Source organism: Mirounga angustirostris, unplaced genomic scaffold (genome assembly GCF_029215605.1).
Source record: "Mirounga angustirostris isolate CCGP_5_RB_7025 unplaced genomic scaffold, mMirAng1.0.hap1 SCAF_13, whole genome shotgun sequence".
Lineage (NCBI taxonomy): Eukaryota > Metazoa > Chordata > Mammalia > Carnivora > Phocidae > Mirounga > Mirounga angustirostris.
Genome location: NW_026991721.1, coordinates 26,556,955 through 26,628,516, shown reverse-complemented (window position 1 = coordinate 26,628,516; position 71,562 = coordinate 26,556,955). Strand labels below are relative to the sequence as shown.

Below are 71,562 nucleotides of genomic sequence, written 5' to 3'. Positions count from 1 at the left end.
TCTTTTCCCATGTAAAATTAGTTGAAATTATTTGGTGGTAGGGGGAGCAGGGTCAAGGTGGAGTTGTGTCCTTCTCAGATTTAAGAATCAAAACCAAATTCAATTCATACAATAGCCTCAGTTAACAGGCCCACCCCTGATATTTTGGATATTTTATTTGTGTAATAGAAGGATCATTTATGGTGCCATAGAAAGAACAGTGACTTGGATGCAAACAGAAAACCTCCAAATATCAGCTGACCGCTCACCAGCCTTACGACCTGGCAAATTACTCCATCTCTCTCTGCTTCAGCGTCTCCCTCATCACAGAGCAAAGGGATGGATAGAGGACAGATGTCTGGTGAATTCTGATGGCAAGATTGACGACTTGAAGTAAAATTTTCTGTGAAATGTGAGGAGCAACCGCGGGTATACATCAGGCTCAATATCTCCTGACACATAGAACCACTGGCCATTCATCTTTGAACACGGTATTAAGTTCCCCACAACTGAATGGCTTAAAACAACAGAAATTTATCTCACAGTTCAGGAGGCCAGAAGTCTGAAATGAAGGTGATGGAAGGACTGGGTCCTTCTTGAGGGCTCAGAGGGAGAATCTGTTCATGCCTCTCTCCTAGCTTCTCGTGGATGCCAGCAATGCTTGATGTCCTTTGGTTTGTCATCACTCCAATCTCTGTTCTGTCTTCATGTGACATTCTCTCTTGTGTCTCTGTCTCAGTCTCTCCATCTTCTCTTCTCTTTTTTTTTTTCCTTCTCCTCTTCTTATAAGGACACAAATCCTATTGGATTAAGGATCCACCCTACCCCAGTATAACCTCATCTTAACAAATTTTACATCCACCATGAAGCTATTTCCAGATAAAATCACATTCTGAGGTTCCAAGGAGGACATGACTTTTGGGGGACACTATCCAAGCCAATACACACCCCTATATTGACACATCTTTGAAAACGCAATTTCAGGTTATAAAACATAAGCCTCATTCAATGCATGCCCTTTGCAGACAGTGTGACACACTCAGAAGACCTAGATTCCAACAAACAATGAATCATGGAACACTTCATCTAAAACTAATGATGTATGGGGACTAACATAAGAATAAAAAAAAAATACAAAAAAAAAAAAAAAAAGAAGACCTAGATTCCAGTTACTGTCCTGCCTGGAGCTGAATGACCTGGGAAAATCTACTTCACCTTTCTGTGCCTCATCTGGAAAATGAAGTCAGGACAGGTGGCCTCTAAAGTCTCTTTTAATGTAGCCATTCACAAGGTTTGGGGACCCAATCAAGTTGCTTGCATGTGGGGAAATGTGGGAAAGAATCATCAGGAAACCATGTCAGAGGACGGGAGAGGATCCAATGGACACAAACAGGAAGCACTGCTGGGGAACATCCCAGCATCCCCGTAAATCTTGGTGGATGGGGGCAGGTGCAGTCCTACTCCATGGTGCCCAGGCTGCAGGTACCCAGACAGCAGCTCTAAAGGTGTTACCTGCTAATTCTCACCATTCAAAGCCGCTGACCTCTGGGATTGCTTTCGGCTGGAGCTTTTAGATAGGATATTCAGGCGGTTCTTCTGGGCTGGGTTCTCAATAAACAAGGGAGTTTATTACCACATAAATTAAAGACCTTGGTACACATTTTGGGAAATGTGGGCTGATACCCTCCAGCAGGATTCAAGAGAACAATTTCCATTTACTAAAAGATACCAGGCATTGTGATAAGGACCCTCCACAGCTTCTTTCATTTAGTCCCTCGAAAAACTCTTGGAACATGTGTGCCGGTGAATCAATGTATTCCCGCTCAGCTCCAAACTCACCCTTCAGGACATGCTTTGCAACGACTGACCGGACTCCGAGCATTTCTTCTTCACATCCACCACTATGTGAAGCTCCATCAGTAGAGGGCAATGGAGGAACATGATAGCAGGAAGCGTTTCTTCCTGGTTGTGGTGTGCTCTTCGGCTTCTGCTTGTTCCTGCTGCTCCATGCATTACCCCCCATCCAGGGGTGCCCTGCTCCACCCAGGGTACCCAGGCCCTCAGCAACCTCACAGCCCTGCCCAGAGCCCACTGACCACTTCGCTGTGTCTTTCCTGCTGCAAACTCTCCAGGACTCCGCTCAGGCTCCCCAGCTCCCCGTGCACCTGCCCTCCAGCTTTGGCTTGTCTGTGCCCTGCAGGATCGTTTCTCATGGACCTCCCAACATCAGCGCCACAAATCCTAGGCCAAGTGTCACCTGCCAGGAAGCAGACTCCCAACACCCTACTTCCCTTTGCCCACCCACCTGGGCTCACCTGTCCCTGGGCTGCTTCCTCCTGCCTGGCCACTGTATACCAGCTCTGGGCCAAACACCCCAGCAAACGTCTCTGCCATCTGGTGGGCTGCAACCTCCAACCACGTCTGAACCCCAGCTTCAGGGAAGGCCTCCCCACCCCAAGATTGTCCTTCCTTTGGGTACCTTCCCTCAGCTCTGGTATACCCTTTAGAATGCTCTTCACATCTTTTTAGTTATTGACTTCTCCAAGCTTAATACTTCTTTAGATTAAACCACCTCTGCTTAAATCACTGTGTGGTTTCTGCCTCCTGTTTGGACCCAGACAGATACAGGCAAGTACCACTATTATTTCCTTTTGAGAGAGAAAGAGAATGCGATGAGCAGGGACGAAATGATTTCCTTGGATCATAGGAGGAATGCAGCAAAGCTAGACCCAAACCCAGGCCTGTTGGTTCCAAAGCCTTTGATTTTCACCACTCTGCTGAACTAACTAGGGGTCGGTGTAAAGACATCACATGGGACAGAGAGAGGGCCTTCCCTCCCCCTCAGCCCTCCTTTCCCATGCTTTTAGGTCCTGGGTATTCAGATTAAAACAAGAGCCAAAAATGCAAAAAAAAAAGAGGCTGGCTCCTAGAGGAAGGCTTTCAACAGTGAAGAATGTCAATGGTCATCTCAAACTAATGGCCAACATAAACATGAAGGAAAAGAAAAAAGAAAAAAAATCTATTTAAAAATCACTTTCACGCATATTACATATGGTCAATATTCTGTTCCAAATACACTTATTATGAGGCTGATATTTGATTTTTGCCAATTTCCCCAGTTTTGTCTTATCTGCTAAAATACCTCATTTTCCTAAAGAGAGAACTAAAATCCCAGTTTGGGGTCTTGCCTGTATTCGTATTTGGCTCAGAGCAGCCAGATTTCAGGATGATGTATGTCCCATCAGCTCTCAGGGGCGCTGGTCCCCACTGGGGTGCTCAGAAGCACATGTAACAGCTTCCATATACTTGGAAACGAGGCCCCGGGCTCCTCTTACAGTTTCTCCCTTGGGGATCACAACGATGTGAGTCCTAATTAGCCTCAAAATAACAAACCCCAATATTAATGATCCTCCTTGAAGGTTGTTTTGGTCTTCCAACTTCAGTAGGGAAAAAAAGTCCAATGGGAGGATTAACCATTTCCTGCTGATGAGACATGGTAAACTCTGACCTGTGAGTTAGGATCCCTAGATTTGAGTCCTGGCTTTGCCACTCATTCTGTAGCCCTTTGAGTTGTTGTAAATAAGAGGACTGGATTCCAAGCTTCCTTCCAATTCTATGGTCCTTTGACCCTCAGACTCCTTTCAACTCTATTTAGTCGTAGCAAGTGAAACCGCAGCAGCTCCCATCACTGACTACTCACAGTGCACCTGGCAAATTGCTAAATGCCTTAAATGCATTATCTCATTTGATTCTCGCTATAAACCTATGAGATATGGGCGCCTGGGTGGCTCAGTCGGTTAAGCGTCTGCCTTTGGCTCAGGTCATGATCCCGGGGTCCTGGGATGGAGCCCCGCATCGGTCTCTCTGCTCAGCGGAGAGTCTGTTTCTCCCTCTCTCTCTCTCTAATAAATAAAATCTTTCAAAATAAATAAATAAACGTATTAGTGAACACAATTATTATCCACATTTTACAGGTTCAGAGGGATTCGAGCGTGGAAGTAATAAAGCCATAGCCACGAGTCCTCTCCCCAGATGGGTCACTGACTTTTTTCCCAACCTAATGAATACGCTCCAAATAGGGTCCAGCAGAAGAAATGTGAAGGTAGATCCATCACTGATTTAAAAAAAAAGTCAGCATCAAGACTCCATTAGCTAACAGACGATAAGGCAGTGGGGGGAAGTAGTTAGGGGGGTGGTAAGAGCTGAAGTGGAGGGAAAGAGACTAAATAGCACAGCCGGGTCCTTTATGCACATGGTCTAGTTAAATCCTTACAGCAACCATATGAGGTGAGCTTGTTGTTCCCATTACGCAGATGAAGAAAATGAGGTTCAGAGAGGTTAAGTAACTCGTATACACTTGTATACACCACCAGCCATCAGCAAAGCCGTGCTCAGAACGTGTTTTGTTTCACTCCTCTATCACTCTACAGTGGGACGGTGGTTGGTGGCCAGAGATTTCAGGGCCTGAGCAACCATACATAGATTTATCAAGGCCAAAGCTGTGTCAACCGACAATGAAATAACTGGTCCATCTGGTGCAAAGGAAGAAAAAAAAAATGTTTCTTTAAGAAGTCGGTCCTTCCTTGACATCGGCTGAGCTGAGATCTCCTGCATCCGAGGCTCAGCACCCCTGCAGGAGCTCTTTCTGGACAAGGGCTGCCACACCCAGGAGGGAGGAAACAGGCCTGTGACTATCCAGTGGGGCTGACTGTAGGTTGGGCCCCAGTGAGGCTTTAGACTAGGCTTGTGGGAGGAAGCAGAGGACCGCGGGGTGAGGCAGGTACAAGGCTTACACACACCAGGCCATCTTCAAAACAGAAAGAAGCGGAGTATTGTTCTACTTGTCTTTTGACTCCATCTTTGAAGGCCAGATGCTTACGAAGAACCAAAGCAGGGCCCTCCTGGGAAAAGGCAATAACTGACTGAGTACAAACACACTTTATTCTGGTAAGCTGGCTCTCCAGAAAACAAAGGAGCAAAACAGTCCTGCTTTGTAGCACTTGCCGGTTTCTATGGTATAAATACTCCCAATCCAAGCGACTAATGTTTTAACAACTGTCTTGTGAAATGATAATCTTTTTTTTTTTCTTTTTTTAGTGGGCTCCACACCCAGCATGGAGCCCAACTTGGGGCTCGAACTCATGCTCCTAAGATCAAGACCTGAGCTGAGATCAAGAGTCAGATGCTTACCCAACGGAGCCACCCAGGCGCCCCAACAAAATTCTAAATATTTAATAACTGGCTCACAAGCCAGTGGAAGACAGCTTTATACAGCCCTGGGTAACCAGATCCGAGGATGTGCCATCTTAAGAAAGCAATCTTTTTGGACAACGGCCTAGGGTCCTCCTTCCCCACTATGGCTTTAGGTGTACTAAGATATTCCCTGTCTTTTTAATTCTGCCTAAAATGTTCTTCCCTGCTCTTCTTTCTCAGGAACTCCTATGCATCCTTCAAGACCTGGCTGAAAACCCTTCTGACTGTTAAACCTTCCCAAGGCTCTTTAAGCAAAGCTCGGGCTTGTACCATCTGTTTAAGTTCCTGCTTAAGACCGTAAGGCTTTTGCGGGGAAGGCCATGTTTGCTTCATCTCTGATCTAGGGGTCAGAGTCACAGAAGGCTCATGATATGTGTTTGCTAAATGAAAAAAGTTATTAACTGCCCCCCTGGTTTCAAATTCGACAGTGAGTGACGTGACTCCTCAGCCTACACAGAATGTCTGTTTCTCCAGAAGGCCCATGAAAGCAGTTCTAACGGTAGTTAACTGGGCGTCAGTGGCTAGTAGAGTGCATCCATTCTCTGGCTGTGGGCAGGAACTGATCACTGCAGGGGACAGAGCTCCTCTGGCCAATCCCACCTCTGAAGGGATGCTCCCGGAAGACCCAGACTGCTACAGTTGGCCTTAAACATTTTGGTGATCAAAAGAAAAGGTGGGGGACTTTAAGGCTGGAAGTTGATCCTTTTCTTAAGTTCCCTCCCCCCCAAACCTGTAAGGCTTCTATAGGGATCCACTGCAGGCAGGGAGGGTGTCGTGCAGGGTGTCCCCTTGGGACTGCCATGAGAACCCCAGCATCAGAGACCGACGATCTCAAACTGGGAACTTCCAACCTGCCAGTAGGAGGTGGAAGGAAGGAATGAAAAGGGGAAAAGCAAGGGAGAGAGAAGATTTATAGACCAGCTAACACAGAGCTACCCCGGCAATAACTCGGGCTGATAAAAAGCAACAGGGCATCCGACATATAAAGAGCCCGTCCACATCAATGCTTCCGTGTACATTCTGACGATGCTGGATTGTTGACACCACACCGTCCCCAAGCCCCCGGGGCACCAGGAGTGGGGGCTAACCCAGGAGGGAGGTTGTGCAGGGTTGACGCTGATGAGGAGGTTTTTTGGAAAGACAAGCTACCCTTGACTGGATGCAGATGGCCCAGTGAAAAATGAAATCTGCTAGCAGAGGCCGCCTTTATCAGCTACAGAGGTTCAGCAGGGACGAGACATCCCCATCCCTGGCCCGCCTGAACGAGCCTCCGGTTTCAGCACCGTATCACAGACTGTCCTAATGAGCTCTTCTGACGGGGGGCAGCCCACACATATCTGCTTCCAGGAGTGCATCCTGGCCGCCCGGGGCATGGTACCGAACTCGCCTGGTGTTTGCATTCCGTCTCCCAGAGCCGGCAAGGAATGCCTGCAGCAGGAAAAGGGCTGGGACTCACCGGGACTGAGTGGCCTGCCGACACTGGCCCAACTTGCCGTTATCCTGGCCCCCTTGTTAACTTCCAGCTGGGGGACGGTGCCAGGAAAAGCCGAGAGGTTTCCCCAGGCATGCCAAGCCAGACAGATACCTAGTGGGTACCCACAGTATCAAAGACAAAACAAGAGCAAGAGCTGCTGTATATTAACTTCCTACTATGTGCCAAGCACCACACCGGGCACTTGGCCCCATTTAACCCACACAACTGGCCTATGAGGTCAATGTTATAGTCCCACCTTACAGATGAGCAAAGTGAGGGTTAAGTCAACCTGTCCAGAGTCACACCGGGCACTTGGCCGCATTTAACCCACACAACTGGCCTATGAGGTCAATGCTATAGTCCCACCTTACAGATGAGCAAAGTGAGGGTTAAGTCAACCTGTCCAGAGTCACGGGGCTGGTAAGTGGCAGATCCAGGGAAGGAAACCGTGTTTCATCTATTCATAGAGCCTATAATCCTAAAAGGACAAGTGTGGAGGAAAGTGGGCAAAATGAAATGAAGTTTCTGGTGATTTGGCAGTAGATGGTCAGATAAATGAGTAAATTTTTCAGTCCCATCCAGGTTTTTTTTTTTTAAGGATTTTATTTATTTGAGAGAGAGCGCGCGCGCACACCCAAGCAGGGGAGGGGCAGAAGGAGAGGGAGAGAAAGAATCTCAAGCAGACGCCCCACTGAGCACAGAGCCTGATGTGGGGCTCGATCCTAGGGCTGCGAGATCATGAACTGAGCTGAAACCAAGAGTCAGACACTTAACTGACTGAGCCACCCAGGCGCCCCCAATTTCATCCAGGTTTAGTAGCATCATGGTAATGAGCATAATTTGGAAGATGAATCTACCATTACAGATTAAACACACACACGCTATAAATTCATTTCAGAACCCAGTACCAGAAGTTTTTAATCACTGCCTCTTTTGGTTATTTGAGCCACTGTTCTGCTCATCTGGGGCACCTAACCAAGCAATGCAGCCAGCAACTTAGAAGGCAAGGTGTCTCCAAGGCCCCCAACTGGTCTGCAAACTGAGACCCACAGAGTTGCCAATTCCTTGATACGGCCCGCTTGCCCACACACACTGGTGGGAAAAAATAGTCCCTGTGTCAAGGCTTTTTTCCTCGCATTTGGGAAGGTGACCCAGCAGGAGGCACTTGGATGTGTTCAGAAAGGACCTTACACAAAGGATGCCCCAGGATACCTGATGAGGGTGGGATGGTCCCGGCCAGTCCCACCTGACCACACCATCCTCTCTGAGGATGACCGACAGGTGGGGAAGTGACTTTGCATCGCCAGGCCCTTCAACCTCCTGACCTGGGCGGATCACGCAAGGAAAATGGAGACAATTGTGCAACAAGAGGGCTTTTAGCCGGCTTCGCCCAGGGCAGCCCACCTCTCTTCTGTGCAGTGGGCGGGGGGCGGGGGTGGGGACCATAACTTGCTGGCGGGGGTGGCCCAGAGCCTGTTGGATGCACAGCCAGAGACCTGGCTGCCTTTGACTGAGGGCATGTGGGCTAAGCACCTGCAGGGCACCCTTCCGTCTTCTGGACAAGCCCTGGAGGCGCACAGTTTTGTTATGAGCGGAAGCTCTGAGGTTTGGAAGGTGTTGGCTGTCTCCCAAGTGTGATGGCAGAGCCTGTGCTCTCAGTGGCTCTGTCACGTTGCTGGAATGTTCCTGCGTCCTGGAGGACATGTTCACCCCACGGCCGGCTTCAACAACCCTCACTCCTCCTTTGCTCTGGGCCTTTCTGGGCTGCTCTCATCAGAGGTGCATGGCCGGATCAGCAAACAGAACCACTGTGTCTTGCCACTAGTGTTGGAAGTTACTAGAACAGTTAGGGAATGGGGGAGCCTCTCGAAATTCACATCTCTTCAGCTGCTTCTCCTGGGCCCTCGGGGTCGCTGTCTAAGAGTGTCTCTAGATGGCAGTATTCGGAACCTTCCACAGAATTCTCTTTGTGTTATCCACCCACTGAATTCAAAGGGCCCTGCTTGATTATCCTCCCCCGTAAGATCTCCACACAAGCCCTGACCAAGCATCGCCGCGCCCTTCCTCCCCTGCCAGGGGAGAGGTCTGCCAGGGCTGGGGCTGGAAGGAAAGCTGTGGTCATTATATTTTTAGACCTCAGAAAAATTGGGATGAGAGGCATCTGTGACAGTCTCCCTGGCCCTCTTTATTTGGATAGTTAAGGACTCAATGACATCTTAGAAAAACGGAGGCTGCCTGCTGAGACGCGGGGACAGTCTTATCTATGGGACATAGCCACAGGATTCGCCCTCCCCCACCATCACTAGAAACGAACAGCTTCCTCCTCAGCCCCTTCCCTCCGACGTTCAGCTCCTTGGGAAAGCAGGATGCTGCTTTTTAAAAGTACTCATTGACCTTGAACTTTTAACTGTGTTTCTCAATTTTCCCCTTTTATCACTGTCCGGCTAACATTATGCTATGTCATTTCTTAAGTTCCGGTATTTAATATAAAATACTGAATGAAAACATATTTTGCAAAATAGCTCTACAACTGGATATGTGGGGAGAGAACACTTTGCCAATCATGCCTATGCTCTCTCCCCGTACTTGACAAACATGCCCAGGACCCGAACAAACAAGCGGGCAAGGCTGCATTGTGGTTGTTCCTCTGGTCTGTGGGGCCCACAGGCCCCGGGGACGGGAGGATAAACAGGGTACAAGGAAGGGGTAAAGAGTCAAGAGTCGGGTGAGAATCTCAACTCTGCCATATACAAGCCGGATGACCCTGTGGGCCGTACTTCTTGGAACCTGTTTCTTCATCTGTAAAATGGGAATATTCTCAATGGGACGCCTGGCACCAGTCCACATGCAAAGGTCCAATAAACGGCCCCCGTTCTGATCACTTGCGCGTTCGCACTTGAGCAGCTCCGACATGGGAGAGCCCTGGGTGTGTGTTCACAGTGCTGGCGTCGGTTCACGTGGGGGTCAGGCCCTGTCAGACAGAAGCCCCCTCTTCCTGTCAGACCTCCCCGACATCCACACTTCATCCCTCATCCGACTCATCTTTCTTCCCAGAGTTGTCTGTCTCCCTCTTTCCTTCCCTCCTTCCTCTTTCTCCCAGAGTCCAGCTGCCTCCTCAGTGGCCCTCAGAACCCTTGCCGTGTCAGGCAATCCTTCTTACCCGGTGTCAACATCCCCAGTGCTCCTGGGACGCTGTGAGGGGAAAGGCTGCTTGTTTCAACCAACCCACCCTGTGCATTTATCTCAGCCCCATCTCCCCCGGACCGGCCTTCAATCCTCCCCTGCTCCATAAAAATATCTTGTTATCTCTTCAACTCACATGTGCTGATTTGGTCTGCCTTTGCTGCTTACATCTGCAATCTCTCTGTCTGAGGCTTCCACTCAGACCCGGCTGGTTTCCAGTCTGGGCCTAAAGGCACTGACTCTCCAGAGTCCTGGGTCTTGAGGAGTTTGTTCTCATCTGTCTCCGAAAACCAACCTCATTCAGGACTTGAGTACACATGGCTGTCTGCTGGCTGGGCTGGAAACCCACCAGCCCCTTCCTCTGCTGTCTGGCTCTCTCATTCCTTCTCTAGGCCAGTTCAAGAACTAACCGAATCAGGATTTTGCAGAAAAAACGGAGAAAAGCCCGGCGCCCTCCCCTAAAGCAGCTACTTTCTCAGCGCAAGAAACCAGACCAGGTGCAAGGGCGCCTGGGTGGCTCAGTTGGTTAAGAAACCAGACCAGGTGCGATCTTCATCATCATGATCATTTAAATTTACTTATTACGCGTTGCGCAGATTTCAATCACTTGATACACTAACACTGTCATTAGAAGCAAAGACCTAAATGAAAAGGGCCAACACCTTCATATTTTCTTAGGGATTTGTCTTCCTTCCTGTGGAAGCTTGCCTTCCCTTACTGTCTTGGGCATTTACCTGTGAGAAATTCAGAGCCAGCTGTGAGGCTCTGAAGAAAAATGCCCCCAGTCAAGAACCACTGTTCTTCTCACATACACACACACCTCTCTCTGACACACCTGTTCATCCAAGACCGGAAGAGCAAACACCGGGCAAGGAGGACAGGCCTCTGGAAGCCACTGCCCTTGCCTGTTGGTACCCAAGGCGCTAAGCAAGTGGTTCCTGGTAGGAGCAGGACATGGGCTGCTGGCTCACAGGGAGTAAGTTCGCTCGAAAACCACAGAGTTCCAGGTTGTGGGTGTCGGGGAGGTCGAGGCCTGCTGTGGCGATGTGGACCGAGGACGGTACAAAGGCTGGATACACAGCACACACCCAGGGAGGCCTCCCTGCTTGGGGCGAGTCACCAGCAGAGGATGGGGAGACTGGGTTGGAAAACAAACCTCCTGATGGATGGATTCACCGGGGCTAACACGTGCAGCATGCATGTCCTCACCCACAGCTCCATGGGCCACCGCAGCACAGCCACAGGCCATGTCCCCTGGCTGCTCTCTCTCGGCTAGACAGGCTCAGCGTGGCCTGTCTAGAGCAAATCTCATCGGTCGCCTTTCAGCAAGTATTTATTGAGCCCACTCTCCAGGTCCTTGCTATGGAAAGGGTGGCTCACGGCCCAGCTTGTGAGAAATGCAGACTCTCAGACCCTGCCCCAGAACGTCCAAATCTGAGCATGCCCCTTAGCGATTCCTCGGGTGATGCATATGGTCACTGAAGGTTGAGAAGGCCTTTCTATAAGTAACTCAGGAAAGGGAGAGACCTGCTCCTCTCTAGCAGCTCACAGTCTGGCTGGGAAGATATTCTGATCTGAAACAATGGAGCAGAGTGCGAGTCTACACCATCAAGCATGATGCAGTGGATACAGAACACCAAGACCAAGTCCTGCCTCAACTTCCTCCTTTGTAAAGGGGCAATAATACTTGCCCTGTCGACCTTACAGATTGTCCTAGATGGGAAAGCGCTACACCCACCGAGGTTACTCTTTAAGGTTATGTACTTAGAATGTTACACAAGGTCACACATGAGGGGGCTACGGATGACTGGAACAGTCTGCGAAGATCCCAGCAAAGGAGAAGGGGGCTTTCAAAGACATTGAACCATATACTGAACTAGACACCATAGTAAAGCAAGAGGGAAAAACGCACATTTTGACACGTGCACCAAACAGAGCCCCTTGCTGGAGCGGCAGAGAACTCCCACTGACCAACTTTCACCCTGACAATCGACTGATGCGCCGTTCCGTGGGTCTCAGAAGCACACACTCACTGCCACCCAGAGCTTCACAAAAGACACAGAGCAAGCAGATGTCATCTCTGTACGGATGCTGGCAAGAGCCCTATTGCTGCAAACCTCACCTCTGGTTGGGGGTATATGAAAATGGCTTTGTCATTTTGCAGAGCTGACTGATGAAGATGGCTGGACACTGCTAGGGGACGTCCGAGGGGCGGAGCTAAAGGAAATTAGCAGGTGAGTTCTTGGGTAATTGGTTTCCTAGGTAATGCTTATTAAGCCTTTGCTGCGTCCTAGATCTCTCTTTTCTTCTTTCTTTTCTCTTTTCTTTTCTTTTCTTTCCCTTCCCTTCCTTTCCCTCTCTCTCTCTTTCTTTCTTTCTCAAATTTAATCTTTACAATAATCCTATCTAGCCGGGGAATCTTTTGCTCCTACCTTACAGAAGAAACTAGCGATTTAGGATTTGAATCCAGGTTGGTCGGTTTACCAAAGCCCATAACCTTAACTGTTGCCCGCTAAACCGCTAAGGTTGTGTGAGAATCTCTGGTCTTCCTCCTGTAGTTGAGACAATGTGGCTTTGCTTTTGTTGTAAAACCTGGCTCGCTCTGACTTGCTGACGTTGGCCATGCTTGTCCTGAGCTTCTCCAGAGAAATGCTGTCTTCTGGCGGGAAAAGATAAAACTGGCTGATACAAATGAGTCACCATACTAGCTATAATTAACAGTGATGCAAGAGCCAGATGCAAACGAAGAGGGGCCCCAGGACCTGACTTTTAGGCGGCCCAAACTCTGAGCTGCTGAAGAGGGTCTCTGTGGCTGAGCTGCTATCTGCTCTGGATACATTGTAAGTGAAGAAAGGAAACCTGGACCCATGCGCACTCCAAGCTACTGGAGCTGAGAGGGGCGGTACCAAATCAATCTCCTTATTTACAGCTGAGAGACCACCGTACACCAGAACCAGAAAGAGAGTTCACGGTTTATACATAATGTAGACCTTTGCTTTTAGACTCTGCTGCCCTGGAAAGTCTAAGCCCTTTCAACCTGCTGAGCTGATTTATAGCAACTACAGTTGGCAACTCAGTTGTGCTAGGTGTTCAGCCTATGGCCTCCTGCCTGCAGTATGTACCAGCGAACTTTCCAGAAAAGACCAGTCATCATTAGCATCCCTATTCTCATTTGCTGACCTGGAATAACAAGTGATACAAGGATAGCCTGATTAAAATAAACCCTCGAGGGCGCCTGGGTGGCTCAGTTGGTTAAGCAACTGCCTTCAGCTCAGGTCATGATCCCAGGGTCCTGGGATCGAGTCCCGCATCGGGCTCCCTCCTTCTCCCTCTCCCACTCCCCCTGCTTGTGTTCCCTCTCTCGCTGTGTCTCTCTCTGTCAAATAAATAAATAAAAAATCTTTAAAAAATAAAAAAATAAAATAAAAAAATAAATAAACCCTCGAACGCGCTTCCCACCAAGCCATCCACGGACCCATCAGACCACAACATGAGCACTACCACTTTACGATGCTGGCTGTTTCCAGGAAGGGTAATTGCCTTCTGAGGTTTGTCAGAAAGAAACAGAGAGAGTAGTCAGGACATGGATAGACTACACTAGTGATCACTGATGTCCGGTAGCATCTTCTTACCTGTTTTAAGACAGTCTCAACTGTTCTTAAGGTTTGAACACAATGCAGCTGATACAATCTTGCCACTTTCCTTTTGAATAGACTTTAATTGAGAGTGAAGTGAAAAATGCAGGTTACATTTTAGTGTTATCATTGATACGTTGTAAGATCAACACCAAAACAGTGATGCATCTAACATTTATACATTTCCTAAGTTTAGCTGTCAAAGAGCAAATCATTATCAGATATATATATTTACACAGTAATTTCAAGCAACAGTAAATAATAAACACCCTCCTTTAAGCACACACGTGCACGCACACACACACACACACACACACTCAACCACCTTTAAACCATGGATTTCCTCACACTAGTAAGTCTCATTCTGTCACATACGCTGGTAGACTCAAAGTTACTTAACAACAGTCTTATCAGTGGAGATCCTGGACCAGCCCAATTTTCTTCTAGAATCACTTTAATGTTTACAACCTGAAGCCACATACCCATCGTGGTCTGTACACTCTAAGGACACCCCAGATGGTAAAAGTGAATCCGACTTCCTTTGTGTGAGGAGATATGTACATCTCTGAAGATGCATGTGACTACAACTCAAAAAAGTCGAAAATAAACAAAACCCAAATCTCAGATCTCCAAGCACAGTTTCTCAACAGCACTGTGCTAATGTTAACATAATTAGTTGAACAGGAAGGTTCTTTGAGATTTTTCTACAGAGGTACTGGTTAGTTCTGATTCCTTCTTCAGCTGCTCGAAACACACACGTTTTTTTAAGGTGCCTGGTAGCACTACATCCTGCCTTCCAGGTTCGCCGCCTGCCTAACCTCCGGGATGTCGGACGGGACTCAGCCCCAGTGCCTTGCTCTCTGATTTATTTCTGGCTGTTAGTAAATGGAAACCATGGCAAAGTTTACATTAGCAGACACATACACATGCCCTGGCCTATAAATATTCTATGATGGAAAATGGTACAATGACTCCATTCCTAGTGAGAACGAGTGTAAAAGGAGAAGAAGAGGGGGCGGGGGGACATTATCAACAGTGGCTTTTCTTCCGGTGGGAAATCCAGACCAAGTGGCGGAGATGGGATTTTAACTAACTGGACATTGTCAGCCACTTCTCCAGGGCCTCTGAGTCAACCAAAAGCAAGCCAAGCAAGCCCCACGCCTCCGGGCAAACCTGGTAGGATCCAGCAGTACAGACATCTTGTCTCGGGAGCTGGATGAAGAAGACCACCTGCCATTTCCTTCTCAGAGAGGTGAGGGAGGAGGAATTTTAAAGTCGGATTTGCAAGGAGTTCACACACTGTCCTGCCTGGGACACAGACGTGTCCCCCAGTCGGACCCCCTCAGAGCGCCAGCTGGAGTTTGGTCATGTTTCTCTGGTGCATGTTGTGATGGCGGACTAATTCGTCTGAGCGCGCAAACTTTTTCTGACAACTGGGCCACCGACAGCTGAAGGGCTTTTCACCTGTTGACACAATTACCGGTCAGAGACGCTTGCGGCAGAGAGACTGGGCACAAGTTCAGCTATCCAATGCCCCAGTTAAATCATCCCAAGGCACCCACTCCCAGTTCCCTCTAGTTCTTCCCCTAGGCTAACAAATCGGGCCCATTCCATGAAATGGCAGCACCTCTGCGTTCTTCAGGATTAAACTACTATAAAAAGTATGAAATATTATTAAGTCAGAGGCCTGGGGAAATGGCAGGGAAGGAATGAGTCTAGTTAATCAAAGTGTCTGGGCAATTTGTATGTAATCGAGGGGAAAACATTTGTTTCACCCTTTGCTGTTAGACCGTTTTGTGAATTGCATGAATGTTTCCCCTGCACTGTCTTCCCAGGGAACTGAGCTTCACTGGGCCGCAGGGGCTCAGGATCATCACCCTGGATATTACTGATTGATTGCCCTCCTGTAGTAGAGCGTGACCGTAGCTTTAATATCTCTGCCTGTGGAGATATTCTGGATGGGCTGGGTATTTTAAAATAAGTCACTGATACCAGTTTGCAGGACATTTGCTTCTTTTACCTCAAAGTGTTACTCAGAGCATAATCCCCGTTCGAGTTGAGGCATGATTTTAAGATTTTTTTTTTCTTTTTTGGTTTTAAGATTTTTAACGAGCCTGCCAAAAGATCGAGACCACTCCATCCAAGGAGCTCTCAGAAGTTCCTTCCAAGCCTCATTCTGGACAGGGAGGATAATCAGCATTTATGAAATGCCTAATATATGCCCAGCCATGTGCTGGGCATCATCTACATACATTATTTCATGTATTCCCTACAACAGCCCTGTAAGACAAGCATTAGTATCCCCACTCTGGAGATGAGGCTAGACCGCTAGTGAGGGCAGACCCAAGCAGGACTTAAATCCAGGTCTGTCTATTCCAAAGCCCACGCCCTTGGCCGTACCCCACCTCCCAGGCCTGGCCCTTACGGAGATCAAGCTGTGGCTTAATCCGAAGTAAGAAGGCCACGGGAGCCAACGTCTGTTCCACCGGGGAGATCTTCCCAGGGTATCACTGGTCCCACCTTGCCTCCTCTGAGAACTACTGGTTGGGACACACAGGGAGGAATGTCCCAGGGGAGGCGCTGTCCCAGGGTCAGAACTGGGGGTGATCAAATATAGGGTAAAACAGTCTGCCAGTGACATGGGCCATTTTGCGCATATACAGATACGCATAGGGTTGGAGGAGGAGGGGGGCAGAATAAAAGGGACGATAACTTTCTCACCAAATTATGAGCTCAGGACTAAGGAAAAGAAGAAACACGAGAGGCACCTGAGTAGAGCAGAAGAGATGCCCACCCCACCAACTCTGGGGCACGGGTACCTTGACCCTGTCTATAAATGGCAGCCTATTCGGGCTGAGAATCTGCAGCTGCATGGGGGCTCATGACCTCGTATTTTCCCTCACCTCCCACTCACTGTTCCTCTGCTCTTCCTGATCTGGCTCCTGGCCGTCCACCCCAACCTCCAGCCATGCTGTCAAAGATCATCTTCCAATGGACAAAGCCCAACCCTTTCTCTTGTTGGTCTTCACTCTCCTCAGTCTCTCAATGGCACTCAGCTTTGCTGACCTTGGCTCTCTTCCTGATTCCTATCCTCCCTGGGCTGTGAGATGAACCTATGCTCTTTCACCAAGAAAGAAGGCTGTAGGACAGGGTAGGCTGGGAGCAGAAGGAATTGGGTTTGCTTCTTACTAGCTTTGGGACTGTAGACAAGTCATTTCATCACTACGTGCCTCGGTTTCCTCATCTGAAAAATGGGGATAAAACATGCCTACGTTCTTCTTCTTACAAGGAAGGATGTTGCAAAGATACAGCGAGATAACCCTAAGCCTTGGCCCTCCTTCCAAAGCTAGAAAATACACAACAAAGGTGGTGCTATTTTCGTTATGAATCACACAAGCTTGCGGAAAAGCAAAAACTTTCAGCAACCCGTGAATAAATGTCCTGTTCCCCTCTCTATACTAGTACAAAGGAAATAATATCCATAGGCTGATATGAGTCTGGCAGAAACCATGTCTGCTCCTGGGACATTAACTTTTAGCCCAGCAAGGATTCAGGTCTCTGAAAATAGTGTCATGAAATGTGAGCTCTCCGAAGAATAAATATTTGGCTTGCGAGAATTTCTGCTGTTTGTAAAGTTGATGATCCAATCAAACTGAGTGACACAGTATAATGTAGCAAACTGGTAACAGTGGGGACCTAGCTCATCTCCTCCCTTCCTTCTGGCCACGCAGTAAAAGAGTGTTCTTTTCACATCTCCCTTCTGCTCTGTGGTCCCCACCCCATCCCTTCTGAAACAATGTTATTAGTTAAAGACAGCCATGCACAGTTCTCAGAACTTCTACACTCGTCTTTTCCAATCTCTCACATCACAAACAACTTCATTCAACAGTATTTTTTAAAAAATAATGAAAAATAAATGTGAAGAAAAGTTTACGCACTTGTTTTACCTGTATGAGTCCTGGTGTGGGTCTTCAGGTGGTCAGACCGGGAGAACTTTCGCTGACAAGTTTTACACTGGAATGGTTTCACACCTAAATGGACAGAGAAGGTCTAGCCGCAGCCCTAACAATGTGGGAGCATAATGAGGCCCCCGGGGCCAGCTTCCTGGAGGTGGCCGGACAAGCCAGGCATTTCCAGCCCCCTGGTGATGATGTCTGCCTCTCCCTCAGATGTCCCCCATGCCCCAGGCCTGGCACAGACCACCTGATTCTGCAGAGTAATCCCAGATGATCTGCTTCTGTCTGGGGAACAACTATTCCTTAACCACAAACGTCCAGCTTTCCACCAGAGTCTCGGCTGTGTCCAAGACTGAAAAAGTGAATCACACTCTACAAATTGGATCATGCTCTCCACCACCCTGGTCTTCACCGCTACTCAGTGTATCATCAACACATGGCTACTGGGATCCCACTGTTCTGCGGTTTGCAGGAGAAATGTGGGATGTTTCCTTGTCTTTTTTTTCTTCAGAAAAGGAAAATCTCCAGGGGCGGGGGGTGGTGGGGAACACGATGATTGGGAAAAGCTAAGCAAATGGCTAACCCTCTCACATCCACATTCAACAACAAAGAAAATCACAAAATCAACTGCAACCCAAGAGAACATAACTGCCAGCAATGAGAAGTGAGCCTACAAACCTGTGTGTCTTCTTTGGTGTCTTTTGAGCTGGTCTGAACGAGAAAACCTTCGTTCACAGTCCTTGAAGTCACACTGGTATGGTTTCTCACCTTGGGGAAGACACATATGCCGTTTGAAAATGCTGCTGGAAATGGGGATCGCATGAAAGGCAACCTCTCCCCCTGGGACTGAGGGATCCCAAAATGCCTACGGCACGCCGGTAGACCTTGTTAGCATGCTGCTATGTGAGGTTCAAGGCCCTCCTACACACAGGCTCTTGACAGTGAGTGTAGAATGGGGGACTGGTTGTATGAGGATGGTCCCTAACCTCTGAGTTATAAGTGGAGGGGAGCTCAGGTTCCGAAGCTGGACACAAGGGTCACACCCAGCTCTACAACATAAAGCTCTGGGTGACGTGCCATTTCCGTATTGAGAAAGGGGGCCTATAATCTCACAAATTCAAAGGCTTTATGAACAGACTGAACCAGGCCATCCACATAAAGGGCTTCTTTGCCCAGTGCCAAGCCCAGAGGCATGCTCCAAAAATACTGGTGGAGAATCTTCAGATAAATCATAAGCCAAAGAAGTCTTAACTCTTCAACTGAGCTGGAGGCAGAATTCTGCGATGGATAGGCCTTGGAGCTGACCCCATGTAATAAGTGTTTTATGTTTTATGGCCTGAAGGTTCGGTGTTCTCTACTACTGACTTCTCATTTCTGGATCAAGCCTGAACAGCTCCATGGTTGTGAGACACTCAAGTGAAACCAGGAACCAAAGTATTAAGAAAGGTGTCGGTATTCCTTTATCCGAGAGAAGTCAGTAGTGGGATTACACAACCTCCTGCCTCAGAAGGGAGAAGCCCCGCCCTGTCCTTGCTAGAGGAAGTTCAGCCAAACACTGCAAACGAAGCTCCATGAGTGCACTGAGCGACCTTGGGCCTTCCCAACTTCTTATGAAAATTCTGAGTCACCGGTATTCTGGGATAGAGAGGAAGCCATCCCGGGACCAGTTGTTCTTTCTGTTGCAGGGCATTCCCTCGTTGTCTTTCCGGCCTCATAACCTCCTCTGTTCCCCTGATTAATCTGTATTCCCGCTATACCAGAGCTCACCATTCCCAAAATCTGCCTTGCACTTCGCTCACACCAAATGCCCTTTGTCCCTATCTCCACATTCATTCCTCCCCATCAAAAAGTCGACTGTACGTCCCTCATCAATGCTGCCTGCTTCCTCAGCAATACTTCCTGGAAATTTCATGTTCAGATCGAAAGCCCTTCTCTTCCTCAGTACAGAATGTATTACAGAACATCTAACGTGGTAGGCTGTGTCCAGAGCTACCTGCCTCCAGGGGCTGGAAAATCCTGAGGGCAGGAGCCTTTCCTTCACTTTGTATTTATATCTAGCCCAGTGCCTTATACTTAAACAGCCCTACTCAGTCGCATTTCTTTTCCCTGCCTTTCTGCCTCTGCTCCTTCTTTCCTTCCTCTACCGCACCCTACCGACCCTTTGATGGTTAGCCCAAGCGCTTCCTCCTTCTGGGATGACTTTAGCTCAAATCAGCAACTCTTCTCAGCTCCTCCAGCCTCTGGTTTAGTACACTGTCATATACTCTCTTAACCCCTCTTCATTTGTGTGTATCCTAGCTCCAAAACAGACCATCAACTCTTTGAGAAGGGGGTTTGTGACTTGGAGTTAAAAGCCATGAGCATGGGTCCTGCTTCCACTATATCCTACCCACCTGATAACCGGTCAGTGTGTGGGGATTAAATGAAATAATCCATGTAGAGAGTCTGGCACATAAAAAATATTTAATATAAAAGTACTTAATATAATAGTCGTACTATTGTCATACGTAGATAAGAAAAGATGGCATTCTTTCAAGAAAAGCGCTGCAGGACTGTTAAATACCAGGCCACTCTCCTTGTCCTCCACAAAGAAGAGCTTCTTAAAGCCTCCGGTGGGTCTGGGGGTCATGGCTACCTTGCCCACAGCTTCTACTTCACACAGACATCTCCCCCTCACTTCTTGCTAAGTGTCTCTTCCCCAGTCAAGGTTTCTACAACCATATTGCCTTCAGCGTATTCCCTTGCATTTCTCCAGCCACAATTTTACTTTATCGTTTTTCTTTATAACCTTCACAGATACTTTTCAAACGATCCCATTTGGAGAAACATGTAAAAATATACCAGGCCCTTAGTTCTCTCATCTTTAGCCTCAGAGCATGAGGTCTACTGAGTGCAAACTCAGGTTTGTTCCAGAACTGCATCCTCCAAACACAACAACTTAGCAAAGTCCAACGATCTGAAGAGATGTGAATGCAGCTCACTCTCTTCCTCAACTTCCCCAAAGCAAAATAAGCAGTCATAACAAAATAGTAAGGGTAATTGTAACAATGAAACTGTCTTTCCAGTTACAGGGGAAAAAAACAAACAAACCACCAGCCCCCCTGTAGGAAAGCCTGTATTTCCCACTGCTTCCCTGCCGTGGAGACCCAACCACACTCCCGTCCAGTGCCCACAGGCCAAGAGCAAACATTTGTGAAATGGCTGTTCATACTCAAGGTGGCCAACAACCGACGAGGCCAATTCTCTTTCCCAGGGGAAGGCAGATCCCTTGACCTGTGGAAAAATCCAATTTTCCTTGACACATCATCAAAAATCTCTTTTTTTTTTTAAGATTGAAAACAAAAATTAAACCTACGAATCCATTTTCCCATTCCTATCTGGTTGGGTATTACTAACTCACACAGCTCAGTTCTTCTTTGGACCATCTCTCCTTAAGTCTTATTGACCTTGCCCATCAATCTCTCAAAACTATCTGATTACCAAATTCCCAGAATAGGTCCTCTCTCTTCAGAGATGCTAATAGTATTCTGATAGTTACACTATTGTTTATTCAGTCCTATTAACATAAGGTACTATACTAGGTGCTTCATATCTAATGCCTTGCATTTAATTTGATTTAAAAGTTAATCTAGACTTGGGGCACCTGGGTGCTTCTGTCAGTTATGCATCTGACTCTTTAATTCCAGCTCAGGTCATGGTCTCAGGTCATGAGGTCAAGCCCCACATTGGGCTCCACACTCAGCGTGGAGTTGGCTTGAGATTGTCTCTCCCTCTGCCTCTGCCCCTCCCCTGCTTGTTCTCTCTCTTTCTCAAAAAAAAAAGTGAATCTAGTCTTAACACTGGAATAAGATATGCGTTACCAACTCCATTTTCCATGAGACAAAATGAAGTTCAAAGACAGGTTAAGTAACTGCTCAAGGTCTCACCACTTGGTTGTGAAGCCAGAATTCAAACATAAGTTAAGTCTCTTTAGTTTGGTGGAATTCTTTTTCCACCACTCTGCTCTGCCCTCCTGAAGACAGTTTATTGAATTCTTTATTAAAGGATGGACAGTCAGGATGCAAAATGCCCCTGCAGCCTTTTTTTTTTTTCAAAGCATTGCCTACTATCAATCCAAGAAATTTCCTGTGTCCTTAGCAGTGGGACCAGGCAGGAACAGGAGCTCTTGAACTACCCTTGCCCATAGGCCACGGGAAACAAGGCTAGACAGGGGACACACTTACCAGTGTGCTTCCGGCTATGCATCTGTAAGTGTGACAGCTTAAAATATCTCTTATTGCAGCCCGGGTAAGCACACATGAAGGGGCGTTTCTCACTGGTCTCAGATGCTGACCGGACAAGAGTCGGGGCAACTCCGGGCACACGTCGCACATCCTACGAGCAGAGTGTAAGAGAAATGGAGGCTTTAAGCCACATGTGAACATTCATGTCAGTCCTGAGGGGAAGTGAGCTTTAGAAAATACCCAAAGAAGGGATGACAGATATAAGAACTAAAACCACTCCTATCCATACCCCAGATGCCCACAGCAGACATCACTAATGGATGACAGATCAGGACATGCTACAGTGCATCACGCCAACATCATTACTACTGATCAACCAGAACTGGTACTTCACTGAAGTTTGTTTGGGGTTGCTGATCCAGACGATCTAGAAAAGAAATGCTGGTGACTGCAAGAGCTCCCAATCCATCCTGTCTCTCAGCTTTTCCACTTGAGGCAGTGAGGTCTAGAAGTCCAAAGTCCCAGGATCTATTTCCTCCCACTTGGACACACGGCCACATGACCTCAGGCCCAGTCTGCCATGTATGGGGGAGTCCTTATTAAGAGAAAAACACGGGATACTGAATGAACCCCAAACTGACCAGGCTTTCCAGGTGGGAGTAAGTGACAAGGAAGGAAGAGCCCCTGAGAATTGGAGGTTCTCTCTGTGAAGGGGCTGAAACCACCAGACTCCAATAGCGTAGCCAGTGTAATCACTTAATAGTGAGACCAGAAAACACTGTGTCTGCCTTCCGGACACTTTCTATGTCCTTCACTGTTGATTCCCTTCACCTTGTGGGAGTGGGTACGTGTATGGTCAGTTCTCTATGACAAGGTGCTAAGGGGACACAGAAACAAATTCCCCTTCCGGCTCTCAGGATCAATGACTCATGGACAGGAGAAGTGGGAGTGCCCCAGGGGCCACTGAATCCTCCTCATTCTCTTACAGATGTGCAAGTCAAGACCAAAGTGCACATCCATGCTTTGTGTTAAGACCCAGAACTGCCTCTGAGCTTAACCCATCCTGTGCTCTGTGCATCTTCCAAACCATGCTTATAGTCTAGATTCTATTTCTCACTGCCTTGCACTGTGAGACCTTTTTTGAAGGAGAAGTACTGTGGTGACATACAAATTTGCTGTTGATAGGCCACAGGGTCTCGAGGTCAAAGGGTGACGTAAATTTAAATGGCGAGCCAGCTGCGTCTGACTATCATACTCTAGGAGAAAACGAGTCGGTGGTGAAACAACACCTGTGAGGTCTGGAGTCCATCAGCAGCTGTGACAGTGAGTCTCACAAACCGGGCTTTGTAGAAAGGAAGGCAAAAGGGGCTTCTTCATTTCCTTTGGTTCAATCGAGATGCAGCACATACAGCAACAGGATAAAAAGTCGCGTTGTCAAGGTCAGTCAAGGACCCTGGTGGAGGATGCCAGGAGGAGAGACTGGGATGACTTCCTGTACCTCCATCGGACTTCGGGGCTTTCTGTCACCCTCACCTTTATTGTCACCCTTGGAAGGTTTGGGCAGAGGGAGCACGTTATTCTATCACCATGATGCTCCTGGAAACATCAACCAGAACATCTCAGAGCTACCTGCTCCACACCTCATGTGGGGACCTGGCTCGCACACAACTTACTTCTAGAATACTGACTATTCTCGTGAAAGTATCACTGCTGTCACTCATAAGTGAAAGTCACAAATGCAGACCCTTGATAACCATGTGCGGTTCTGACCTCCCCAAAGAGGCTTTGCTGAGGTGGCCTGCCATGGACTTTCCCAAATTCTCCAAAATGTTTACCTTTTTACTTTACTTCCCTCACTCTCCTTGGAGGCCCCTCCCCCCACAAACTGTTCATGGCCCTCTGTCTCCCTAAGAAGCAATGCAACACAGTGCCGGAATCGGACAAGACTCATGTTATGACTAGCTATGTGACTGTGGACAAGTCACTCATCTTCTCTGGACTTCAGTTTCCTCATCCGTAAAATAGACGTAACGGTACCCACCTATAAAGGTGCACTGAGGACTAAATGGAAAAATAAAATACAGACAAGGAAGAACCTTAAATGCATATTGCTAGGTGACAGAGGTCAGTCTGAAGAGGCCACATACTGTATGATTCCAACCGTACGACATTCTGGAAAAAGGCAAAACTATAGAGACGGTAAAAAGATCAGTGGTTGTCAGGGGGAGGAGAGAAAGAGGGGAGAGATGAATAGGTGGAACACAGGCATTTTTATTTTTAGACAGTGAAACTATTCTGTACTATAATGTAATGGTAAATGCGTGGCATTATGCATTTAAGAAAACCCGTGGAACCCCATGGCACAAAAAGCCAACCCTGACGTAAACTATGGACTTTTGTTAACAATAATGTTTCAAAAAAATAATAATGCATCAATACTGGCTCATCAACTGTAACAAGTGTATCATACTGAGGCAAGATGTTAATAGGGAGGAGGGGGAAGAGGGAGGATATGGGAACTCTTTGTACTTTCTGCACAATTTTTCCTTAAACCTAAAACTGCTCTAAAAAATCAAGTCTTTGAAGACAAAAAGCCCATATATAAAATTCAGCACACTGCCTGGCATATAGAACGTGTCCAGCACCCACATGGTGGTGCTGTTATTGTCATTATTTACTGTTATTAGTAGAACACTTGGCAAGAGAAGAGTCAACTTCGGGCACTGGACAATGCAGACCAAGTCAAGGGTCTGACTTGGAAGCCAAGGGTCCAGGTCATTCGTTGCAAGAGCTGCACAGCCCACCTGGAAAGGTGAATTAACCAGTCAAGGGGAGAGGGATAGGGTTCTGCCAGAAGCATCTTGGTCTGAGTCAGGGACGAGGCCGTGGTCACAAGGACCTGTAGAGAGGAGGCTGTCCTCTCTGCCCTAGTGGAAGTGGAGAGGTCCCTATTGTCAAAGGAGCCTGTAATTAGGACCAGACTTACCATGGCCAGATGGCCATCAGCAGGGAAAAGAAAGGCTGTTGAGAAGGGAAAGAGGCATAGAAGTGCCCTTCCAGTGAGGCCACCCCGAGTTCTCACCTGAATGCCCCTGAAGACGCCGTGGGTGTGTATTCTGTACTGGGCGCCACAGAGGATGGGCGTTGTGTGGTTATCACTCTCATACCCTGTGCCGTGGCTGCGAACACAAAGAAAGGACAACAAGGCTCAGGTCGGTCCACAGGTGCCATCTGGAAATGCGCATCTGCAGCAGAAGGAAGGTTTTTAAAAAGCTCACAGGACAAGGACAGTTGGCTTTTGCATCCCTCCACTGGGGCTACTCTGGAAACAGGCCTCTGTGAAGGGCGGGGCCGCTCAACCCTGGAGTCACCACCACGAAGCCCTCCCTCATGCTCAGGTTCTCACAGGCCAGCCGTCTGGGTCTGCACCTCTCAGACAAGCTGGGAAAAGTCACAGTGGCAGGATTTCATCCCCAGCAAGTTGTTTACCATCTAGCCAGCAGGACTGACAGCTGGGAATATCTCAGGAATGAGTAGATACCTCAAGTTCCACATTAAGTGCAATGGATTTTTGTCAGCACATCATGACTCAGTTTTTACCAGATAGCACCAAGAAAGTGATGACAAAGAAGAAATGTCACATTCTCAGAAGTGGGAATCACACATCTGTGGCCCTGCTGCACTTAACCTACAGATCAGCTTTCCAGATCAACTTCACTCTTTGCAGGCAACCCCTGGCGTCAGCGGACGCTGGATAATCCTACCCAGCATTAGACTGGCTAGTCCTCTAGTTGGGGCTCAGGTTCATCTTGGGCTGCCAGCGAGAGCTGAGGGCTGTGGAATGCTGAAAAGAACAACTTGGAAGACGTGAAGACTTGAAAACTATTCTCTCCTTTAGGTAAAAGCTGGTATCTATTCTGCTGTGCTTTTACTTCCAAATGAGGCAGAGTAAGGATTCTTATCTACATGGGAAGCACGTTATAATCACATCTAGAATCAGCACAGGGAGCTTTTATGAAATGCCTCTGTAAAATGGTGCAGCTGCTTTGGAAAATGTCTGGCAGCTCCTCAAAAGATTAGACCTAAAGTTACAATATGACCCAGAAATTCTACTTCTAGGTATATTCCCAGGAGAAATGAAAACATGTATCTACAGATAAACTTGTACACATCGTTTATTAGCAGCATTACTCATAATAGCAGAAAAGTGGAATCAACCCAAACGTCCATCAGCTAATGAACGGATGAACGAATTATAGTATCTTCATAAAAGGGAGTATTATTTAGCAATAAAAAGGTAGAAGTACTGATACACGATAATGTGGACAAACCCTGAAAACAGGCTAAGTGAAGAAGCCAGCCACAAAGGACACACCTACTGTGTGATTCCATTTAAACAGAATGTCCAGAACAGGCAAATTCTGTAGAGACAGAAAGTGGATCGGTAACTGGCTGCCTAGGCCTGGGGAAGTTGGGGGGAATGGGAGAGTGACTGCTGAAAATGTCCTAAAATTGTGGGAATGGTCGTACAACTTTCTGAATATACTAGAAACCATTTATTTGTATACTCCAAATGTGTGAACTGTTCGGTATGTGGAATTTATAAAGCTGCTTTACAAAATTAACTCTGGGGAGTCATGGGGTCCATGCACTGTTTCCCCTACCGCCAAGCCTCCAGGTGTAATTAACTTGCTGTCAGGGCTGAGAACCTCCGCCCTCTGCCTCTGTTACTCTAGAGACTCCACGGGTCCCGGTGTAGGAGGCAGGTAGCTTGGCCGGTCAGCCCACTCCAGCTGAGGGTGTGGGGAAACCCTGGGGCTGGCTCCCCTCCACTTCTCCAGGGGAGAGAACCCTGCAGGGGAAGGGTGTCTGCCAGGATGACTGACTTGTCCACACGTCCCAAAGCCACAGCAGTTGTGGGGTTTCACATTGAATTCTGGCTCCAAGCATTTTAGAAAGAACTGCCTGTCTCCCTTGCAGAGAGCAATGATAGCAGTTTGGGGAACTGGGTGGCAGTTCTGCTCACTTCAACTTACTACACTTCGTCTCCACATCCTCCAGGTGATTTCTGACATATCTGTGGGTAGGGGGAAATGTCCCAAAGAACTAAACCAGGGTTAAGCATGCAAGAATTGGAAAGAAATGCCAAATCCAGATAACATCTGCCTCTCTGAACCTTAAAATGTAGTTGCCAAGAAAGAGGCCTTGTCTGCTTTCCTTACAATCACATTATATAAACAGTGAGGACGCAAGAGCTGATGACAGTGGCCATGTGGTAGCAGAGAGAGGACAGGACAAGAAGGACGCTGCCAGAACATTCTGCCTTGAAGGCCGTGAAGAGATGCTGCCTCTGCTCAGTTTAGTCTCTGCATGGAGCCAAAGGTGACACATTTTCTAAGGCTGAGGGATCTCTAAGGGACACGACAGAAATCTGAATTACTTTAAAGTTCTGCTATCAAAGGGGAAGAATTAGGAATCTCTTATTTTGGCAGCTAATTGCTGGATATGATGTTATTTGGGTTCCTGGCGGGCATAGGAAATAGGCTTCCCTCAAAATACTTGTCCCAGGAAAGGCAGTGCTGCCCCACTCACAGGTAATGACATGATCCTCAGAGCCAGATGCAGTCAACACACAAAAGAAGCAACCAGAAACAAGACTGTACCTGCCAAATACGCCCCTTGCTTCTTCTCCCAGGTCCGTGAATAAAAACTACAGCTGGGCCCTGCCTGCCGACGCTGGCGTCTCCAGAAGACAGACGACACATCAGTGCAATTCCACACTTGGAAACCCTGCAAACCAACACCCTTCCCCGTGTGGTCTGCCCAAAATGCTGAGTACAACCCACAAGCATTTCACATGGTGACCACTCTCTCTGGGTAAGTAAAGGAAAGCAGGTCGGTGGTCTTGGGACCAGACACTAACAGAGGGAGAAAAGTCATCTACTGCAACCCTCATTCCAAACTCCTATAGCTTGTCTTCAACAGTTGGAAATACGACTGCTGGCAAGTTTTTAAGGCAGCCCATTCCATTGGGGGAGGGCTTTAATTGTGAGGAAAGGCCTTTCTAAGCCAAGCTGAAATTGGCCTCTCCCTTTCTGTCTTCTGGAGAACCACAGAGACTGTGTGTTTTACAGCCATCTCTGTGGGTCCCCTCTGCTCTGGGGTAAACTCGGCCTCGAAGACAGAGACCAACTTGCTCCTCTCTGTATTCTCTCAGCTTGGTGACTGAAGGTGTGTAGTCTATAATTGTTCCATGACAAGGACTGAACCTAACTCCTCTTCCACATGACAGTCCTTCAGGTACTGGACCAGGTAGACAGCTGTGGTTCTCTCAGTGATTATGACAGAAACTGGTGTCTGATTCCTTTCCTATCTATATCATCCTCTTCTTGATCCCCTTCCTTTGTTAATTCTCTCTCAACGTGTGGGCTCGAAATGGATCCCAGTGCCCCCAGAAGAGTGCTACTATAAAGGAGGGGGGAAGGAGGACCATCCATAAACACAAAAACCTTAAGAATTGGGGGCATACCATAAATGAATAAAACCAGAGAGTACATGCCTCCCCCGAAGGGATTCCATTGCAAATTTTTCCAAATCAGTATGCCAGTCAAACACAGCACAATGCCTTAGGCTCACAGGCTGTCAGGGCGCAATGAACGCATCTAAGGGCCCATCACTTCTTAGCACTCAGGTCACAATGGTCCTCCTCAGTCAAATAGAATCCTCAATGTCCAAGCATGAACCACAGTTAAGGCACATATCTCCAACCTTGAGCTTGAAGATACGATTTCTTTAATTGCAGTTCAAGACTACAGATTTATCCTTCAAAATCCATTTTATTTCTTTTAGCAAGTCATCCCCAACTGTTGAAATCTTTTTTACTCAATTTGGCTTCCAAAACATTTGCTTTCCATCCCATTTCATATTATCTCTACCTTTGAAAATCACCTTTTCTGTGATTCCATTTTTTAAAAGGGTGTGGGGGAGGATCTTCCTTGCTGTTGTGAGGAACTATTATATTTACAATGCACATAATCATTCACTAGTATTCAGAAAGTGATAGGATTCTAAAAGTTCTCTCTATGAGGCAACCTGGGGGAAGCCATCATAGAAAATCTAGTCATTTGGATGGACAAATGTCATCAGCAGGAGTTAACCTGAGACAGAATGGCTCAGGATGATGGTGGCTGCCATTGGAACAATAGACCCAGCTACTAGCTTAGATGGTCAAGTAAAGCCAAGCTTTTCCTCCAAGAGAATTAGTCTTAAAAAGTTCCACTGACTATGCTGTAGATGAACCAAATAGGAGTGAAGGCAGAATTTTTAGAGGTCTGGAGCCATAAAGCCTTCTAAGAAGGGCAAGGAGCCACCACCCAGTGAAGAGATTTCTGGGACCAATGATGCATTTTCCAAATAAAGCAATCACAAAGCTCTGGACAGTTGTAGGCTAAAAATTTATCATGACCCAGAGACAAGGTGTTATTATTCATGGAGCAGCCCTAGAATGGAGTGTGAATCCCACCAGACTGAGCAATCAAGAGACCCAAACCTCCCTTAGGGTAGAAATGTTTACAGTGGCTTGATCTACCTTCCAACAGAGATAATGAGGAAGAAAGTAAGTACTCTGTTCTTTCAGCCAGGGACTGGCAATTATATGAACCAGGTGTTGCCAGACCTTTCCATGTTCCAGAAAAGTCAGAAATCAAGATTTTTATATGAGATCACTTCAGCTATAAATTCTGGCAAATGGGGCGCCTGGGTGGCTCAGTTGGTTAAGTGTGGTTAAGTGTCCAGCTCTTGATTTTAGCTCAAGGTCATGGTCTCGGAGTCATGAGATCAAGCCCCACATCAGGCTCCATGCTCAGCAGGGAGTCTGCTGGAGATTCTGTCCCTCTTCCCCCCGCCCCTGCTCTCTTTCAAATAATCAATCAATCAATCAAAAATTCTGGCAAATAACTGAGATTTTATAGAATCACTGTCAGATCAGACAAAATATCTCTGGCCTGAGGGCCACCAGTTTGCAGCCTCAGGTTTAAGGGTTGTGCAAGGAAGTTTAAGCTACAAACTGGAAAATTCCATCTTGATTTTGTTGTCTCCTTCCACATGGCAACAACGTAGAGGTGGGGAAGCACCTGATTCTTTGAAAACTGAGTATCAGAACCTTCTAAACTCTTGAAAGCTTAAAAAGAAGCTGTACAGCAGACATGGCCAATGCCATGAGGACAAAATCCAGAAGCACTTATCACCTACAAGTATCGGTGGTTCACTCTAAATTTCATTGGCCCACTTGCAAGTGGGTTTAAACATTGAAGCTATAGGCAGAAAAGTGTGAATTCCAGCAGATCAGTTTCCTACAGCTGCTGTAACAAATTACCACAAATCTGATGGCTTAAAACACAAATTTATTACCTTACAATTCTGGAGATCAGAAGTCTAAAATCAACCTCCCTGTCGTAAAGTCAAGGTGTGGGCAGGGCTATTTTCTTCTGGAGGCTGAGGGGAAAATCTCTTTCCTTGTCTTTCCCAATTTCTAGAACTTGCCTGCATCCCTTGGTCCCTTCTTCACATCATTCTAACCTCTTGCTTCCTTCATCACATCCCCTACAACTCCTCTGTAGTCAAATCTCCCCCTGTGTCGTCTTCTTATAAGGACACTTATTACTTTTAGGGCCCACCCGGATGATTCAGGATGATCTCCCCATCTCAAGATCCTTAAATTAATCACACCCACACAGTCCTTTGTGCTAAATAAGGCATCATTCACAGGTTCCAGGAATTAGGACTTCGATATCTTTGGGGGTCATTATTCAACCTCCCATACCAAGAGAACCAGACTTACTCAGTTTCTTGCAGATACATCTGAAAGAGTTAAATTAATCTGGATCCTTTTTCTCCAGATTAATCTAGATTAGTCCAAAAGAGAAACAGCACCTCCCCGTCGGACCTTTATAGCATCAAATGAGACTAGGTAAGTAAAGCACACTGCTTGGCCCATGACATGCCCTCAATAAATGTTCACTAGGACTTAATAGTAAGACCTGCATTTTACAGCAAAGAATATTAAGATTTAAGAAGACACTGAGTTATCTGCCCAAAGTCAGAGAGATGGCAGGTGGCAGAGATGGGGTTTGAGTCCAGGTCAGCACAGCTCTCTTCCTTCAAAACTAGCTAGACAATTCTGGTGGAATAACCCCATCCTGGGTTCACTTCTATCATCAAGACCCTTGACTAATTCCCAGCTCTTTTTTCTAGTGGCATGAATGAAATTAGGCTTGCTGAAGGTTTAAAAATGTCTTGGGAGTGGGTAGGATAAGAGAAGGGGAGCAATCATGAGGAACAAGTCAAGATACTCACTCTTCAGGACACTCAAGCTTCTGCTCTGAGGCCCAGCATTCATTTTGGTTTAAGGAAAGCACAAAGCTAGCTGATGGAAATGGCCTGCTTACATGCGACAGAGCAACAATCAAAACTGAGCACAATTTTTACAAAAAAAAAAAAAAAATTCTTTCCACCTAACTAGGAAAATAAACTGAGCAGAAACAGTTATCAGTAGATCCTATGCTGCGTCATTCCTGGTGGTGGTGTGGGCTGCCCATTTTCCTAAACAGCTTGAGGATCCATAAAAATGTATCCTGAGAAGGTTTGCTTTTCCCAGACAGCTTTAAAATACATAAACACATGTCCTTAGAAAGTTTGCAAAAAGGAGAAGAATGTCCCTCATATAACACAAATTATGAGCCCTCTTCATGCTAAAAACTTGTACATTGAGGTTTGGCCCAGAAAAAAACTTGATGTTAGAAGAGTAGCTTCTCTAGAAATGATTAATTTTGATATTCCACAGGCACAAGAAGATTAATAAAAAGGAATTGAGGTTTTACAGATGAGGAAAACCAGAGCTGCCCTGAAATCCCTTATCAACAGAAGAGGAAGAAGAAAGAAAGAAAGAAAAAAGAAAAGAGAAAGAAAGTAATTAGCATTTGATACAAATATTCAAAAAGGGGAAACCTCCACCTGTGACTTCTCTCTCCCACCTCTAGTCCTTGGCCAGGTGGGCATCCCCCCCTTTCACCTCTGTCTTCTCACCTCTGCAGAGTTAATCAGGTTGAAGGAAAGCTCCTGGGAGAACTTCAAACTCTTGCATATCCAGAAAATGGAATTTACCTATCAACCCCATCTTCTCTATCCATCCTTAATACTCAGGCTATATATATGAGACACTTAAATGCTTGATTCCTTTTGGTGTTGAAAATACACTTTGCTGCAAGCCTTGAGAACCATCACCCCTGTCTAGTGGGCCACTTTTAGGGAAAAGGATACTGGAACCGTGTTCAAAGAGTGTACATCCTTTAAGGTTAAACACAAGAGAGGAGGCTAAACACACCAATCTTGCTAAAAAAAAAAAAAAAAAAAAAAAAAAAAAAAAAAACCCAAATCTAAGCAAGCTTCCAGATCTAACTACCTATTTATAGGCAACACAGGGGATGGAAACCCGAAGTTAAAATGCTGTGAGAGCAATCTGCCGAATCCAGATTGGAAGATATTCTACTGGCCAAACGACTTGCTGTCTCCAACTTACCAGTAACATGAGAAAAAAAAAAAAAAGAGGAGTTAGGGGTGAGAAGGACAGTTACAGCATAAAAGAGACTTAAGAGAGGACAACCAACAAAATAAAACCAAGCCCAATGAAACAATAAGCCTCTGCACAAACGCTCAGCATTCACAAAGATGCACCATGCATAGAGATAGTGGGACTTGAACTGGAGGACTTGGGGCCAAAAGAACAGGAACTTCCCCCAAGAAGCCTTAGTGGTCACACCAGAATTCGTAGGTTGAAAAGCTTTACTGAATGAAAATCTAATTTCCCTGTAGCCAGAGTATTTTCAGAAGTCACTTTCATATCCACTTCGAAGATCTGACTTGGGAAAATGAATATACATTAAATTCTCTTTCTGCACAAAATCAGAGGTGGTGGCAACCTAGCCACAATCACCTCGAGCTCAACATGAAGGCTATTTTTATTCTCTGCCTGAATGTGATGTGCTAAGGGCAATATTTAAATAAAATTCTGCACAGACATCATCAGCAAGGCTTTCTAGCCATTCTCTTTTCTTTGTGTAATTTCATCATTTATAGTGGGAATATAACAAATCAATGGGAATATATAAAAGCCAAAGGATTATTCTGTTCCTGAGAATATACAAAAGATGCAGTTTCTTTTATGAATCCAGCCCAGAACCTAGAACTTAAAAACGAATCAACCAAGTTAAATTTGATTGAGCTTAAAAAACAAAAACAATAATATAAGTAATGTCTGCAGTCTGATAGTTCACGGTATAAAACTCCTCCGGAAGTATAGTCTACAGAAAACAACCAGCTATTTTTTTACTCAAAAAATCTGAGTCTTCCTCCTCCCCTCAGGTGTTTCATTTCAGTTCAGATCTCAAGAAAAAGATGCATTTTTGACTTTTAACAAAAACCTAATCTATCTTGTGTCACTTTCAATTAAAAAGTATACTATGATAACTCTAACTATTGTACCTTTTAATGAGTGCTTTTCTCGTGAGCATTAGAAAGAAGGCTTCTCTGCACCATCCTTCATTTATTCTCTCTCCAGGTATCATACATCCCTATGGGCAAACAGCTCCAAAGTTATCTGGAGGGGAAGAGGACTCACGCCATTTTTACTAACTCTGATTTATTTATTTATTTTTAAAGATTTTTATGTATTTATTTATTTATTTACTTATTTGAGAGAGAGAGAGTAAGCAGGAGGGAGAGGGAGAGAGAAATCAAAGCAGACTCAACACTGAGCAACACAGAACCTGATGTGGGGCTGGATCCCACAATTGCAAGATCATGACCTAAGCTGAAACCAAGAGCCAGACACCTAATGGACTGAGCCACCTCGACGCCCCCTAACTTTGGCTATTTTAATTCTCTATTGAGTCTCTCTTGTGCTGCCCACTCCACATCCATCCCACCTTCCTCTGGAAACACAGCCCTTTCCCTTTCCACTTTTCTTCTAATCCCGCCCTCAGATTCCAGGGGTAAGGACATGCTCAGGATCTGGCCAGTCAGATCACTGAATTCTCCAGCCACATGACCCAACCCAGGCCAGTCAGAGCCTTCCCTGGGTCTTTTGTTGAAGAATCAATAGAGAGGTATTCTTGTCAGGCCATAGATGCCCAGAACCAGAGCTATTTTTGTTACAATGGAGAGAGCCTGTCTGGGAAGGCAGCCAGCACAGAAAACAGCAGAGACAAGAGACAATGAAACAGTGTTCTAATGACATCGTCTGAGCCCCTGAATCCAGACATGGGGTTTTAAAATACAATACAGTTAAGTTACCAAATTTAAATTTCCCCTTTGACCTATGCCAGTTCAACGGGCGTTCTACCACCTACTATAGAAAAAGTCTTGATCCATACCTAATCTAGCAATTACCCAAAAGTCACTGGATTTATTTCTTCAGGGAATTTCTCAAAACACGGTATCTAAAAAACAAAACAAAACAAAACAAAACACGGTATCTACAAATGAGTACTGGTCCCTTCAAAGTATTACCTTCTGGAAGACGCCTCCTGGTTCCAACAATGCTATCATTACCAAAACCTAGTCTGTATTCCTCTTTTGAAAGCTTCTTTATAGTCATGGCTCCTATGTCTTCACTTCACTTCTCACGCAACCTGGTCATCGGCTGCTGTTTAACAGGGGACACGGGCTGGATGGTTAACAGCCTGACAACAACGCTTGTATAAATGAGCCCTTATGAACCATTGAGACTTCCTCACCACTTGAAATGGTACACAAACCTCCTCCAAGTGACATTTTCCCTCCTATTTAACATTCAGAGCAGAGCTAAGAGATATTTTAAATATTTAAATCCAGTTTCTCGGGGCGCCTGGGTGGCTCAGTCGTTAGGCGTCTGCCTTCGGCTCAGGTCATGATCCCAGAGTCCTGGGATCGAGCCCCCATGTCCATGTCAGGTTCTCTGCTCAGCAGGAAGCCTGCTTCTCCCTCTCCCACTCCCCCTTCTTGTGTTCCCTCTCTAGCTGTGTTTCTCCCTGTCAAATAAATAAATAAAACCTTTAAAAAAATAAATCCAGTTTCTCACAACAGTTTGGAGAGAACATAGTCCAAAAACCCCACAATTTTACTGACCCCTACCACTTGGAAGATGATTTTTCAGCATGACTTTCATTCCTGCTTCAACACACACACACACACACACACACACACACACAAACTGTATTTTCATAGACCATCTCAATCAGACTATATAAGAAATCTCTGGATCTCTCCTTACATGTGTCTGGTATTGAGGTGATGGTTTATCATAATCCCAATTTCATCTAACTCACTGGGTTCGTTGTTCTCACAGACTTGGCTCTCTGGCCGGAAACTGCTGCTAGCTACCAAGAACATCTGTCGCAGATCCACATGAGACAAGCCCTGCCCAGGAAAGATGGAGCAGGGGCTTTGCAGCCTGGATTCCTAAAGGCTCCTACGCAGCTTGCTTACACACTCTTGAATCTGAAAAAGTTTACTCAACTATGCTTAATTACATACAAAAAAAAAAAACCTGTCCTCCCTAAAACACCAGGATCAAGCACGGGGGCTCTTAAGATTAAGATGTCCCCTGCTTCTCCAGTTGAAACGGAGGCTTGCAGGTGTGAAGGTTGTGTGCCTAATCATCTTTTCCACAGGTCCCACCCTCCAAACGAATGTTAGTAACACCACAAAGTATTTCAAGGTGAAGACACAAAGGAAAATCCTTGTAACATATTCATGGAATCACACTCATTCTCAAAGAAATTTTGAAGTCAGAGGCATTATTGCTAAAAAGTTCTGAAAAGGAAGAAATTCAAAATGGAGACATCTGACACAGAACAAGACTTGAAAAAAATGTTCAGGAATGCCATCCACGTTCTTTTATTCTATTTTTTTTTAAGATTTACTTATTTATTTTAGAGAGAGTAGAGAGTAGAAACCCAAGCAGTCTTGGCCCTGAGCTCAGGGCCTCATGCGGGGCTCGATCTCATGACCCTGAGATCAGACCTGAGCTGAAACCGAGAGTTGGATGCTTAACTGACTGCACCACCCAGGCACCCCTGTTATCTACATTCTTGAAGAAAGGGTTAGCTCTTTTTTCCAAAAGTCAATCTTCTCCAAAATTAATTTTTAAACCTGATGCAATCCCCTCAAAATTCTAATTAAGACTTAAAAAATAAACTTGTTATTTTAGAATTGTTTTAGATTTACAGAAAAATTTCTAAGATAATATAGACAGTTACCATATATCTCATGCCCAGGTTCCTCTCTTACTCACATCTCACTCACAAATGCACAAATGAGTGCATTTGTCACAATTAACAAACCAATACTGACAAAGACTTTCTTTTTTCTTTTATTTTGTTTTTAGAGAGAGAGAGTGCCTGTGCATGAGCAAGGGTGGTGAGGAGCAGAGGGAGAGGGAGAGAGAGAATCTTAAGAAGGCTCCACGCCCAGTGTGAAGCCGGATGGTGCTGAGATCATGACCTGAACCAAAATCAAGTCAGACGCTTAACCAACTGAGCCACCCAAGCACCCCAATAAAGACTTTCTTTGAAATCAACAAGATGAATCTAAAAGTCATCTTGAAGAATGAACAAGAGATAATAGCCAGAATTAGTTTGAAAAAAGAAATACAATGCTAGGAAACTTTTCTATCAGATATTTAAATAGTCTATAAAATTAGAGCTAAGAAAATAGCCTGATACTTGGCAAAAAGAACCAGACTGATCAAAAGAAGAGGGTAAAGCATCTAGAAATGGACCCAAGGAATTTGATAGGTTCCGAGGATTGATAAAGGAAATATTTGAAGTTAATGATGAAAGACTGGATTATTCAATATAGTTTGGGGATACTGGCTAGTCCTCTAGAAACAAATCAAGGTAGAATCAAATTGCCAAATAAATTCAAGATGAACTAAATGTTTAAATATAAAAAGTAAATTTAAAAATATACCAAGAAATACCAATAAATAAGTAAATTTTTTTTTAAATCTTGGGAAAATCTTTTTAGACACGATACTAAGGCCAAAAACTTGAAACCATAAAACAAAAACTGATCACTTTTACTATAAAAGTAGAAATTTCTGACAGGAAAAGACAAAACCATTAAGAGTCAAAATAAAATCAGAGAAAATACTTGTAGTACATAGGACAACCAAAGGGTTAATATCCTTATAAACAAAGAGCCCTTGCAGATCAACAGTTATTGGATGACCTATCCCAGCTCTTAGCTACCCAGTGGCCAGTTACCCATGGAGCCTCTTCTCTCTCAAGGACAGTGTTCCAGCATATTCTATCCTCTCCCACCAACTTTTTCCCTCTTCTTGATCATTCTCATCAGTAAACAAAAAGGCAGGTATTTCTCTCTAAATAAAGTAAATAAAGCAAAACACTATGAAACCACCTTCTCCTGACATTCTATCCTCATTGAGCTAGAACCCCATTTCTTTGCTCCTTTTTGCAGCAAAACTCCATGCAAGCGTCTTTGTACAAGTGCCTCCAGTTTATCCCCTCCTAGGATCTCTTAAACCCATCTCTATCAGGCTTTCCCCCTCTTCCACTAATCTTCACAGAGACAACTACAGTTACTAGTTCGGTCAATGTTTCCAGGAGTTTCTCTCTGCGGATATAAACACATCCTAATAAAAATTAGTGATTACTGGGTGGTAAGGTAACAGATACCTCTTTTCCTTTATGATGTTTTGGGACTGGTTTGATGTTTTAAATACATAGTAAGCCTGTGTTACTTTTATAATCAAGGGGGTAAGAGTTGTTTTCATTTTGATAAAGTCACCATCTTAGCCTTAGGAACATTATATTTGTGGCTTTGCTTTTAAAATAAAAAGTTAGAGGGCGCCTGGGTGGCTCAGTCAGCTAAGTGTCTGCCTTCGGCTCAGGTCATGATCCTGGGGTCCTGGGATGAAGTCAGGCATTGGGTTCCCTGCTCAGTGGGGAGTCTGCTTCTCCCTCTTCCTCTACCCCTCCCCCCTGCTTGTGTTCTCTCTCAAATAAAAAAAAATTCTTTAAAAAAAATAAACAAAAATAAAGAGTTAAAAATAAAGCTAGAGTAAATGAACTTTTTCAATTTAAATAAGAAAAAAAACCTACTCAAATATGCAACAGACCCTCAATTCAGAGAAGTGTTTATACAGATGACTTTTTACTAGTGTAGCTTCCATGTCAATATTTTCCTAGCTGGAGGTTATGATTTTTTTTCTTGGGTAAATAATAGGAAGAAGGATTCATGGTGAGTAGAGGGTCTCAGAAGGGTACAAGATGGGATCACAGACATGAGAGGTGCAAAATATTCCTTTAGGTCATGAAAGACATCCGCCACACACCTATTATATTTCTCCCCCCTCCAACACACACACACACACACACACACAAAAACACCTTTATCAATAGGCTAGAACCCTACTTCATCTTTCTGTGCTGAGTCCATCATCCTCCTCACATCCATCTTGGTCCCTTCACCACCACCTTCTTGGTCTCTTTGTATTTCTGATCTGAACAAACCTGTCATTTCCCCTCACCTTTACAAGATGAAAATGACTCCTTGCTTAAAAATAAATAGAGACATAGTGTAGAGATGATGTCTAGAAAGGCCAAAGTAGTTTTTTAAATGAAATATTTTTTAACAAGTTAAGAATATTTTCAAAACACTCTCTTGATAGTTGAAATACAGAACTTGACAATGGCTTACAGAAGTTGAAGCCCAATTATTTGCTATAGAAAAGAAAAGGACACAAATGTACGTGTATGCATAGAAAAAGATCTAGGGGCCCCTGGGTGACTCAGCTGGTTAAGTGTCCGACTCCTGATTTTGGTTCAGATCCTGATATCAGGGTTGTGAGATGGAGCCCTGCTTTGGGTGCTGGCATGGAGCCTGCTTTGGATTCTCTCTCTCCCTCTGCCCCTCACCATGTGCCCCCCAAAAAGAAAAAAGTCTAAGTGTATGCAACATAATATTAACAGTAATTTCGTCTGAACTACCGGGGGAGGGGGGGAAGTTTCCTTCCCTGTATAGTTGTATTTTCTAGGTGTTCTATAATTTATATGGATTACTTAAATAATTTAAAAAGTTACATATATTAATTGAATACATGCCCAAAGAGAAAAGGGTGGGAAAGGTGAACAGCCAAGGAGAGTTGAAACAAGTAGCATGGAAGTGAGAACTGAGGGCAAAGAAATTAAGTCCACTCCAGATGCGAGGAACAGGAGACACAGCTCAAAATCAGTCTCCCTCCCCACCCTGCCAACCCAGGAGTCCCATGTTTGTCTTGGCAGTATGGCTAACAGATCTAAGCGGAATCCAAGGGATGACAAAGAACTACTTTCCTGGCATAAAGGTAACCATTTTTTTTTTAAGATTTTATTTATTTATTTATTGGAGAGAAAGAGAGACAGAGAAACAGCATGAGAGGGGAGAGGGTCAGAGGGAGAAGCAGGCTCCCCGCTGAGCCGGGAGCCCGATGTGGGACTCGATCCCAGGACTCCGGAATCATGACCTGAGCCGAAGGCAGTTGCTTAACCAACGGAGCAACCCAGGCGCCCCTAAAGGTAACCATTTTTAAAAGGAGAAATTAACAAAGTTTTGCTGGGGGTGGAGCTGGAGGATTTCACTCAGGAATGCTGATATTCACAGAACTATTTCTCTCCACCTTTGCTCTGCATCCCAAGCTCCAGGAGCCACTTAAAAGCAGGCTATCTATTTTCAAGAAGTAAATCTCTTGGACGAATACCTTATGTTTATGAGCTGGAATGGGAAGGTGCTGGGCTGTGTATTGGAACTCCCAGCCAGAGAAGACAGTTATCTCTTTTGGCACAGGTTCTCAGGGATGAGACCATGTCTAGCGGGGATTTTCTCCAGATTCGACAGCCTTGGCCCTACCAAAACGCGCGGCTTTGTTTTCACCATACATCACTCATCGTGAGTCTTTCGTTTTTCCTTTCAACCATCCACAGGTCAAATACTGTGTGTTCCCAACAGTCTGTGAACTTCTTGGACCAGCAAAGGGACATTCATTCTGCTCAGCACTCCTTTAACATTTCTATTGTGTTCGATTTCCCACTCCCCCTGCCCAACTCCCCAGAGAATAACTTCTTCCTTGTTTTAATAACTTGGACCACAGTCAAGGTTGATGTGTTACTCCATTTTGCAGGATATTTTCTTCAGAAGAGACAAAACAGAGACTAACGGAGTAGCTGCGGCTTGTGAGCAGATTTAGGAAATCAGTGGCCGTTAAGAACACACAGGAAAGGCTTTTAAAGAAATAAAAATCAGGCAATGAATGCAAAAGCACCATAAACAGAATTATTCATAAAGGTGGACTAATGCTTAGAAGGAATCCCTGACAATTTCCTCTCCCAGTGACCCACTTAAAAAATCTAGTTTCATTTGTGAGTGATGAAAAGGGTCAGAGTTAAGAAAGTGGGTTCATAAAGTACCTTCTCTGACTTAAACTGAAATATAATACTCTCCCATTTGAGGTCATAAAAGTAGTTCTGATCCCAATGGGCACACAGAGATCAGAAAATGAATAGAAGAGGAGAGAGGAGTAAATCAGGGGCTAAAGTATCTCTTCCTCCCCATTATATCATGTTTTCATCTCATCTTGCCCATGCTCTCCCTAAAAATCCCATCCCCACCCATTGTAATAACACCGCTCCCTGACATCTAATGAAAGATGTCTCCAAGGACCTGCTTAGGACACAAGGAAAAAAACCGATTCTTTTTTAAGTAAAATTTTTGAGGAAAAAAGACATGAACAAATATTTAATGGGGGTTTATCTGAAGCTCATGATCTTTTTAATAAAAAAAATTGGGATAATGTCTCATTTTTATGAATGATATGGAAATTATCTTTTTTCTCCAAAACATGAGGCAAATCTCCAGTTTTTCTGTTCTATATCTACTGTGTCACCATGATTTTTCTTACCATTGACTTCAAATAGTATCAAGACACTAGCTATGGATTTAAGTTAAAAAAAAAAAAGCTATCTTTCTTCATGGAATATTTTTACTCAAATACATTTTCCATATTAACAGTGTTTTCATACCATGACAAAAGGAAGTGAATATGGCATCAGAGAGAAGGATGATGCCTACCCAGATTGTGTCTCCCCTGGAGAAGAGCCCAATTTTCTACTGGAATAACAGATTCAACTGAATTCAGTTCTAGGAAGTTCAGGAGCTTGGAGGAAAGAGCTAAGGATTAGCCATTTTTAAGAGCCATAAGAGAGGCAGACTGTGGGTCATGACACATCAGTGTGTTGTAATGTCAATCTCCACATCACAACAAGCATTTTATAGTTCACACTGGCTCAGCGAAGAGCCTGCTTCTCCCTCTCCCTCTGCTGCTCCCCCTGCTTATGCACTCACGTGCTCTCTCTCTCTGTCAGATGAATAAATAAAATCTTTAAAAATAAATAAATTAAAAATAAAGTTCACGTTGCTATGTGAACTTGGATTAGGTGTCTTAGTCTCTCCACCCTCCTCATCTGAAAGATGGACATACCCTAGTATCCTAGGATTGTCACGAGGTCAAAGGAGAAAACATACGTAAAGCCCCTTACACGGGGCCCAATAATGTTAGCATCCACCCTTAGATAAATGGTCAAATCATAAATGGAAGCAGACATTAGTTGACTTACAATACATTCTAAAGGGATAAATCTGCTGCGTGAGAAAAGATGTTAGTAAACTATACCATTGCAACCTTGTTCTCCAAAGAGTTGCTCTTCTGTAGGACTACCTACTAGAGACATTTTATCCTTTTCATTCAGCTTTCTGAATAAAAATAGTATTCAAGAAATACATTTTGGTTTCAGAAATCCTTTTCCAAAATGTAAGCACCAGACTAATAAAAACTCTTCTAGTTTCTTTCTTCCTTAAAGTGGATTGAACAAAACAAACTATTCACATTTTGTGCTTTATCTTCACAATATAACTTCTGATTCCTCAGCAAGTGACTAATATCATGTGTCTAAAGACCTTAAAAGGTATCAAAATTATCTCAACTATGGAAAGACCCAGAATCAAACACATGCCAAGATTCTGTATCTGTAATTTTTGTAATTAAGCAAACAAACCTTGTACTCCAACATGAAGAAATTTTAAAAATTGAAACATACTACTCACTTCACAATCAAGTTATATCTGCTCTTGGCATTTAATGTGGAGACAGTTTCTGAATTCTGAGAAGAGAGAGAAGAAAAGGAAGGGATCCAGAAAGAAAGGGTAAGAGCAAGAAGCCAAGAAACATCAGACAAGTTGAGAGTAGGTAGAAAGACAAAATGCTGAAATTGTCAGCAGCCCCTTGGACGCAAGTGTGGAGAGAGAAAATTCACATCAACAGGCTTTTGGGGTCTAGAGAGAGGAAGTTGAGATTTGGATAAAATAGCAGAAAAAATGGGAGCTGGGGGTGGAAAGAAGGATCTAACAGTAAGTCCTGGAAGATTGAAAAACAACTCTGCTGATCACTGAAGGATGATACAAAAGCCAGGACTGAGCCAACAAAAGAAAGAAGGATGAGAAGAAGGAGACCAATTCTGGTGTTCATGCAGAGAAAATAAAGTCAAAGAAATAGCTACAGAAATGTCCCAGGGTGCAGCCTATAGGGCTGGGGAAGACACAGATGTTTGAGAACAACAACAAAAAAGTTCTTGTAAGAATTCTGTCTACAGATTTGAGGTAAAAATTAAGTTCTCCCTGAGAGATTTAAAAGCAAATAGAGAAAAAGCAAGTTATAGATGCCTGAAAGATTTGACTGATCTAACAGGAAGATGTATAATACCACAAATTTAGTGTTTGGTAAAACATTCCAGAGGAAATGAGCAGGACTCCTAGTACATCGTTGTAAAAACTGTCTTCTAGGAGTATGTTGATGAGAAATGTCACCACCTCCGTTTTTGCCCACAATATGTCTACAACAAATAAGAGGCAGAGAGGGAGAAGGGGAAAGAGAGAGAGAGAGGGAGGGAGAGATCCTTCCCATCCCATTGCACCAACTGCTACCCTGATTACCCACTGTCAATGCTAACTCCTGCATCGCCCCAGGCGCCAGTCAACAAGGCCTACATCATTGGCTTTGCCATCATCGTATCATCCACTCACTTGCTCTGCCCTTCTGTCCATTTCACTGAGCTGGAGCTCCCAGCAGCAACTCTAGAAGAGAAGAAGAGGTGGGGAATGGGGAATGGAGCATGCGTGGCTCTTGCAAGCTCCCAGATCCCAGAATCCAATGAGAAGCCACTAATACACAGAGATGTGAAGCTAGTTGTCTCGTCCAGAGTGTTGGACTTAGTCTCCAGTGCCACCAGGTGGAAGGCACCATAGGGAGGCTGGAAAGAGCCTCTGCTTTGGAATTAGATCCAGGCTTGGAATCCCACCTCTACCACTTAATATGATGTGAACTTGGGAAGTGACTTAACTTTCTGAGCTTGATTTCTTATTTGTAGAAAACAGGGTAACCATACCTAAGCCTTACAGTATTGTTAGGAAGAGTAAGTGAGGGGACTGAGAAAAGCACCTGCTACAATTATGGGGACGTCACTGGAGTCATATGCTAATGCCCATTGACTCAGACTTGAGAAAGCGAACAGTGAGTTCTTGTACTGTTGAAAGCAAGTCCCACCTGTTTGCCTTTTAAAATTTCCAGGTGCAAAGAATCTCCCCTGCCTATGTTGTGTTCTCCCCGTTGTGACCGTCTACAGAGCATGAAGAAAACCCGTTGGTACAACCGGGTATGAGCACATCTGACTCAAAAGTGTCCCAATCATCAGCACTCAAATACGAATTTGGATCCCGGGCATTATAAACTGAAAGTATTTCTCGACAAGATAATGTAATAGTTAACATCTGTGATATCAGTAGCAAAACAAACATTAAATGAGGTTGAACTGACACAATTTTGAAGAACTCTAAAACACTCAATAAGTAAAGGCCAAATTACTTTTTCTCAGTAGTCTCAACTCCCTTGTTCCGGACACACACAAAAATCCCCTATTTATATTCCTGAAAATTTAATACTGAACGCAACCCACCAACTGGGGGAAGGAGGAAAGCAGCTTAGTTCTACAGAGAGCCATGACTATTTTTCTAAAACTGCATTTTCTTCGTGAGTTATAAGCACCTTTAAAATGGTTCGAACAGGTGTATGTTTTTATTGAAGGGCAATGGAACAGAGAAAACCTTACCCCTTTAAAGTGGCTCCTAAGTTCATCTGATTCCAGGTCATGCATTCAAGCTGGGAGGTCATTTGGTATAAATTGTCACTGTTAGAAAAATATCCAGAATTAGAAACACATAACTACAAAGAAATATACAATTATTTCTTCAAAAAGCAATGGGTTTTACCTTTTCTTTGCAGCGAAAGCCTCCATGTTTTCCAAAATGACAGAATATTGTGAGTCTGAAATGATTTTCATTTCATCCCACTGATTCCTGCACAGTTAGTTATTCACTTCACACAGAGCAGGAAGGATGTGAGAGTAATCTGGAAGCCTTTAAAAAAAACCTTAGTATAGCAAACACTGAAGTTTCTGAAAAGGTATTAAACCTTCCAGGGGAAGAGGCTAAAGGGAGTGGAACCCTTAAAAGGCAACACAGGTTGGATAACTCAACATTAAAGTTAAAAGCCTGGAGCTGAAAGTAAAAAGACGGCAGATTAATTATTCGTGAAAAGGCCATTAAGTTGTTTTAATCAAAAGGACATGTATCATGTGGATTATGAGGGTCTGAAAAGTCAAAGAGTGATGGGTGGTGGATGGTCTAATACTCAAGGATGTGACAAGCAAAAGAAAGAGGATGGTAAAGTCTATGCACAACTGAAGGAATTCCTCTTTGGAAATTGTATAATCCTGGTACAAGTCGAATGGAGTTTAAAAAAAAAAAGCCCCAGCCCCAGTTCTATCAAGCTCTAAGAAGGAAAAATAATGGATGATTATTTACATTAAGACCCCAAAGGAGAAAGTACACTACATGTAAACCAACCAAAAGTTGTTCTCTCCTCTCCTCTTATATTTATCTCATTCCTAGAAAAGCAGCACATAAATCAATTAGCAGAAAACTCCTTAATTACCAAGCTCTATGGGAAGACATTCAGTCCTGAACTGAAATGGTTAATTATGAAATTTGAGACCCAAGAGATGGATGGGCTGTCTTCAAACCCTTGGTCTAAACACATTACAGAGGAATACCTTTCCTCTGCCTTCATGGAAGCAGAGAAAGAGAGCAGCTTGCAACATCTAACATGCGATATCAGACCCCAAACCTAGAAATCTCCATCTTGTGGTGGGTGGCATGCCTTTAGATTGCTTCCTCGGGCAGAGGCAACACCCAATTTTAATTAAGAGAAGGTTTTGTCAGGCCAGCCAAACTGGGAACTTGTGGAGAGGACAAGGAAATCACGGCAACTCGGGATAAATGGATGCTCCTTCTAGGCATAGCTTGATAAATCATGGCAGAGTGCCTCTGACGTTCGTATAATCACTCTGAAAGTGATTTGGAACTCCTTCGTGGCGGGCACACAGGATAAGGAGAAAATCAGATTCCAGGACGGAATCTTACGTATGAAATGTGAAGTGACTCCAAGCTCGAAGTATGGTGTCCTTTCATTAGTCAGTGTGTATCTGGACCCCATCATTCATCCTCAGGTCTGACTGGCTATTATGCTACTACAATATCCTACATATCAATGAAAAAAAAATGATTAGTTTCTCCTGCAGCTTCTCTATTTGCACTAACGGCCCGTGCTGGTCCGTGCCACTACGTTTCGCAATTCCACAAATTCTTGCTGTAAGGCCGATGTAATTAATTTCTGAAGGACCCCCAATTTTTATTAGAAGTGCCAGCCCTGCTGCATTTAACACAGAAGAGTTTCTTGAACTTTCTTTGGGCTGACAGCTCATTAATAAGCAGCCTCCTCCACAATCTCTACTGGTTTTTGTTCTCTCGCGCCTTTTCATCAAGCAATCCATTTATTAATCTTGCCATTAATCTCAGCCAACAGGCATTGTATTCCCCAGGCAGCTCTGTATTTTTGTCACTGATTTTTAAAAAATTGTTCACCAACTAAAATCACTCAGCTCCGGTTGACAATTTTCCTAGGCCCTATTGAGATGTGGGATCTTTCTGAAATTATTTCATCCTTGCATAAGACTAAGATCATAATTTTCAACAGGGCCAATGAGAAGTAAGATGAGGGACAGAGTTTGTGCACATGGGTCAGTGAGTGCCAAATATCTAACTTTGTGATTTAGGAATTTTCTCACAGACTTAAAGAATAGTCCAGTAGATTCCTAAGGGTCTCTATAAGGAAGTACCCCAAAGAGAAAGTATTTTTAGGGCCATTTTCTCAGCCCCCAGAAAGCAAACTTTCTCAAATATACTGTCTATGTCTTACATACATGTATCTTCCTAGTGTGTGCTTAACAAATATTCTATACTACACAATATGAGAGCTACTGCTCAGACACAGTTCTTGAGCACTTGAAATATGGCTAGTGCCATACACTGAAATAAGATTTTGACTATTTTTTAAAAGATTTTATGTATTTATTTGACAGAGAGAAAGAGAGAGGACGAGCTGGGGGAGGGGCAGAGAAGCAAACTCCCCACTGAGCACAGAGATGAACATGGGGCTTGATCCCAGGACCCTGGGATCATGACCTGAGCCAAAGTCAGATGCTTAACCGACTGAGCCACCTAGGCACCCCAAAATTTTGACTATTTAAAAATAGAATTTTAAAAATTAATTTCACTGTCTTATTTTTTTAATGCAGCTACTAACAAATTCCAAATTATATATATATACATATATATATATATATATATATATGTATGGGCTTGCATTGGTTTTATTGGACAGCACTGCTCTATAAGTTTTAGGACCTTGAGCCAATCAGTTCAGTTCTCTGTACCTCAGTTTTCTCATCTGCCAAATGGAAATCTTTTTTTTTTTAATTTTATTTATTTATTTGACAGAGAGAGACACAGCGAGAGAGGGAACACAAGCAAGGGGAGTGAGAGAGGGAGAAGCAGGCTTCCCGCCAAGCAGGGAGCCCAGTGCGGGGCTCAATCCCAGGACCCTGGGATCATGACCTGAGCCGAAGGCAGACGCTTAACGACTGAGCCACCCAGGCGCTCCTGCCAAATGGAAATCTTAATCTCATCAGTCTAACTTCAAAGGAATATCGTAAAGCCCTAAAAGTAGCTCTTTGATAATATAATATCAGATAATACATTTTAGATATGTATCAGATAATACATTTTAATTTTTTCTAATCTATCAAATTTTGCACAGTACTTTTCACACATCCTCAATATGCCCCACAACTTTGCGAGGCAGGTATGGTTATGATCCCCATTTATCAGAGGACGACTGGGGCTCACAGAAGTGCCTGGCGCCTGCTTGCCTGATACCCCCACCCCACCTGCCGCACCCCTCTGAAGGCATCCTGCATCATTTGGCCTCCCAGGTCATCCTCTACTACTTAAAGAACAGTAGTCATAACGTAACAATAATACAGACAAGTCTGGAGGTGAAAGAGAACACGCTCCAGGAAGCAAGGTGACCTTCTCTGTCTCCAGAAAGTTCTAAGATGCAAGATGCCCGACACATCCTTTTCAGCTAACTAAGAATAGTATGCCAAGATCACAGGAGGAGCTCCACTTCTTGTTTTAGTGGTCCTGATAGCTCAGCTTGCAAATCCTCGTGAGGGGAGAGAAGATGGGAAGGGTGATAGGGCAGACGGACTTTTGGAAAATCTCCAAGCTACGAATAGGTTTCCTGAGTCCCGTGATAGGATCAGCGCACCATTTTAACCACATCCTGCCTTCTTGCTGGCTGGGGTTCTTCGGGGGCCCGGCCAGTCAGCTTGGCTGGCACAACCTCGTCACTGGAAGTCAGTGACAGCATGACAGCAACTGCTGTTGGGGAGGAGACAGAACGTGAACCCGAGCTAAAAATACTGGGCCCGAGCATGCTCCAGCTCTGATCGCTTTGGGCAATCAGTCAACACCCAGCTTTCATCACGAAAACCCACAAAAAGAGGCAGCACTGGTCCAGGAATATATGGCCTCTGACAAATAAAGCATCTAATTATTAAGTAACCACTGTAGGTGTCCACCACTTCATTCCCAGAGGAGATCAGATAAGCAGGTGGTTTGGCTCAAAGCAAACCACAGTGGTCACGTAGGCATTTCAGTTCCCCGTCTGACTCCGTCTGTTCGGAAGTGAACTCTGAAATCGCAGGCTGCCAAAATATATTCCAAAAGTCATGGTATCCTTTATATTTTTTAAGTTAGATTTTTTTTTTTTAAGGCCCCTTGTTTCCTACGTAAGAAATGTTTGAAGTTGGAAGCAAGGGAGAGGAAAGAAACTTCTATAACTGGGATTAATGCAAGTTGGAGTAAAATAAAAGGAAGTCAGTCCTAGCAAAAAGAGGAACTTAAAAGGAAATCGGTAGTAGATCATATAGAGTTTGTTTTGGCCTGGACTGCAGTATTACTGAGTTCTTGACCTCCACACAAATATAAAGGAGGGGGAAAAAAGCCCTCAGCTATTATCTGGGCTGCGACTCCCCCACTCTTCAAATGCATGTGTAATTCAAGTACATTTGCATCTTTGAGTGTGTTTACTATATTCAGCAGAACAAGGTAGAAAAGTTCATGTCACCACTGGCACAGAGCTGTTGAACCCGGTTGAGGTTGGGGTTACCTCTGCCAGATGGTGGTTGACTGGCAAAGGAGCACTTTGGTGGGCGTCAAGAGTTTCCCCCACGAGATCGAAGGAAAAAAAAAGAAAGAATGAGAAAAGAAAATGCCGACCAAGAAAAATGCAGATCTAGCTGGCACCTGTGATCAGAATTCATGATGGCCAACTTTTGCTTCAACAGCTCTGCCCCACACCAACAGAGAGGCCTCTGTGGGTTCTCCCCCTACCTGATAACCAGGGCTCAGGCACCGAGGCTGCAGCCAGCCCTTTTCCTGTGTTCTTCCCTCCGAGGCGCCATGGAGGCTGCCTGTTGAGAAATTTCTGCCCAGCAGGCCATGGTGAATAATTATTTTACAGTCAATCTCTTGGTATTGTTATTTCTTTCAAGCTCACCAGTTAACCAAAGAAAACCCCACTGGGGATTCAACTTCTATTAATAAACACTTGGTCAGCACAAAAGTTGCAGGAATATTTGAAACTAGATTTTTCCCCCTCCCTGGAGACAAGTCCATTTCAAGCCTTTGGTTGTGATAACACTGTCCATCCCTGGAAACCACTTCAGACTTTCTGCCTTCGTGCCTCCCGATGTGGGAAACAAATACCAGTATTGTCTTAAGGGAGACTTTACACCATGTAAAGTGTACGTAGATACACAAGTGAAAAGAGGCATTCTCAATTGTCATTTTATTTCCTTGGGCATGAGCTGTTCCTCTGATTCATGTCTAAGTGGAAGGCCAACCTCAATGGTAGATAATGTACTTCCCGCTGACCTGGATTCCCCAGAAACTCTAGGGCTGCTACGGAAGTTTCTCTCTCACATGAAAAACCTCCACTGTCAACCAAAAAGCCTCCACTGTCAACCACATCGTTTGTGAATCATCAACATTCAATTAAGAATATTTGAATCAGGGTGCCTGGGTGGCTCAGTCGGTTAAGCGACTGCCTTCGGCTCAGGTCATGATCCTGGAGTCCCGGGATCGAGTCCCTCATCGGGCTCCCTGCTCGGCGGGGAGTCTGCTTCTCCCTCTGGCCCTCCCCTATCTCATGTGCTCTCTCTCATTCTCTCTCTCAAATAAATAAATAAAATCTTTAAAAAATAAAAAAAAATTAAAAAAAATGATGTTTGCTGGGGCGCCTGGGTGGCTCAGTCAGAAAAGCATGCAACTCTTGATTTTGGGGTTGTGAGTTCGAGCCCCATGTTGGGTGGAGAGATTACTTAAAAAAATATTTTTCATTAGAGGAGTTCTAAGCCTGGGTATTTGCATATAATGTCCCCAAGTCACCTCCTCTTCCAAGCCTTAACCCATCCTGAGCCACAGAACAAGTTAGGAAGGAACCATAGGGGCGCCTGGGTGGCTCAGTTGGTTAAGCGACTGCCTTCGGCTCAGGTCATGATCCTGGAGTCCCGGGATCGAGTCCCGCATCGGGCTCCCTGCTCGGCAGGGAGTCTGCTTCTCCCTCTGACCCTCCTCCCTCTCATGCTCTCTGCCTCTCATTCTCTCTCTCGCAAATAAATAAAATCTTTAAAAAAAAAAAAAGAATATTTGAATCAGCAGTTACTGCTTCCCAAGGTGGAGCCGTTCTACCTACGAGGAGGCGAAAGGAAATAGGCTCGTTTAAATTGGTAGCACAATTGCTAAAGAAGGATGTGCAAACCTAATGAAAGAGTTAATATCTAAATATCTTAAAAAAAAAAAAAAACGTGTGGGGACTATTTTTCAAACACAGGGGCACAGAACTCCTTTTCCAAGTAGCTGTGAATATCAACCCATGGACTGGGCGGAGTCAGGGATGGGGAGCTCTAAGAAGGGCCGCAAGAAGAGAAGGCAGAGGGCTTTGTGAAAGAAGAGTCCAAGGAAGTGAGCAGGGAAGACACTGCCGGCTGCCTGTTCTAGGCAGAAGTCAGGACAAATCTGTGCCTAGTGAGAGTGGATTCACTACCCTCTCCCCTCAGAGAGCGGGAGGTCCAACCTCCCTGGAACCTTGCCTCTGAGCACAATCACGGTGGCCCCAGAAGCAGTCGTTCTTCCTGGGTCTGGACGGATGGGGAGAAAAGTCTTCAGGTGTCTGGACTGAACTTTACCCCCAACAGTTCACACCCAGTGGTTAAGGCAAAGCTAGAGGAGTCTGAGGTCTGAAGGACAGACAGCTGCTTTGTGAGTGAGGGCTTCAGGAGAAAGCTCAAGTTCCTTCTGACAATACTCACCAGGAAGAATACTGCCCCCAATCCATTAAGGGCTTTCTATTGAAAGTTATGGATAAAACTAATGGATAACGGGATTTCTTTCGTAACTGGGAAATAAAGACCTTTCTCTGGTGAGACCCCGGACAGATGCCACCTTTGGAAATAAAATGGCATTTCTTTATCAGGAGAGGTGGCAGGGTGAAGTGGGTAAGAGGAGGGATTCTGAAACCTCACTACCTGAACTCGAACATCAGCTCTGTCCCTTACTGTGTCATACTGGGCAAAGTCACCTCCCAGGACCTCCTCTGTAAAATGGGGATGATAATCTATTGCCTGCCTCCAAGAGTCATGTGGATTAAAGAAGTCAATACTTGTAAAGTGCCTAGAATGGTGTGCGGATGAAGCAAGTCTATATAAGCATTTGCTCTGCATATTTATCAGCAACAGTACTGGTACAGACTGAATAAGGGGAACATTCCAGGTGGGGGGTGCTGAGTGTCCTGGAATCCCTCCATGATTCAGAGCACAGATGGGTTTTGAAGTCAGAGAGACTGAGGATCAAGTCCTGGTCTTGATTCTGACTTGCTGTGTGACTTAATCAAGTTATTTCGAGTCTCTGAACCTATTTCCTCTTCAGTAGAGTGGAGATTAGAGTACCTACTTCACAAAGTAATCAGAAGAATTAAATGAATGAACTGAGTGAAGCACTTAGCACTGTGTCCAGCACATAGTCAGCATGCAATAAATCCTCATTGTTTACTCATGTTTCACCCATCTATGATCACAGGGTCCCCTAGGGGCTGAAATCTGGTTTCTGAAACCTCAGTGACCTTTAGACAGAAATCTATCCACCTTCAAAATGGAGGATGGCAGAGAGGATGGGGAAAACCATCTCCTATCACTTCCTATAAGTTGATTGGGGACATTTTCCATTCACTATTGTTCATATCTACACACAAATGTGCACAGCTGTAACTCCTTAGATCTGTTACCTGAGAGAGGAGAGAGAATCACTGGACAGTTCTCTCCTAACAAGGAGAGAATTTTGAGAATTTCCTCAAAGCAAATTCACATTGTTCACTGCTTATTTAATATCAGTATATGTACTATTACCTTTATTTCATGCTGGGAAGGAAGACTAAATTCAAGATTGGAGAGACAGAAGCTTTGGAAGGGCAGCGGGTAAGAGGCTGGGCAGGCTGCCCCAGGGGGTCAAGTACGACAAGGCAAACGAAAAAAATACAAGCAAGTCTTTCCCAGGAGGTCCCAATTTTAGACAGAAGGGAATGGAGCCAGGGACCAAAGAAGCACCACTGAGTAACTAAAACCCAAATGTTAAGCCATTAAGTGATTAAAATTTAGTCTTATTTCCTATGCTTTTTCAAACACTGCATTCATAAAAGCAGTTCAATACCCTTTCAAACTTTTTTTCATGAATAAGAAAGAAGGAAATGACATAACTGCAGTAATGTCAATGCGTAGAACCAATTTTAAAACATCCCTACACCTGCTCATTCATCATTACTGCAGGGCAAGTACCTGACCTTTGAAAAGTGATTAGAAATATTATGAATTGAGGGTGAGTGGAATTTCAAAGACAGTACAAACTTCAAGGGAGCAAACTCTTTCCCTACAGGAGTCACAAATTCTTGCTTAGATGTTATTGCTTAGAAATTTTCTCTAACAGAAGAAAATGTTATTTTTGTGACATAAATATAAAAATTGAGAAGCAAAAAAAAGTTCCAATTATGTAGAAAGAAGAAAGGGATAAGCAAGTATTTCCAAAAGACGAACCTGACAAAATTGCTTTATGTAGTGGACAATCAGAAGCTGGATTAGAAATGTGAGAATTTTACCTATAAAATGCAATCCAAGTGACTTTTCCTACTTAGTGGCAACCACAAATCCAGCCCTAGGGCAAAATCCACCACAGAGACTCAGTTTCAGAACTGCTGTTAAACCAGTGGCTGTGATCACTTTATACCCACCCCCTCTTTCTAGGCTGCTCAGCCCCTCTGACGGCCCCTTCCTAGTGTGGCTCGAGGCTTGGGAGAGAGGAGAGTAAGAAATGTATGTACCTGTGTCCCTTTTGAACTAGACTCCAATGCCTCCCAGACCCCAACCCCCAAGGAGATATCCCAGCACATCTAAACAACACCCACTCCAATGTCAAGGTCTTCCTTTCTACCTGGGGTAAGGCTCCAATCAGGACTAAAGAGGGAGGAGTGGGCCAAAGTCATACCATGGGGAACCATCCCAACTACACCCCCAGTGGCTACTCCAGTAACAGCAATGGCACTCTGGCAATGGCAGGAAGAGTTCCTCAAGAGTGGCAATGGTCCTGCCACCAGTCTTGCTGGGTGGGAGTGGGAGTGTTCACAACAGAGAATGGTTGTGGGTTCTGCACCCATTCCAGTGATGGGACCCACCAAGGGGAAGCCCAGAGGCTGTGGGCTTGGGACAGGACACTGGGACTGAGGTGCCAAAGAACAGAACTGGATTCTAGCTAGTGACAAAAGAAAGATGAGGAGGTGTGGTCATTCTACCTCTCTCTCTCTGCAACCTTCATGCATTTCTTTGTTCCTTCTCGCTCAAAGAAAGAAAGGAAGGAAAGGGAAGGGAAGGGGAGGGAAGGGGAGGGAAGGGAAGGGAAGGAGAGTGATCTCGAATCCAAGATCCAATTAGATATGCCGGATCTTCTCATCAAAAGGAAAGGCTTCCGAAATCCGTGTGCCTCAGGCATACAGAACTCGAAGGAGCTCGACCCTGTACTTCCCCCGGATAGGAGAATCAGACCAGTCCCAGGCTCAATTTCATAAGCACACCGAGACTTTGGGATGCGCCCTCGCCGGCTGGGGAGGGAAGACTCCCTCCCCTCCTCCACCTGTGGGACTGGAGGTCCCCCAGGCGCGGCCATTGCCCCCACCCAATCTTCCAGGGCAGGCGCTTTTCCTTCCTTCATTACCTCACTACCTCCTTCCCTTGACGTCAGCCCCGGGTCCTCGAGCGGAGGGGGGAGGATGGAGATGAGTTTGGGGGCAGTCGGTATCAGGATCCCCGCAGCACCGGGGTGGGGGTTAGGGGCGGAATATGAGGTAATGCTCGCCCAATCCCCCGCCTCAAAGGCCGAGAGCCGCCACTTCCCTCCCCCCGCCCCACCTTCCAGCCCCGCGCGCGCCGGTGTGTGCACCAGTTACTAGGCAACCCTATCGGAGAAGCGGGATGCCGGCCAAGTTCACCCAAAGTTGAAGAATAAATTTGGGGGAGAGAAGGCTGAGGGTGGAGCGAGAGCCGGGAGAACACACAAGGGACAGGAAAAAAAGCTTGGAAGGAAAAGAAGCTGGTCTTCTGCTCCCTGGAACGGGAAGGAGGGCCGGCGCGGGCTGGAGCAGTGTCCCCGGGGGCCACCGCTGCGACCCGACCGCCGTCCGGCCGGCAGTCCGGGTCGGGTCCCGCGCGGGGCCCGGCGCTGGGAGCCACGCCCACCGAGCCCGCCGCAGCCACAGACTCTGGAGCACCCGCGAGGGGAGCAGGCTGTGGTCCGAGCGTACGCGCCCTCGAATTACTCCCAGAGAAGGCCGGCCGGTGCGGCCAGTGGGCGAGGAGGGGTCTGAGAAGCGAGAAGAACGGAGTGGGAGTGCACTCCGTGTTTAATCTTTGGTCCCGAGGAAGCTGAGGGCTCCTTTAGGAGCCCTTACAAAAATAACTTCTCGAAGCGCCACTCTTCTTTAGCTCAAACAGTAACCGCCCTCGTTTATATTCAAAACAAGAGCGCCAGGAGACGAGGAAATCTGCTTCTTTCAAATCAGAGCCAGGAGATCTGCTTAAATTTGCTTTAAGTAGCTAAAAGCGTCCTTTGCCTCCGGACCCTACATGCCCGCGGTCCGCGCTGCCCGCGTCGGACGTTCCGGCTCCCGCCGGTTCGCGCGCCCCCTCCGGGGTCCCGGGAACCCAGACACCGTTCTGAGCGCCTTCCTACCTGCTGTAGGGCGTCCTCAGCAGCAGGGCCTGGCTGCCTGTGCAGCTATCGGTAGGGGTGTGGCAGCCATAGACTGGGGGCGGCACAGAGTACTGCTGCTCGCCTGCGGAGAGCCGAGGAGAGCCGAGTGAGCACGCCCCAAAGGCTGGGGGGCTGGGGGGGAGGGTGCGAGGACGCGGGCAGGGTCTGGGACAGAGAGCATTCCCCAGCCAGGCTCGGAGGCTAAGCTGGGGGCAATGGGCCTGGATGCCGGGCCGGGCCGAGAGAAAGCGTCCAGATCGTGAGGAGCTAATCTGCTTCTCACTTCACATTCCCTTAGCAGTCACTTCCTAGTACACCGAAGAGACCTTCGAGACGTTCGTAGACTCGCTTGAGTAGAGCTGTCCCCAACATACTTGGGGTGGGGGCTAAACTCAATCTTTTCTTTTAAATTGGGTGAGACTGGGCTGATTATTTCTAACAACCCCTTCTCTCACAATTTGCGGTGGGTTGGAAATTCCGGGGACGGGGGGTTTGGCACGGAAGAAGGGGAGAAGGACCCCACATCATTCCCTCCTGCTTACCCAGAGAGCCCTGCTGGCCCATGGGGTCCTCGTGCTTGAAAGAGTGGTTGGGGAACTGCGCCGCGTGGTGCGAGGGCGTGTGACCGTAGCTGGGCGTCCCGTCGAAGGTGACTGTACTGTATCCTGCGAGCGCGGCGGAGAGAGAAGCACAACGTCAGCGGGGGGAGCCGGGTCGGTGCGTCTACCAAACCAGAACCCGGAGCGAGGAGCACGCGGCCTCCCCACCCCCGAACTCGAAACCCCAGCGGAGGATTATGCCACCCCACCGGCCTCCAGAACTTTCGGCTGGAAGCCGGGCCCAAGCCCAAAGGTGTGACCTCGGGGCGGGCGCGCCGCCCTTTCCCAAGGAAAACCCTGACCTCCCCGCCGGTTCCCGATTCATGTCCGCCCCTCGTCTCCCACGGTGTTTGCCGCTCCTGAACCGAACCTCAGGCAAGTGAAGTATGAAGACCGCCAACCGCTCGCCAGAGAAAGTTCTTCATCTCCGAAGAGAAACACCGTGGCTCTTGCTCAGGGGCAGCGCGGGCGAGCGAAATGAATCTGTTCCGCTGACCCCGCGCTGACTCGGAGCCGTAAATCAGGGCACCGCGCACCAACTTTCATTAATTACTTGGAGCCCGTTAACCAGCATGGGCCTTAGATGGGGAGAGTAGTTACTGAGTAATGTTATCTGAGGCTGCGCGACCCTACACGACGACACCCAAGGCCCTCAGGAAAGCTGGTGAAGGTTAAAAGAAGGGGCCCTTTCAGTTGAGCCCGCCGGCATCGGACCGATGCCCTCCTCCTTACCCTCTCGGACCCAACTCGCATCCAGTGCGTCCTTACTCTGACCCCCACCGTGGGGTTCCTCGCGCCCCAGGTGGGGGAGCGTGCCTGTTTTAGGGTGTACCTGACTCCGTAGCTCCCTTTCCCTCCATGGCAGTGCACGGGTCCCCTGCCAGTTTCCCTACCAAGAACCCAAGGGCGAGACGGACCGGTTCTTCCCCAAGACACCCAACAGAATGTGGTGTCTTGATTGAAAACCGTGGTCTCCTTCTGTGATTATTGTTATTAAATTGCTTTAAACATATACCCCACCAGCTTCTGGAAAACTGTTGCCACCTCTGGGGAAAAAGTATCCTCCAGCTACGATGAAGGTCAGTCCCGGGGCCCTCAAAGCAATGGTGGGATTCCCTCCTTTTATGCGCAGGCCCCAGCGTCTCTGGCCTGAGGTCCAGGCCAGGAGGCGAATGAGATCGGCTCGGGCGCTCACAAAGGCTTCCCGCAGGGCCACGGTGCCGACCCATCCCCCGCTCATTCCCCCAGCTCCCCGCCTAGCCATTGCGCTGGATCTCCAAACTCCACTCAGTTTTTGGGAGTGGGATGTGTCAAACACCCAGGCATGACAGAGACTCTGCAACAGGTGTCTGCAAAGACTTAGGATGTACAGAGGAAGGAGACCATTACCCCATCTTTGAAACATACCCCCCCAAACAAAAACAAAAACGGAGCTTCTCCTGCCAGCTCCGGGCAGTGCGGTGTGTCAGAGTGGGAGAGAGGGTCGTGGCATGTCGTAAATACCGGATCGTACCAGGCAGGCAAAAGCTCACAGGTTGACAATTTAAGAAGCCACCAGCTTTTACAATTTGCATGATTCGAGTCCTACATCTCTCGCCTGCTAAGTAGCTGTCAGGCGTGGGTGAGCAGCTTGAGCTTCCTTTTGGGAGCGAAGTCACGGCCCTGTTTGAGGCCTACCCGTCAGCTTACAAACGAAATTTGGCTCTCAGTACCCAATTTTGCAGAGAGAAGGCCGAATTTTGAAAAGATATTTTTTAAAAAGAAGAAATAGAAACCACAAACAAATTGTCTCTAGACGAACCCTTCTCCATTCCTGAGCAGATGAGTAGGCAGTGGCCCGGAGCACGTGCTGTCCTTGGAGGCGGGCTCCGCAATTGTAGGGTTGCGGGCTCCAGCTCCCGAACCCGCCACGTCGCCTCCGCGCCCCGCGAGGCTCCCAAGGGCCCCTCCCAGGCAGGACACGCAGACCGGGTTGGGGGGGTGGCAGGGGCCAGCCTCCAACCCCTCCCTCAAGACCCTCGGGAAGGGCCGTGTTGAAAGCGCCTGCGGAGGGGACAGAGGGCTCTTTTAATTAGAAGCTTATCGGACCCGGGACTGATTAGATCGCGCTGTCCTGGGGCCTCCTGCTGGGCGCGGCGCGGAGAGCGCGGGGGCGGGGGCCCAGGGAGGAACGGTTGCCGGCAAAAAGGGGCAGCGTGTTCAAAGGCTCCTTGTACAGGCCTTCGAGGGAGAGGCTTTAAGCGTCCGAGGTAGCGCTTTTCCCACGGTTAGTCTCTGCCCGGGAAGGGAGTGCAACCTTGACCGCGCGGAGAGGCGAGACACGCTCTGCACCTCCCTCCCCCGCGCGCGGCAGCGGAGGAACCCGGGAACCGCCTGGCCGAGCCTGGCCTCCCAAAAGCTGGGGGGTAGAGTGGACAGCAGGCTCAGTCAGGGAGGGGGGCATAAGGCTGAAAATGATGACTCCACTGCTGTGGCAGAATAAGGAAAAATCTGTCCCCCAACGGAATACCCTCTCCAACGTGACCCAAAGGGGGGCGCCCTTCGCCCTTGGGTAGAGCCGTCTCTATACCTGACCCTAGGGTGGCCTGGTGATGCCAAGGCCGCCTCCTGCCCTACGACTCAGAGCGCCCTCGGGGCTGGGGGAATCAGAGGCTGACTGACAAGCAATCTTTTTTTTCCCCCTCCTTAAATCCCGCATTAAGTCTGGGGCTACCCGAGTCCTCACCCCACTTCTGCCCTGACAAACCATCTAACCCTCACACACACACTACAGTCTGTTCAGTGCCCATCCAACATGTCAAAGGAAATCTGTCTCAACAGAGGGGCCAAGATCCCTGGAAAAGGAGGTAGAAATAGCCTAGTATGGTCTGGGTTTGAGTCCCAGCTGTGCCACAGAGGGACCTGTTGCACACCTAATCTCTTAGAGCCTAGATTTTCTCATCCAGAAATAAGGAAGTCCTCTAATGTCAGACTCCATAACTCCAGTGTGCAAGGATGCACACTGCCTTAATGCTCAATCTCCAGTGCCTTGCACAGAGTAGATGCTCAACAAATGCTGAATTAATGTTTAGAAGATTAAGACACCACCTATATTGTTTAAGAAATGGGAAAGGGAGGGAGATGGCATGATGCCTGGGGGTGCCAACTGTCCTCTCCTGTGGGCCAGGGTTAGGCTGCTTTGCCTAGGGACAGGGATTCAGAGTCTTGATTCCTCTCTGCTGCAGCTTGTCCTGGGTCTGCTGATGGCCATTCTCATACTCTGGGGAAGGAGCTGATGCCCTTGCTTCTCCCAACACAAGCCTCCTGCCAGACCTTGCATTCCTGGGGGAGCCACAGGAACCCCAGAAATCAAGAGAACCAATCCAGAATTTCCAGGCCTCAGGGTTGCCAAGGCCAGGGCTGAGGCTGGAGCAGCTTCTGACATCTCACCCCAGCTCCCAGCTTCCCAGTAAGTCCCAACAGCCAGGCAAGCATGACCCACTCACATTTTCAATGCAAGAAAAACCTAAACCCACAGACGGGAACCGCCTTACAGGTTGTGGCATGCATCTGGGGCCGACTCTCCACCAGGCTTTTCCCCAGGATAGGGAAGAGAACTCCTTCACCTGCTAGTCCTGGTCCCCAACTCCCAAGCCTTTTATCTCTTTGGCAAGCCCCTTCATGCTGAACTGAGGGGATCCCAGGCACCAGACCTGCCTATAGAAGAGACCCAAACAGAGTGAAATCCCCACAGAACCTAGATGGTCTCAAATAAATGATAACAGCACAGTAGTATTTTGAGCCCCAGAAAACCAAATGGCTTCTCAGGCCCCTCCAAAGAGCACACATCCACACACAGATTCACTCACATCACACACCTGCCTGCCAGTCTTGCCCTTTCTAGTCCAGTCAATTTTAGGTTGGTCTGCTGCCTTCTGAATTTAGAGCCCCAAGCCAGGGGAAAGTTGGGCTTCTGCTCCAGTGGTATAGAACTTCAGGTGATGCTGAACCCCCAAGTTGCTCATCTCAGCTCTCCTCTTACAGATGGAGAAACTGATAACTGGAGATTTGTAAAAGGTAACAACAGCCTGCTAATTAGAGGTGACACTATCAGAGAACGCAAGCCTCTGATTAGACACTGAGTTGTTCCAACATCCCTTGAGTGGGAAACACTAACTTCCATTTAGGAAACACCTAGAATGGAGGGACCCGGGGTGCTGCTTGAGGTTCCTCCACAGAACACGGATCTTGGATTCCTTAAACGAAGAGGGGAGGGTGGTTTCAATTTCACCGGGGCTTCTGGTGAGCCAGGTGCCCCAGGCTGGTTTCAGCTAGGGACCACCTGAAGATACTCGTTTAGAAGGTGTTGGCATCGACCATGGACCAGCAGCATTGAGCCCTTCTGCGCCGTGGGAGCCCTGGCACCTCCTGCAAACGGTACACGCTCTGCTTCTCCCGCCCCAGCATCCCAGAAACATCCCAGTCCCTTAGGCCCGCACGAAATTTTGCTCCAGCAAAAGCATCCGGCATTGCGTTTGTAAGGCGTTTCCTAAAATATTGAATCAACCCGAATTGGTTTAAATTCTCAAAGAGCACAGAAGTCCATTTAGAGGAAAACTGGAAAACAAACTACAGGGGCCTGGCACGATTGGTTCGGCTCTAGTCCCTGAGAAAGGTAAGTGGGTGTGCGGGCGCCAGAGCGGGAGGAGGACACTCCTGGCTGTGTCCCTCGATGTACACTGACTGAAGTCGGCAAACGAACTGTTCTTGTTCTAACCCGAACCGGCCAAAAACCTTTCCTCAGCGGAGCCCCGAGTTTAACAAGAAGGCACCAAGGCGCGCTGAAGGCAGGCCGATGCTTGGGCCTCGTTCCACGGCCTCTCGTAGGACCCGGTCCCACAGGGCTTGGAATGGGATGAACCGAGTTCTCCTCCAGCCCTGGAGCCCTCGCGGACGCCGCCTGAGCTGGAACCCAGGAGACATCCGCTATTATATATACTACCAGACGCGAAACCGACACGGTTCCAGAAAAGCCACTGTTTAGTTGCTAGCCCGTTCATTTACTCGTTCTTTGCTCCGTGATACTTCTCGGGCGTCTAACGTGTGCCGTCACCGTAGTAAAGGCTGGAGCGGCTCCTGACATTTTGGCGCAGCTCCCCCCCGGTGCTGGCCCCACAGTGTAAAAGCTAAAAAGGTCCGGTGCCTCTTAACCGTTCGGTGGGGCCTTGAGCTACAGAGCACCTTCCTGAGACAGAGCCAGACGCTGCACCGGTTCCCCCTTCCCACTCCCACGGAGACTAGCAGTCCTGGAATCTCCCGGGGTCCGAGGGGCCCCAGACGACCTCCCGGCTCAGGCGAACCAGCCGGGCTCCCGGCTCTGCAGGATGTCAGGGGCCTCTGCCGGCACGTACTCCTTCTCCCAGGCCTCCTCTCCCCTAGCCGCTGCTTCCGCTACCCGCACGGTCCTTGGGGAGGAGGGGGGGGACAGCCGGTTAAGAGCCGGGGTCAGGGAAGGGATAGGGCAGGGGAATGCCAGAGCGCGGCGGCAGCCCCGGCGCCACCCCGCGTGTAGGGGGCGCTCCCCCGGCCCGCTTACCCTGGTTGCGAATAGCCGGCTGGCTCTCGAGACAGCTGGGCAGGTAGGGCGCGTTAGGGAACATCCTGGCCTGGCCGGAGGACGCCTGGCTGGGCGGAGGAGGACCGAAGGGACCGTAGCGACAGGCTCCAGCTGTGCCGGTGAACTGGCCGGAGAAATGCACGGTGAAGGCGCTCAAGCACTGCTCCTCGTGCGGCTCCGCGCCGCCCCAGCTCGGCTCCTGTTTGATGAAGGAGTGAGGCGGCGGCGGCGGCGGCGGGGGTGGCGGCGGAGCCGGCGGCGGCGCAGGACCGCCCAGCGAACCGTAAGCCGAGGCGCCCGGGGGTGCAAAATCCAGCACGGGCGCCCACTGTGCGGCGCCGCTCACGGGCAGGGCGCAGCCACCGCCGCCACCCAGCGAGGGTACCGCCGGCAGCAGCGCATTCAGGTCCCGCACGTCAGAGCCCATTTGCTGCGGCTCAGCCCCGGACGCCCCGCGGCTCCTTCGGCCTTGCAGACGCTCGGCGCTGGACTCGGCCGCACCTAACTTGGCCCAGAGGCAGCCTGGGCCCCGGAGCCCCGGCTGCTCGGGCTGCTGAAGGCACCCAGAGCCGGAGCGGAGCGAGTGAGAAGACGCCGGCTCCGGGGCACACGTGGAAGCCGGCTCCTGCGGCAGGAGGAAGTCCAGGATCGCGGCAAGGAGGCGGCGGGGCCCCGGCTCCTGGGCTGCCGTCCCGGCTCTGGGTGGGTGGGTGAGTGAATGAGTGGGAGGGCCGGTGGGAAGGGGGGAGCGGACAGACCGTCGGGTTGCGGAGAGCCCCCGGGTGTGGGCGCTGCCTTGAACTCCTTACCCCAGCTGCCTGGCTGCCCCCAGCTTCCCAAAGCTCAAATAAGAGGGGCCGGCGGCGGGGGAGGAGGAGGAGCCAGGAGCCTCGGCCGCTCCATTCACACCGCAGCCTAAGCCCAGCCAGGCAGCGCGCGCGGCTCGGAGGGGGCGCCCTCGCCGCGGGGGTGGGGGGCGGGCCCGAGGGAGCGTACCTCTGGGAGACACCCTCCTCTCCTACCCGCCACGCGCTCTCAGCTGGCCTGCGGGACCCAGCCCACCCCCCACCTCCCCTTCTCGGCCTTCGCAAGTGTGGGCGCCTCTGGGCCCTGGCGAGTCTCTCCAGGTGAGCAGTGAATGTCCCCACATCCCTGTGTGATGGGGGGCGGATGGGGTTGTTAAGCTGAGAGAGCGGGTTCAAGGGAGGGGCAGGTGAGCTCCACGGGGGCGGGAACTTCAGGAAAGCACTGAAAACTTTCCCGGGCTTCAAAGAGAATTCCTTTGCTCTGAGCCCGAAAGTCCGGCTCTTGCTTCTAGAGCCGCCTGGCAGGACTGGTGGCCGTAATCTCAGGTTCACTGGGATGGGGGTGACACTTTATGGGTTCCAGAGGCCAGACTCAAGGTGAACGTGGGTGACCTGGGGGGGGGCGCGGTGCATCATCTGTGATAAACGGCGTATTTCGATCGTCTGGTAGTTGGTTACTTGATGAGGTTTGTGCCCAGACGAGGGCAGTTGTCGCCTGCCTAAAAATTGGTGTCAGCGGCACTTAATCTCCTTTTCTAGCGAGAGATATTTAACTCTTCTTCGGTGAAGCCGGGAAAACAGCGGCTAGTTTGGGAGGGAAGGAAACCTTTAGGGGAACACCCAGAGCCTGCACACATTCCGACCGGAGAATCCTGGAGCCCAGGTTGGAGGGTGAGAGGTGGGGAGGATTCGAAGTCCAAGCCCCTGGGGAGAGGTTTGGCTCCTGCAGCCAATGCCGCCGAGCTCGGCCTCCTCTCACGGTCGAGAATACCGTTCTGGATAAGCAGTGACTGATAAGGGGACGCAAACCAGTTAGGAGGACCACGAAGGAAAGCCCTCGGTGGCCCACGGTCCAGGGGAGTGTTCGCTCCATTGGGAGCTCGGAGCGACGGGCTTCGAAACATCAGACTCCTCTCTCTACCTAGTCACTCTATGGGAGCCCCGCGCCTCAGGGCAGGTGTTTGAGGTTTTGTTTTGGTTCTTCCTGAGTAGTCAGGATTTAGGGCGATGCGGATCCTAGGCAAGGAGAAGCGCTGGGAACCCGGGTTCGAGTGCGTTTCGAGGCGCGTGGAAACGCCCAGGAGAGCCAGGGGGCAGCGGCGACGGCGCAGCCTGGACCGGCCAAGAGCGCGGACGGGCAGCGGCCAGTGGCCGCCAGGCCTCTTAGTCCAGGCTGGCCGCGGAAGGGCCCGCAGCTCTCCGCCAAGCCCTATGCAAAGCGACAACCATGGTAGTTGCAGTTTTACAAAGAAACGGAACGTTTGAAAAGCCTTGGCATGCTCTTCATTTTCTTGCGCTTTGGTTTTAGTTCATTTGCACTGAGTAAATGAAGTAGACCCGAGTTCCGGCTGCGAACCCGAGGCGTTGGCGGGCTCAGAACCTACACGCCAAACAAAATTCCCTCCTCTTGGGGTCGCTCGTCCTAGAGGCGCAGGAGACCGTGAGGGCAAAGGTCCGGAACACGAGCTACCCGCTCGTTCCCCTGGCCACCTACGAGGTCCTGCACCCCTCTTTGCGCTACTTTGGTGCTTGGGTGAGCTTGTCTCCACTTAGAAGCTTTATCTTTTTTTTAAAGAAGTGAAAAGGTTCTGGAGGCCAGCTTCTTCTCCCCCGACACTCTGTGAGCTGCCCACTACGCTCCCACAAGTGCAGTCTGGAAACCGGGGGCTGGGCTGGAGAGCTGGGCAGGGGCATGCGCGTTTGGTCCTTTTGATGCGGAAAGGCCCCGGGAGACGAAACTTCTCAGGCCAAGTTGCCCCTAGAACGCCGCAGACCCCTGTCTCATACCCACCACTTTTACTTCGACGTCGAAGTAGTTTTTCTTAACTAGGATTCACTCAAGCGCCACGAGGGATGGAGAGCCCTTTATGAAAAGTCAGGGATTTGTATTTGCCAACGAAAAGGTCGAGATTGTTTCTCTTTTATCCTCCTTTGCAAAGTTTTTTTTGTTGGGGGGGTCTTTGGAGGGAGGTGGCTTGAACGTGAGCTTTTGTGGTTTTGAATCCCAGATAGGGCAGAGGTGCTTAATTTTGCGCCTTTACGTTTAAAAAAAAGGTTTTGTTCAGGGGCGGGGTGGGGTGGAGTGAGAGGAAAGGGGAGCCGAGAAAATTTAGGACTCCTCTCTTCTCCGCCATTTGTTGCCTGAGAATCCTAGAGGGAGGGAAGAGCAGTAGTGCGATCCCCGCTTCAGCCCTGGGGTGCCGCCTCGCTCCGACTTCGTAGTCCGAAACGGTGGGAGGAGTTCCCTGCAACCGCGGGGCCGGGAAGTGAGTGCTGCGCGTCGGCAGCCGCTCGAAGTCGGAAAGCCGCAGCCCAGAGGTCTCCGAATGCCGCCACCCATCCCCATCCCCGAAGCCCAGGAGCGCCTGGCCCAACGCTGGGAAACCGGCACACTGAGGTCCCCCTTCTTCCCTCGGGTAACGTTCTCTGCGGGAGCTCGGCGGTTACCCAGGCAGACGCGCCCGCTACGCTGGCCTCGGCGCCCTGAGCCTGCCAGGCAGAGCGACAGAAAATCGGGCGGGGAGGAAGTCTGCCCGCCTCGGCAGGTGGGCGCTCTCCTGCCCCTCCGCAGCTCCAGGCCCAAGGAAATGAGGGCGGCGGAGACCTGGCTGCCCCTTCTCTCATTCACCCTTCCACTTGCCGTCAGCGCTGAGACTTGTGCCACAGAGGATCTGGTCTGAATCACCGTTTGGCAGAGATGGAAATTCAACTCCCCGTCTACAGAGAAGGAAACTGAGGCCCAGGCAGAGGGAGGAAAGGCAGCTGTAGAGCTCAATGGTTAAGAGGATGGAATTGGTGGTCAGAGAACGGAATCTCGGGTCCACCAGGTAACAGCTGTGTAACCCTAGAGGACTTCCATAGCCTCTCTGAGCCTCAGTTTCCTCACTAATCAGACGGGATAATGGAATACTAGCGTCCACTTCATGGGGTCGTGCGGAGTAGACCGGAGGATAGTGTTGGTTTACGCATTCAATAAACGTCACAACTGTCACTATTATTAAGGATACATAGCAAAATAGTGGCAAAGCCAAGCTGAAACCCTGGTCTCTCAACTTCTAGCTTGGGGCTTTACCCCCACTATCCTTTTGCCTCTGTAGAGATAATGGAATGGGGTGTAAAGAAAAGAGGGAGAGAGAGACGTTAAAAACCCATGTGGCTCTGATACATTGGTAAAAGGCACCCTGGTCTGGAAGGTGCTTAATTATTGAGAGATCAAAAAATCGCCGCAGAGTGGTAGAGGGTACTGACGACCTCTAACCGCCACCGCTACCCCCCTCCCCCCGCCCCTTTGACCCCGGCGCTGTCAACTGCATCTGACCAAGGACCGAGCCCGGCCCTGCAGCCGCCGCCCCAGGGAGCTGGGCGTACTCCTGGGCTGCGCTCCGGGCGTCACCCCGCGGCTGCCGACAACTGAATAAACACTCCGAAGCGCTGCGATCTGTCAAGGGCTGGGGCCGAAGACGCAGAAGAGGAGTGGCTCCACCGCCAGACGCCCAGGAGGAAGGGGCGCTCGATTAGCACCTCGCGCAGGGGCTAGAGCCCGGGGCTCCACGCGCAGGACCAGCAGCCTAATCGGGGCTCCTCCCCTCCCTCCCCATTCCGACTCTTGGGTTTCTGCTTACCTGACCTCTGGACAGGGGCTTAGGCCGGTTTCCAGGCCCGTACTGGCAGTAGAAACCGCAGCTTCATTTCTTTAAATTAAAAAAAAAAAGTACGGGAGGGACTTTTGTTAGAGCGTACCCCCGTTTTGTCCCCGCACTCTGGGTTCCTCTGCTCATTTGAAAAATAACTCGATCTTTTTGAACAACCTCTCGTCTACAGTACAAACTCCGTTCTCTGACCCAGTTTGGGGGTTCAGGACCGGCGAGCACCGCCGCCTGGGCGCTGCAAAATTTTCCCTCTGCCCCAGCTTGCAGTGCCTGGAACCGCCAGAGTTTACCCGTTTGTTCTGATGCCACCTCGAGACGGTCCCCAAGCTCCCAGAGAGTCCCCGTTGAAAGAATTCCGCAGCGCTGCCTCTATTATTATACCGTAAATCTTTTTAAATTCTGGAACTAATTATATAGAGGATATGTCTCAATTTGTTCTGCATTAATGCCACAGTGGGGATGGAGGCCGGGCCGCGGCCGGAGCAGATACGTAGGCCCATGAAATTGATGAACTGAGAGTTGCTCCCAGTCCTAAGCGCACCATCTGGAATTCCAGTCTGAGGTTACAATTAGAACCCCTGACCCCAGATTCAACTTTGCAAACAACAGGGGAAAAAATGGGGAAAAGAAAAAAACCAAGAAAAAAAAAATTTATATTCTGCACCTGTAAAAAAAAAAAAAAAATCCCTACACAATCTTAAAATCTTTCCATCTTAGAAGATTCTTTCCAAGTATTCTTTTGTGTTTCTTTAACCTATAAAAGATAATGGAATATATTTTATAGACTGGATTTTATCTTACCCCTTTCCCTCTCCCGACTGCACTCAGTTTAATAGTTGTCAGTTTTTTCTCAGTGTTTTTTCTTAAGCATTGGATTATAATTATATGGGACCAAAATATTCCTTAGTAAATTAGCTTGCTAAATATTCTGTCATTTTGTGATTCTGCTTTTGAGAAACCGCTTAATTACAGAAATCTATCTGGATCTAGGAACTTCTTTTTGTCTGTTGCTCCAGCTTAACTGTAATCAGAGATTTTACTTGTTGTAATTTTATTTGTGTTCTAAATTGGTTAGGCCAATTTCTTCCTTCTTTCTTTAGTAACACACTGCTTTATTTTCCTCTCACTTTGACCCTCTGAAGAAAACGAAGGACCAGGCAGTACTGGGGAAATCTGTTAAATTTATTAGCATAAATGCTTAGACAAAATGAGATATAAATCATTCAGTTGTATTAAGCCATAAAGTATCCCAATGAAGTCAGTGCTTCACAAGGGTCCTGGTGTATAAATGTTCATACAAAATAAGGTATTAGTATTATCTTTCAAACTGAATATACGTTGTAAAAATATCCAAATGTTGAATTAAGAATATGGGGGCATTGGCAGGGCAGGAAGGGTATATTCCTTAGAGCAGCCTGTTAGTGATTTGGTGGCTCAAAAGCATGGCAGAAGAAAAATCTCCACAGTTTGCATTAGGAATATTCAGTAGACAATTTTTTTGAAGAAAGGTATACAGGATATATTTGATGAGAAGTAAAGAAATAAGGAAAGAAGAAATGAATAGAGAGCAAAACATTGCTTTCTGTGGAACGCTTTTTCCCCCCAAAAGGTCAATTTAGCTTCAAAAAAAAAAAAATCTACTCAGAAAAGACACTGGCTCTTCATACAGATAACGGATGAGCCATTAGTAAAGAGCCACCTGGGCCTTCGTCTGCGAACCCGGATATGCAGCTGGTCGGCAGAAAGATGTGAATTCACTAGAGGTGGACGGGAGAAAAGGGGTGGAGGAGTGAGGAAGGGGAGTTGCCAGAATTCCTAGCAGAGGTTTACCAAGACAAAAAAAATCAGACAAAATGTTTAAGGAGCAATGGCTCGCAAAGCTCATAATCACAGCTCTTTGTAAATCTTGGCAAACCAAAGCATTCTTTGCCTTTTAGAAATGATTGTTCCAAAGCCTCACCCCCCCACCCCCCCCCACCCCCGCCACCTTAATCAAGGAATTTACCAGAGAAAAGGCAATAGTACCCCCTTTTCTTTACCAGGGGCCTCCTCAGATTTTGGGTTTCATCAGTTCATTCACCACTGGGGCAACTATTTCTTGGCGCTTCCTTCCTTTGTGCCGGGCATTGTGGCAGGGACTGGAAATATAGGAGTAGGAGGACAGGCTCCACCCTGCTCTCAGTGAGCCTACATTCCAGGAGGAAGGACAGACAAATTACAAGCAAACAAGGCAGATACTTTCAGCTAAGGGTAACTGCTACAAAGAAACAGGAGATTTGGTAGACTAGAGGCCTAAAGGTAAAAGACAGGGATGGGAGCAAATAGACCTGCACTGCCCTGTCTTAATGTGTAAGTATCCCACCTTACTGTTGTGTGGCAGGAAGGGTTTGAAGGATTTGGAACGTTCAGTCTGGACAGATCTCTGCCTACAAGGGGGCTGGACTTTATGGAATCAGGAGGATAGCTGTTTAGATAGGGCTGGATTAAAATCGCCACCCCCAGGGACACCTGGGTGGCTCAGTCGGTTAAGCGGCTGTCTTCAGCTCAGGTCATGATCCCAGGGTCCTGAGCTTGAGTCCCAAATCAAGCTCCTTGCTTAGCGGGGGGAGCCTGCTTTTCCCCCTGCCTGCAGCTCCCCCTGCTTGTGCACTCTCTCTCTCTCTGAAACATAAATAAATACAATCTTAAAAAAATAAAATAAAACCGCCACCACCGGCTGAGTGATGTGAAAGTTACTTAACCTCCAAAACACTCCATTTTCTCCTCTTGATAAAAACAACAGCACCTATTGAAGTTGAGAGAACTAGATGAGGAAAGGCATGTGCCATTTTTTAGCCCAAATGGAACCCTCATAAATGGTGACTATTATCTATATTCATATAGATTCTGTTATTCTTCGCTTCTAATTAACTGATAAGTTATAGACTTAATATCAATATTGGTGTGAGTTAAGAAAATCTTCACTGTTGTTGGATCAGGGAGAAGGGCAGGAAGAGAAGCCCTTTGTCAACAATTCTAACCTTAAGCAGGGTTTCTTGCTGCCTTGAAGTGCATTGAAATCATTCTGTCCTACACCCAGGCCTGAAACAGAAAATACATGGCTTCTGCTTGAAAATCAAGCTTAGATTCTTTGTTTCAGTACAGAAGGCTATAGGTTAATGTCAGCTCGAAAGGTTTAGGATGGGATTGTTCCATACAGCCACATTTCAGATATGTAGCCTAGTCTAGAATAAAGAATCCTGGGCTAGGTATAAAAAAACTTGGGCTCAAATCCTGTTTCTGACAATGACCATGGCCTTGGGGAAATAACTTAAGCTCTTCATTTTTCAATACTTTTATCTGTAAAACAAGAATGATAATAAGGATGAAATAAAGCAAACCATGATTTGAAAACTGCACAATGCTAGGCAATGCTTGCAGAGGGCCATCAGGACCATCTGTAACATGGGAACTAACCGGGGAAAGAAATGCTGTGAGCATTTCTCCTGCATGTTTCGTCCTTTGAAAAGTGGGCATAGTACCTTTCTCATGGGGCTGTCATGAGAAGGACATGAGATGTGTGTATAACCTTTCTGAACACCGCCTGGAATAGAGTGCTTGCTACCCAAGTGTGGCTGCTGCCTTTGTTGTCAGCCTTCCCTGGTCATGCTCCCAGAGCTGAGCTTCACCTTTTCACACTGATAGTTTGTTTGTTTTTTTTTTTTTCCTCTGACAGGACAAAATAGTATAAAGAGCAGGACTTAGGGATCAGATGTCTGGGGTTTAAATCCTCCTCTGTTCCTTATTTTCTGTATGACTTTGGGTGACTTCCTTATTTTCTCTGAGCCTTAAGGTTCATAACTGTAAAAATGGGAGCTAAGGATACCTTCACTCACAGAGTTGTTTTGAGAACAGATTAACACAGCACATGTAAAGTTCCTACATGGGGCCTGGCATGTAGTCAGAAATCAATAAATGGTAGTTATTAAGCTTTCAATTTGTCTAATCAGAGAATATTAATTTATCTCAAAAAACTGATCAGCCACCATGAACTTGAATTACAGCATGATTCTGAGCAGACACAGAAACAAATTCCCATCTTCTAAATTCACCTGTGCCGATAAATAAATAAATTAATTAGTTAATTAATTAATTCACCTGTGCCACATCGAAATCTTACTCCTTCATATAGGAAAGACTTTGCAGTCAAAGCATTGGCAATGACTTTCCTTTTTGACTATCAGCCCATTAGGTTGTAAGTTAGAATCCCATTTATTTTCACTGAGTTTCTTCGCAGAATATCCAGCATATATCAAGGACTTTGGTAATCTCATATTTTTCAAAATAAGCAGAAAACTTTTCAGCCAATTGAGAGAAAAAAACCGTTTGACTCTCTTCCTAGAGTTGCCACATAGCATTTATTAATAGCTCTGTAAACAGGCTTGAACATAGTATCAGCTGGCTGCTCAAGATATTACAAAAGTTTATGAGAAGTTGCTCAGGAAAAACAAGATAGAGTCATTAGAAATCTGATGCTGGTCAAGAGTGCCTTTATCCTGAGTCTCCATAAATCACAAACAAATGAAACTTCTATTGTGATCACTGTTCCAGGTCCAAAGGATCTCCCTCTCCCCTTTAGTAGAAATTAAATAACATTTAAGAAAGCCCAAGATTTTTTTTCTCTACTGATACAGAGACTAATTACAGAATTTCCCAAGAGGTAATAAATATCAAACTCTAATCAACAGATGTGACATACAATAAATAAGAAGCATATAACTTTGATTCTCTAGGGCACATGTTTATCTTTAATGATCCCCAACCTGAGAATGGAATAAATGTTGTTATCTGTTATATTTATTATTTGTTTCTAGAGTGACACCACATTTTTATCTTGCCCAGAACAGTCGCAGTTTAACCTGTTGTCCAGCTTAATTATTAATTGCTCTCCTTTTACTTCCCAAAGTGTTTTGGTATTGATGGTAAATGATAAGGACTCCACTTGCTTAAAATTTTATTTTATAAAAAAGACAGATTCAAGAAAGCCATTAGAACAAAAGCGAAAAACAAGAGTTAATTATGGCTAGTGAGAAGAAGAAAAGATTGGATTAATATTAGAGATCAAAGGATGAGGGGGTGCCTGGGTGGCTCGGCCGGTTAAGCATCTGCCTTTGGTTCAAGTCATGATCTCAGGGTCCTGGGATTGAGCCCTTATCGGGCTCCCTGCTCATCAGGGAGGCTGCTTCTTCCTCTCCCTCTGTCCCTATCCCCTTCACCCACTTGATCTCTCTCTCTCTCTCTCTCTCTCGAATAAATCAATAAAATATTTTTTAAAAAGAAATCAAAGAATAATTACTATAATTGAGCATAAAACTTAGTTCTGAGCTTCCTGACAGCCAAGTCAAAAAGGGAAAATAAAACTTGTTACATTATCTCTCATTATGCAATAGAGAGAAGAAACCCAGTTTTTTCAGAAGAGACAAACGTTTCTAGCATTAAACTCTAACAGAAACTTATCTCACTGGCCTTCCTCTAAGGATCATCAGACAATGGTTAGTGACTTCAACAATAAAGTTTCAAAAGATGCAGAGATATTCTCTGACTGGTGGCTTCTCATTTCAACCCAACAGTGTAGTATTAAAATTATAGTTCTTTTTCTAAAAAACAAAAACAAAACAAAACAAAACAAAAAAACCCCAAACTTTTTCTAAAAGGGAAGAGGCAGTAATATAATCCCTTTTTATAGTTTTCTGGGAATCTGACCTGATTCAAATTAACCTAATGTGTTAATTTTCAGAAACTGCCAACTGATAATTTTTATTTTTTTATGTTTTTTAAAGATTTTATTTATTTATTTGACAGAGAAAGAGAGTGTGAGAAGGAACACAAGCAGGGGGAATGGGAGAGGGGAGAAGCAGGCTCCCCGATGAGCAGGGAGCCCGATGCGGGGCTCGATCTCAGGACCCTGGGATCGTGACCAGAGCCGAAGGCAGACGCTTAACGACTGAGCCACCCAGGTGCCCCCAACTGATAATTTTTAAAAATATCTTTT

At 46.9% G+C, this 71,562-nt stretch overlaps 1 protein-coding gene across 11 annotated transcripts; it reads right to left on the bottom strand.

Annotated features, from left to right (window-relative positions):
- Positions 1-14,866: 14,866 nt before the first annotated feature.
- On the bottom strand, positions 14,867-61,496 carry WT1 (WT1 transcription factor). 11 transcript variants are annotated; one of them, XM_064575879.1, is made up of 10 exons: positions 60,836-61,283; positions 55,204-55,326; positions 54,641-54,743; positions 43,957-44,034; positions 42,875-42,925; positions 24,786-24,882; positions 21,704-21,854; positions 18,159-18,248; positions 17,463-17,555; positions 14,867-14,988 (listed from the first exon to the last, which is right to left on the bottom strand). In XM_064575879.1, exons 1-10 carry the CDS (start codon positions 61,281-61,283, stop codon positions 14,867-14,869), a joined length of 1,356 nt encoding a protein of 451 aa, XP_064431949.1. The 11 variants fall into 11 exon arrangements, with proteins under 11 accessions (XP_064431949.1, XP_064431950.1, XP_045748599.1 ...); XM_064575880.1 differs by having other exon boundaries at positions 17,472-17,555; XM_045892643.1 differs by lacking the exon at positions 60,836-61,283 and adding an exon at positions 57,062-57,071 and having other exon boundaries at positions 17,472-17,555.
- Positions 61,497-71,562: the final 10,066 nt, after the last annotated feature.

Bases quoted from the DNA above. Each gene is read 5' to 3' on its own strand.
- WT1 (XM_064575879.1), bottom strand. From the start codon at position 61,283: ATGGGCTCTGACGTGCGGGACCTGAATGCGCTGCTGCCGGCGGTACCC. The intron at 21,855-24,785 runs GTGAGAACTCGG...CTCTGCTCGTAG, and splicing joins GCGTCTTCAGGGGCATTCAG to GATGTGCGACGTGTGCCCGG. The intron at 18,249-21,703 runs GTAAGTGTGTCC...GTCTTCCCCAAG, and splicing joins GCATAGCCGGAAGCACACTG to GTGAGAAACCATACCAGTGT.